General features: G+C 44.0%; 1 protein-coding gene across 2 annotated transcripts; it reads right to left on the reverse strand.

Moving 5' to 3' along the window:
- Positions 1-13,081: 13,081 nt before the first annotated feature.
- On the reverse strand, positions 13,082-45,729 carry ADPGK (ADP dependent glucokinase). 2 transcript variants are annotated; one of them, XM_027553158.1, is made up of 7 exons: positions 45,416-45,729; positions 36,958-37,183; positions 33,426-33,488; positions 24,530-24,650; positions 20,061-20,257; positions 19,343-19,441; positions 13,082-14,677 (listed from the first exon to the last, which is right to left on the reverse strand). In XM_027553158.1, the coding sequence occupies exons 1-7, from the start codon at positions 45,646-45,648 to the stop codon at positions 14,126-14,128; spliced, it is 1,491 nt and encodes a 496-aa protein (XP_027408959.1). In that variant the 5' UTR covers positions 45,649-45,729; the 3' UTR covers positions 13,082-14,125. The 2 variants fall into 2 exon arrangements, with proteins under 2 accessions (XP_027408959.1, XP_027408958.1); XM_027553157.1 differs by having other exon boundaries at positions 13,082-14,680.
- Positions 45,730-72,089: the final 26,360 nt, after the last annotated feature.

A 72,089-nucleotide genomic window follows, 5' to 3' on the forward strand; every position in this document is an offset into this window, starting at 1 on the left:
AGTAGAGTTCAAAGTCAGGGGTGTTACCAGAAATAGGGGCATTTCATAATGATAAAAAGTCAGTTCAGTAGAAAAACAATCATAAACATGTATGTACCTAACGTTACTTCACAAGACATTAAGTAAAAATTGACAGAATGAAATCCATATACTTGCATGTTAGCGATTTTTCTTTTAGCATTTGATAGACAAGTGTAAAATAACATATTGGCTAGCTTGACCTAATTAAACACTATAAGCAAGAAGTATAGAAAACGCATTCTTTGCAAGTACACACAGTACGTTTAGCAAGACAGACCAAATGCTGGGCCAGAAAACAAGTCTCAAAAGTCAACAGGTTGAAATTTACAGAATATGTTCTCAATACACAGTGTAATTACATTAGAAATTAAAAGGAACATAACTATTACAGAAAACAACATATTTGGAAATTAAACATATGCTTGGAATAACTCATAAGGAAGAAATCAAAGAGAAACTAGTTTGAACTGAATAATGAAAACAAAATTTGCAGGGTTCAGCTAGGAACTATGCTTATAAGGAAACTTACAGCTGTAAATGGTTCTATCGTAGCAAACAATTGTTGATAAAGGTTTCTACCTTAAGCTAAAAACAAAGCAAAATAAACCCATTTCAGGAATTATTAAAGAATAAAAAGCCAAAAGTTTTACCAAAAAAATGCATATGGCAGAAAGTTGACAAATCCCTGCTAAACTGATAAAAAAGAGAGAAATTACCAGTATCAAGAATGGAAGATGGGATAGCATTATAAAGAGACTACAAGACATGAAAAAGAGAAAGGAATGTTACAAGGAATTTTATGACAATAAAACTGGCAACTTGGATGCAACAGACCAAAACTGAAACAAGATGAAATGTGAAGCCTTAAGGCCTGTCAAAGAAATTGAATCTATAAATCAAAAGCTACCCTTTAAGCAAACTGCTGGCTCAGATGATTTCACCAGTGGATTCTAATAAATCCAATCTTACAAAAATTGTTAGAAGACAGGATTGAGAACTTCCCATTATGCCATAAAGAAAACAAAAATCTACAGATTGAGAATATATTCTAGAAGAATAGATTCACAAAATACATCTGACAAAGGACATATCCAGAAACTATTAAAAAAAACAACTACAACTCAGTGATGAAAACTATTGGGTTGGTGAAAAAGTTCGAGTTTTCCTGTAAGAATAACCCAAACAACAACATACACAACCCAACTGAAAAAAAAAAAAAAGGCAAAAAATTTGGATACCTCACAAAGATATATGGCCATATATACTGGCCACATATGAATGGCCAGTAAGCACATGAAAACATGCCCATTGTCTTATCATCAGGGAAATGCAAAGTAAAACCACAAAGAAGTACCACTTGGGACACATCAGGTACACATCAGAATGGCTAAAATCAGACACAACTCCAAATGTCGGCAAGAACAAGAAGCAAACAGAATTGTCATCCATCACTGGGGGTGTAAAATGGTCCATCCACTTTGGAGAAAGGTCTGTACCCGTCCCATGATATATCTCCAACCCAGCAATTCTACGCCAATGGAGTAGAATTTTTACTCAAAAGTAAAAATGATTTTTACCCAAGAGAAAGAAAAATGTCCACACAGACTTGATAACATTCATAAAAGTTGCAAGTGGAAACACTGTATTCACAATACTTTGTAGCCACAAAAAGCAACAAACTACATACAACATCATCTCAAAATCACCTGAATGAGAAGAGCTGCATAGGCTACAGTAATTAAAACTATGGTGCTGGCACAAAAACAGAAATCTAGATCAATGGAATAGGATGGAAAGCAAAGAAATAAACCCGTGCACTTATGGCCAAGTAATCAACAAAGGAGGCAAGAATATACAATGGACATGGCAGTCTCTTCAAATGGTGCTGAGAAAACCAGACAGCTACATGTGAAAGAATGAAAACATTCTCTAACATGGTTATACAAAAATAAAACTCAAAATGGACTAAAGACCTATATGTAAGACTGAATACTATAAAATTTCTAGAGGAAAACATAGCAGAACACTCTTTGATAAATTGCAGCAAGACCTTTTTGGATCTCTAAAGTAATGAAAATAAACACAACCTAATTAAACTTAATGGCTTTTGCACTGCAAAGGAAACCATAAAAAGACAAAGAATGGGAGAAAGGATTTGCAGACAATGCAGCCAACAAGGGATTAATTTCCAGAATATACCAACGCTCGATATTTTTTTAAAAATCTAAAAAACAGGCAGAAGACCTAAATAGACATTTCTCCAAAGAAGATGAACAGATGGCCAAAAGGCACACAAAAAGATTCTCAACATCACTAATTAAGAGAAATGCAAATCAAAACTAAAATGAGGTATCAACTCACACCAGTCAGAATAGTATAATGTCAAAAAGTCTACAAATAACAAATGCTGGTAAGGATGTGGAGAAAAGAACCCTTCTACACTGCTGGTGGGAATGCAATTGGTGGAGCTGCTATGGAGAACTACGGAGGTTCCTTTTCATTGCTGTTCATGGGGTTCTCAAAGCAAGAATACTGAAGTGGTTTGCCATTCCCTTTCTCCAGTGGACCACGTTTTGTCAGAACTTTCTACCATGACCCGTCCATCTTGGGTGGCCCTACACGGCATGGCTCATAAGTTTCATTGGGTTAGACAAGGCTGTGGTCCATGTGACCAGACTGGTTTTCTGTGATTGTGGTTTTCAGTCTGTCTGTCCTCTGACGGAAAAGGATAAGAAGGCTTATGGAAGCTTCCTGATGGGAAAGACTGACTGAGGGGAAAGTGGGTGTTCTGGTGGGCGGGGCCATGCTCAGTAAATTTTTAATCCAATTTTCTGTTGATGGGTGGGGCTGTGTTCCCTCCCTATTATTTACCTGGGGCCAAACTGCTGGGCCAAACTCCCACATTGAAGGTCAGGAAGGGCAGTGGTGAGGAGATACCCCTCGTCCAAGGTAAGGAGCAATGGCTGTGCTTTGCTGGAGCAGCCGTGAAGAGATACCCCATGCCCAAGGTAAGAGAAACCCAAGTAAGACGGTAGGTGTTGCAAGAGGGCATCAGAGGGCAAACACGCTGAAACCATACTCACAGAAAACTAGTCAATCTAATCACACTAGGACCACAGCCTTGTCTAACTCAATGAAACTAAGCCATGCCCGTGGGGCAACCCAAGACGGGCGGGTCATGGTGCAGAGATCTGACAGAATGTGGTCCACTGGAGAAGGGAATGGCAAACCACTGCAGTATTCTTGCTTTGAGAACCCCATGAACAGTATGAAAAGGCAAAATGACAGGATACTGAAAGAGAAACTCCCCAGGTCAGTAGGTGCCCAATATGCTACTGGAGATGAGTGGAGAAATAACTCCAGAAAGAATGAAGGGATGGACCCAAAGCAAAAAGAATACCCAGCTGTGGATGTGACTGGTGATAGAAGCAAGGTCCGATGCTGTAAAGAGCAATATTACATAGGAACTTGGAATGTCAGGTCCATGAATCAAGGCAAATTGGAAGTGGTCAAACAGGAGATGGCAAGAGTGAATGTCGACATTCTAGGAATCAGCAAACTCAAATGGACAGGAATGGGTGAATTTAACTCAGATGACCATTATATCTACTACTGCGGGCAGGAATCCCTCAGAAGAAATGGAGTGGCCATCATGGTTAACAAAAGAGTCCGAAATGCAGTACTTGGATGCAATCTCAAAAACAAAAGAATGATCTCTGTCCATTTCCAAGGCAAACCATTCAATATCACAGTAATCCAAGTTTATGCCCCAACCAGTAACGCTGAAGAAGCTGAAGTTGAACGGTTCTATGAAGACCTACAAGACCTTTTAGAACTTACACCCAAAAAAGATGTCCTTTTCATTATAGGGGACTGGAATGCAAAAGTAGGAAGTCAAGAGACACCTGGATTAACAGGCAAATTTGGCCTTGGAATACGGAATGAAGCAGGGCAAAGAGTTTGCCAAGAAATGCACTGGTCATAACAAACACCCTCTTCCAACAACACAAGAGAAGACTCTACACATGGACATCACCAGATGGTCAACACCGAAATCAGAATGATTATATTCTTTGCAGCCAAAGATGGAGAAGCTCTATACTACAGTCAGCAAAAACAAGACCAGGAGCTGACTGTGGCTCAGACCATGAACTCATTGCTAAATTCAGACTCAAATTGAAGAAAGTAGGGAAAACCACTAGACCATTAAGGTATGACCTAAATCAAATCCCTTATGATTATATAGTGGAAGTGAGAAATAGATTTAAGGGCCTAGATCTGATAGATAGAGTGCCTGATGAACTATGGAATGAGGTTCGTGACATTGTACAGGAGACAGGGATCAAGACCATTCCCATAGAAAAGAAATGCAAAAAAGCAAAATGGCTGTCTGGGGAGGCCTTACAAATAGCTGTGAAAAGCAAAGGAGAAAAGGAAAGATACAAACATCTGAATGCAGAGTTCCAAAGAATAGCAAGAAGAGATAAGAAAGCCTTCTTCAGCGATCAATGCAAAGAAATAGAGGAAAACAACAGAATGGGAAAGACTAGGGATCTCTTCAAGAAAATCAGAGATACCAAAGGAACATTTCATGCAAAGATGGGTTCAATAAAGGACAGAAATGGTATGGACCTAACAGAAGCAGAAGATATTAAGAAGAGATGCCAAGAATACACAGAAGAACTGTACAAAAAAGATCTTCACAACCCAGATAATCACCATGGTGTGATCACTGACCTAGAGCCAGACATCCTGGAATGTGAAGTCAAGTGGGCCTTAGAATTTATCACTATGAACAAAGCTAGTGGAGGTGCTGGAATTTCAGTTGAGCTATTCCAAATCCTGAAAGATGCTGCTGTGAAAGTGCTACACTCAATATGCCAGCAAATCTGGAAAACTCAGCAGTGGCCACAGGACTGGAAAAGGTCAGTTTTCATTCCAATCTCAAAGAAAGGCAATGCCAAAGAATGCTCAAACTACCGCACAATTGTACTCATCTCACATGCTAGTAAAGTAATGCTCAAAATTCTCCAAGCCAGGCTTCAGCAATATGTGAACCGTGAACTTCCTGATGTTCAAGCTGGTTTTAGAAAAGGCAGAGGGACCAGAGATCAAATTTCCAACATCCGCTGGATCATGGAAAAAGCAAGAGAGTTCCAGAGAAACATCTATTTCTGCTTTATTGACTATGCCAAAGCCTTTGACTGTGTGGATCACAATAAACTGTGGAAAATTCTTCAAGAGATGGGAATACCAGACCACCTGATCTGCCTCTTGAGAAATTTGTATGCAGGTCAGGAAGCAACAGTTAGAACTGGACATGGAACAACAGACTGGTTCCAAATAGGAAAAGGAGTACGTCAAGGCTGTATATTGTCACCCTATTTATTTAACTTATATGCAGAGTACATCATGAGAAATGCTGGACTGGAAGAAACACAAGCTGGAATCAAGATTGCCGGGAGAAATATCAATAACCTCAGATATGCAGATGATACCACCCTTATGGCAGAAAGTGAAGAGGAACTCAAAAGCCTCTTGATGAAAGTGAAAGTGGAGAGTGAAAAAGTTTGCTTAAAGCTCAACATTCAGAAAACGAAGATCATGGCATCCGGTCCTGTCACTTCATGGGAAATAGATGGGGAAACCGTGGAAACAGACTTTATTTTTTTGGGCTCCAAAATCACTGCAGATGGTGACTGCAGCCACGAAATTAAAAGACGCTTACTCCTTGGAAGGAAAGTTATGACCAACCTAGATAGCATATTCAAAAGCAGAGACATTACTTTGCCAACAAAGGTTCGTCTAGTCAAGGCTATGGTTTTTCCTGTGGTCATGTATGGATGTGAGAGTTGGACTGTGAAGAAGGCTGAGCACCGAAGAATTGATGCTTTTGAACTGTGGTGCTGGAGAAGACTCTTGAGAGTCCCTTGGACTGCAAGGAGATCCAACCAGTCCATTCTGAAGGAGATCAGCCCTGGGATTTCTTTGGAAGGAATGATGCTAAAGCTGAAACTCCAGTACTTTGGCTACCTCATGCAAAGAGTTGACTCATTGGAAAAGACTCTGATGCTGAGAGGGATTGGGGGCAGGAGAAGGGGAAGACAGAGGATGACATGGCTGGATGGCATCACTGACTCGATGGACGTGAGTCTGAGTGAACTCCGGGAGTTTGTGATGGACAGGGAGGCCTGGTGTGCTGCAATTCATGGTGTCGCAAAGAGTTAGACACGACTGAGCAACTGATCTGATCTGATCTGAAACTGCTGGAGGTAATGAAGATAATGGCGACCTCCTTCAAAAGGTCCCATGCATAGACTGCTACACTCAGTGCCCCCAATCCTGCAGCAAGCCACCCCTGATCCACGCCTCCGCCAGAGACTCCTGGACACTCATGGGCAAGTCTGGGTCAGTCTCTCGTCATGGGGGTAACTGCTCCTTTCTCCTGGATCCTGGTGAGTACCAGGTTCTGTTTGTGCCCACCAAGAGTCTGTTGCCCCAGTCCTATGTAAGTTCTGGCAGCTCTGTGGTGGGGTTAATGGCACGTGCGTTTCGCAGGGGCTCAAACACACCTGACCAAGATGCCCTTGGCAACCTCGTCTGCCCCCTCCAGAGCACGTGGGAGCCAAAAAGCCCCCAAGACGAGTGGAGGGCCTGCCTACCTCCCTCCCTCTGCCCGCTTCCCGAAGCAGAGCCAGGGTGCATTTACAGCGCCGGCTGCAACGGACTGCACAGAAGCGTGACCAAGAGGAGCTACCCCTCGCCCAAATTCGGGCGGCGGCTGAGAGAAGCAACCCCATGCCCGAGGTCAGGGGCGGCGGCTGAGAGGAGCTACCCAACTCCCGAGGTCAGGGGCGGCGGTGGAGAGGAGCAAGCCCACGTCCAAGGAGAGGTGGCTGCATGGGTGCAGGAGGGCTGAGAGGAGCTACTCCACGTTCAAGGTCAGGGGTGGTGGCCAAGAGGAGCAACCCCATGTCCAGGGTAAGGAGCAGCGGCTGCGCTTTGCTGGAGCAGCCGTGAAGAGATGCCCCATGTCCAAGGTAAGAGAAACCCAAGTAAGACGGTAGGTGTTGCGAGAGGGCATCAGAGGGCAGACACACTGAAACCATAATCACAGAAAACTAGCCAATCTGACCACACGGACCACAGCCTTGTCTAACTCAATGAAACTAAGCCATGCCCGTGGGGCAACCCAAGATGGGCAGGTCATGGTGGAGAGGTCTGACAGAATGTGGTCCACTGGAGAAGGGAATGGCCAAACCACTGCAGTATTCTTGCCTTGGGAACCCCATGAACAGTATGAAAAGGCAAAAAAAAAAAAAAAGGATACTGAAAGAGAAACTCCCTAGGTCAGTAGGTGCCCAATATGCTACTGGAGATGAGTGGAGAAATAACTCCAGAAAGAATGAAGGGATGGACCCAAAGCAAAAAGAATACCCAGCTGTGGATGTGACTGGTGATAGAAGCAAGGTCCGATGCTGTAAAGAGCAATACTGCATAGGAACCTGGAATGTCAGGTCCATGAATCAAGGCAAATTGGAAGTGATCAAACGAGATGGCAAGAGTGAACGTCGACCTTCTAGGAATCAGCGAACTAAAGTGGACTGGAAAGGGTGACTTTAACTCAGATGACCATTATATCTACTGTGGGCAGGAATCCCTTAGAAGAAATGGAGTAGCCAGCATAGTCAACAAAAGAGTCCAAAATGCAGTACTTGGATGCAATCTCAAAAACAAAAGAATGATCTCTCTTTGTTTCCAAGGCAAACCATTCAATATCATGGTAATCCAAGCCGATGCCCCAACCAGTAACACTGAGGAAGCTAAAGTTGAACGGTTCTATGACGACCGACAAGACCTTTTAGAACTAACACCCAGAAAAGTCCTTTTCATTATAGGGGACTGGAATGCAAAAGTAGGAAGTCAAGAAACACCTGGAGTAACAGGCAAATTTGGCCTTGGAATACGGAATGAAGCAGGGCAAAGGCTAATAAGAGTTTTGCCAAGAGAACACACTGGTCATAGCAAACACCCTCTTCCAACAACACAAGAAGACTCTACACATGGACATCACCAGATGGTCAACACTGAAATCAGATTGATTATATTCTTTGCAGCCAAAGATGGAGAAACTCTATACAGTCAGCAAAAACAAGACCGGGAGCTAACTGTGGCTCAGATCATGAACTCCTTATTGCCAAATTCAGACTTAAATTGAAGAAAGTGGGGAAAACCACTAGACAATTCAGGTATGACCGAAATAAAATCCCTTATGATTATTCAGTGGAAGTGAGAAATAGATTTAAGGGACTAGATCTGATAAAGTGCCTGATGAACTAAGGACGGAGGTTCGTCACATTGTACAGGAGACGGGGATCAAGACCATCCCCATGGAAAAGAAATACAAAAAAGCAAAATGGCTGGCTGGGGAGGCCTTACAAATAGCTGTGAAAAGAAGAGAGGCGAAAAGCAAAGGAGTAAAGGAAAGATAAAAGCATCTGAATGCAGAGTTCCAAAGAATAGCAAGGAGAGATAAGAAAGCCTTCCTCAGCAATCAATGCAAAGAAACAGAGGAAAACAACAGAATGGGAAAGACTAGAGATCTCTTCAACAAAATTAGAGATACCAAGGGAACATTTCATGCAAAAATGGGCTCGATAAAGGACAGAAATGCTATGGACCTAACAGAAGCAGAAGATAAGAAGAGGTGGCAAGAATACACAGAACTGTACTAAAAAGATCTTCATGACCAAGATAATCACGATGGTATGATCACTGACCTAGAGCCAGACATCCTGGAATGTGAAGTCAAGTGGGCCTTAGAAAGCATCACTATGAATCACTAGTGGAGGTGATGGAATTCCAGTTGAGTTCTTTCAAATCTTGAAAGATGATGCTGTGAAAGTGCTGCACTCAATATGCCAGCAAATCTGGAAAACTCAGCAGTGGCCACAGGACTGGAAAAGGTCAGTTTTCATTCCAATCCCAAAGAAAGGCAATGCCAAAGAATGCTTAAACTACCGCACAATTGTACTCATCTCACACGCTAGTAAAGTAATGCTCAAAATTCTCCAAGCCAGGCTTCAGCAATATGTGAACTGTGAACTTCCTGATGTTCAAGCTGGTTTTAAAAAAGGCAGAGGGACCAGAGATCAAATTGCCAACATCCACTGGATCATGGAAAAAGCAAGAGAATTCCAGAAAAACATCTATTTCTGCTTTATTGACTATGCCAAAGCCTTTGAATGTGTGGATCACAATAAACTGTGGAAAATTCTTCAAGAGATGGGAATACCAGACCACCTGACCTGCCTCTTGAGAAATCTGTATGCAGGTCAGGAAGCAACAGTTAGACTGGACATGGAACAACAGACTGGTTCCAAATAGGAAAAGGAGTACGTCAAGGCTGTATATGGTCACCCTGCTTATTTAACTTATATGCAGAATACATCATGAGAAATGCTGGGCTCGATGAAGCACAAGCTGGAATCAAGATTGCTGAGAGAAGTATCAATAATCTCAGATATGCAGATGACACCACCCTTATGGCAGAAAGTGAAGAATGAAATAGCCTCTTGATGAAAGTGAAAGAGGAGAGTGAAAAAGTTGGCTTAAAACTCAACATTGAGGAAACAAAGACCACAGCGTCTGGTCCCATCACTTCATGGCAAATAGACAGGGCAACAGTGGCTGAGTTTATTTTTCTGGGCTCCAAAATCACTGCAGATGGTGACTGCAGCCATGAAATTAAAAGACGCTTACTCCTTGGAAGAAAAGCTATGACCAACCCAGACAGCATATTAAAAACAGAGACATTACTTTGCCAACAAAGGTCCGTCTAGTCAAGGCTATGGTTTTTCCAGTAGTCATGTATGGATGTGAGAGTTGGACTATAAAGAAAGCTGAGTGCCGAAGAATTGATGCTTTTGAACTCTGGTGTTGGGGGAGTCTTGAGGAGTCTTTAGAGTCTGTTGGACTGCAAGGAGATCCAACCAGTCCATCCTAAAGGAAATCCGTCCTGAATATTCATTGGAAGGACTGATGCTGAAGCTGAAACTCCAATACTTTGGCTACCTGATGTGAACTACTGACTCATCTGAAAAGACCCTGATGCTGAGAAAGATTGCAGGCAGGAGGAGAAGGGGACAAGAGAGGATGAGATGGTTGGATGGCACCACTGACTCAATGGACATAAGTCTGAGTTAACTCCGGAGTTGGTGATGGACAGGGAGGCCTGGCATGCTGCAGTCCATGGGGTTGCAAAGAGTTGGACACAACTGAGTGACTGAACTTAACTGATGGATGTTCCTTACCGTACGATCCTGTAATGCCACTCCTGAGCATATATCCGGAGAAAAATATAATTCGAAAAGATACATGTACCCCAGTGTTCCCTGCAGTGCTATTTACAATAGCCAGGACATGGAAGCAACCTAAATGTCCATCCACAGATGAATGGATAAAGAAGATGTACACACACACACTCACACAGGAATGTTACTCAGCCATTATAGAGCGAAATAATGCCATTTGAAGCAACGTGAGTGGCCGTAGAGTAATATACTGAGTGAAGTAAGCCAGACGGAGGAAGACAAATAGGTTGCTTACTGTGGAGTCTAAAAAATGATGCAAATGAATTTACTTACAAAACAGAGACTCACAGACATAGAAAACAAAATTACGGTTACCAAAGGGAAAGGGGGGAAGATAAAATAGGGAGTTTGGGATTAAAATATATATACTACTATATATAAAATAAATCACCAACAAGGACCTAGTATAGGGCCCAGGTTACTATACTCAGTATCTTGTAATAACCTATAATGGAAGAAAATGTAAAAAAGCAAAAACCTACATATTTATATACACTTATAACAATCAGTTCGCTGTACACCTGAAACTAACACAACATTGTAAATCAACTATTCTTCAATAAAAATTTAAAAATCAAAGTCAGGAAACATTAAAAAACGAGAGCCTTAAACAAAAGGATAAATATCGTATGTTTCCATTTCTAAGAAGTTCCACAACAGACAAAATAATTTATGATGAAAAAGATTATGATGTGTGCTTCGGGGGTCAGGGTTGAGGCTGATGCTATCCTGGAAGTGGCCTGACGGAACTATGTGGGTGATGGAGATGCTCTGTATCTGGACAGGCACTCGGGTTAGATACATATATAGATTTCCCAAAACTTACCAAGTGGACTTGAAATTTCTACAGTTTCATTGTTTGAATGAAAATCTTTACCTAAAAAAAGATCAAAAAATGTTAAATGATCACTGTGGTAGTGCTTCAGTGATTTTCAACTATTTTAGAGACCCAGGAAATGGCCTATTCAGTTGTAACTGACAATTACCCAACTTTTAAATACGTGCCACATATTGTACTAATATTTTGCTTGGTATTCCTTTTTAATTAACACTATAAGCCTAAGGACCATTACAAGTCTCATTTTACAGATGAGGAAAGATGAGGCTCAGGAAAAGTACCAACATCATATGACACTTGCCATCTCATGCCCTGCAGAGAATTCAGATTTCTTCTGCTGATGAATAATTACTTCTGCCCCACCCAAACTTGACAGAGTAAGAGCATGGAACTGAATCTGCACAGTAACTATTACTGATTTTTGGTTGAATTTTTATGTCTCCTGACAGTGTTCTGTGTGCTGCAGCTTTTCCCTGAACATTAAATCAGTTTTAAGGGAATGCAAGAGTGAGTGATAGAAGTTTTTAGGAAGGATCCTTTTTCACCAGGCATCCTTTCTAGTCCAGGGGATTTTCAAACTATTCTTCTTCATATAAAATCATACATGGAAACCTTTGTAAAATATAGCTGAAAGCCATGGGGCTAGCAGCTCCACCTCTTCAGCTCCACCTCTTCACTCCTCAGGAGTGGCATTACAGGATCGTACAGTAAGGAACATCCATCAGTTAAGTTCAGTCACTCAGTTGTGTCCAAGTCTTTGCAACCCCATGGACTGCAGCATGCCAGGCCTCCCTGTCCATCACCAACTCCCGGAGTTAACTCAGACTTATGTCCATTGAGTCACTGCTGCATCATCTGTCCGTGCTCGATGACGGAGCCCAGTTAATCTTCCTCCCAAAGCTTAATGTGCTTGTAGAAAGGTGGGACGTACACAGAGGGATACACGTACACTCATACCTACACACACACACTCAGGAATATAGTTTTATAAACAATACTTAAAAGAATTATTCCTATGATGTATGATGCATTTTGACACTTTATAACCCAAGTTGATTTAGTCATGATTAATAGTTCAAAACCCACCTTTTGGAAAACACTGCTGTCCACACCTCCTGATCATCTTCCTTGACATCACCAGCGAGAACTGGAGAACTTGTTGAGAATGTACTAAGGACAAGGGCTGCCTGTAAGAAAAAGATGACACGGAGAACATTGCTGCTTAGGGTTAGAACATAAATGATGAATTACTCTTTCTTGGGAAAAGAGAAATTTCTTCTCACTTAAGCTTTTCTAATAAAAACATAAGATTGTTGAATTATTTTTAATTGAGTTTCAAGGCAGACTGATGAGGTAGCAGCCAGAGATTTCCTTAATAAGCTCCTTGGCTTTGAATTTCAGTCTGCATAGTTCTCTAGCCTTGTCTTCAAAGGAGTAATCAAGCTGTTCCTTCTCAGCCAAACCAGGAGGGAAGGTCATAAATTGAGAACGCGAGGTGGCTTTGAGATTCCAGAAGCTGCTGCTGTGAGCCCAGCGTGAATGATTACCCCTGACCCAAGAAGGCCTGCCACCAGTTGACACGTGTTCCCAGTGTTCTCTGAACAAATCGAGATGGCTCTTCACACACATTTTCAAATTACTGGGTCATATTGGCTTGACTGCTTGAGACTAGTATGTCACTTTAAACCAGAGGACAGACCTACAGCTCAGACTCAATGTGATAGGGAAGACAAGATAATCAAACACCTCAACAGCAGAGGAACATGTAAGTCACAAGTCAAGATCAAAATGATTTACATTTTAGCTGGCTCCAGAATCATGGGAGAAATGAAATCAATCACAGACAGACTTAGGATTCCAGAAATGTAAATCGTTTTTAATATATTTAAAAGCACGCTGAAGTCTCGATTTATAAAAATAAATACATAATATGACAAATTTATTTATGATCCTGGGGCTCTTAGGAGGTTGAACTCTTTAACAGATGTGATGTATCACTGTAAAATATACATGATCTGTTATACACCCAGAAGCAGATTCCAGTTGTAAAAGTAAAATTCCTTTAAGGATCAGAATGAACACAGATCAGTCTTCTGCTATAGAAATCATGTCCAGAGCTGGGCAATGAAGGTGGGCCCAGGCACAGCAGCCTCTGACCAGCCAGTCTACAGTTAAGGAGCCAGGGCAGGAAAGTGCAGCCCTTTAGCTCACAGCACCACCCTGCAGGCCAGCCAGGCCCCTAACTGCAGAGTGACTGGTTCCCTCAAGGGCTCCACGAGGCACCCAGCCTCTGCTGTCTCTCTGAAACACAGGAGGGCTATTTTGTCCTTACCTGTGGCTCTGTCTTAATTTGGGAGCAGAAAACTGAAAAGGCGTATTCACTGAATATTGTCATTGTAACACTGAATGGAAATTATGATCCTGTCATGGGTGCTGAGCTGAGAGAATGCAAGAACTCACACTGGGCTTTCAGAGACGGGGAGAACGGGTGAGTGAGCATGCACATCTGAGGTGGGCAAGAAGGGAGTGCTTTCTCCAACTGACATGCTCTCATGGGCAAGGAGTCTGGCCTAAAATACCTGAAAAGGGGTTGGAGAATCAAGTTTTTACCCCTGTAACACACAACATAAAAATAAACAACGAGAACAAAAATCCAGTCTTGTTAGTAGATAGCTGAATTGCGATTAAAACCTGAAATGTTTCTGTGTAATTGTCAAAAGGCTGGAATGTATCTGGTACAGTTTAATCTGCTGTTGTTTCTTTGGCTGTCTTTCAGTTTGATCAACAGAAATGGTTTTTGACATTCTCAATCCTATTTCCCAGAGCACTGAATTCCTGTCATTTTTAGGTTGGCTAGTTTTCCTTCATCAGAAAAATGACCCCAACAACCTTCCTACAAGTGAGGGTGTACTTCTGAATAGAAGAGTCCTTCGGCTGAGATGGCATCTCCGAGGCCCACAGTTCGAACAGGATCTTTACACACCAACACTGGTGTGAAGTGGAAGGACACGCCCTCCCTGTGCCATTCGACCACTGGCTCATTTGGGTTTAACACAACCCTGGAGCCGGCCTCCAAACGGGAGGTCATGAACTCGTGGGGTGCCTTCAGAGATACGCGGCGGGTGTCTATGGTCTCCGTCGCGCAGGCCTGTGTCGCCGCCACGCGGGCGCCTGCAGCCACAGCAGCCAGCTGGTTGGCCCAGTGTCCATCCACAGTCGCCAGGATGTGGTAGGCCAGCGTGTGGAAATGGATCCTGCTGAGGTCAGAGGCTCTGCTTTCACTTTTCCCATGTTCCTTCAAGATCCAAAAGAGGATGTCGCTGACCACGCCCACATCAGGAACACCATTCCAGGAAGAAAGAGAAGAGTGAGGTCCAGATGCCGACTGGCTGAGAAATAACAGCTCCTGTTCATTCAGCCCCAGGGAAGTCACGGCAGGAAAGACCTGCTAACAGAAACAAAATGGGGGTCTCTTTCTGATGGACACCTAGCGCCTAACCTCCTAGGACATGGCCAGTGACGGAAGTCAAGGAGGGAAGGCAGGGCCATCTTCCTTCCTTCCCTGCCTCTGAAGGCACTGAGTGACAGATCAAGGTCACTGTCTTGGCTCTCACACCTCTAGCTATCTCCACTCGCAATATCACACAGTAACCGGGAAGGTGCAGTGATGCTGTATTAGAGCCAGCCTCCTGTTACACGCTGGAGGACAAAGCAGAGTGTGCACTCTGGATTCCTTTCCACAGTGCCCAGTCTCTGCCTCGGCACACGCAGCAGAGCCTCTCACCACTGATGGGGCCTGACTCTCAGTTCCCGAACATCAGCAGGTGTTATACCCGCACAGTGGAGAAGAGCCCACCCCACAGCCAGGGTCGCCAGGAGAGTGCCTCGTGTCAGAGCTAAGTCTTTTGAGCAGGTGTGGATTAGGAAGACTGTTACGCGATAATAACACTGTGGAAAACGGCACCGAACAGGAGCCAAGTCTTCTATTTTGAGGGGAACCACGATGTCCACCTCACTATCTTTCTTACTTAGCACTTCCTTCCTCAGAGCAGGGACTTGCATAAAGTGAATGTTTGTGCAAGAGAGATGAGCCCTGTGTGTATTTATATAAAAGTCAGGGGTGCTCATGTAACAGCACTTCTGCTTGCCGTATGGTCTATATCAGATGCCACGCTAATGGCTCTATTTCACTCACTTCTTGCTGTAACGCTCTGAAGGAAGGAGGGGTTGCCTCCACCTTACAGATAAGGGGACTGAAGCTTAGAAAGGTTAGGTAGATAGTTATGCAGAAAATGAAACAAAGATGGCTTTTTAAAGAAGTGAAAAAATAACCTCAAGGAAGAGAAATACATGAATAAAAATCATACTGAAAAGCACCAGGCGTGAACCCTAATGTAAACTATGGGCTCTACATGACGACGACTTGCCAGTGTTGGTTCACTGACTGTGACAAATATCCCATCTGCGGACAGGGGAGGCTGTGGCTGGGGGCGGGGGTGCGAGAGCCATGCGGGAACTCTACATCCTGCTCACTTCTGCTGTGAGCCTAAAACTGCCCTAAACACCTTTCACATGTTTGACTGATAAGAAAGCACATTTAAAAATCATGTTTCAGCAGGAAAAATAAGAGCACTGCAAAGAAGTAGAAGTAAACCTGTGCTGTGCTCATGGATGCTAACTGTGCAGGATCAAACTGCCAAATGCTTTTTACGCCCCAATCTAGCAGTTCAACTTCTGAGAATGTATCATCCACATGTACCTGGTCATGGGTCGAATTAAATTCATGTAAAAGGGGACGACCCAGAGGGAGGGTATGGGGAGGGGGGAGGGAGGAGGGAGGAGGGTTCAGGATGTGGAACACAGGTATACCTGTGGCGGATTCATTTCGATATTTGGCAAAACTAATACAATATTGTAAAGTTTAAAAATAAAATTAAAAAAAAAAAGTTAAATTAAAAGTTCATATTTGAACTTTGAAAAAAAAAAAAAGGTTACTCACTGCAGCGCTATAGGAACAGAAAAGGGCAGTGAGCCAAACACTCGGCTCTGGCTGGCATTAAAGACCCTGTGTGCACCACGGCTGCTTCTACGCATGTGGCAGCAGGGAGACTGATGACTCTCCACGTGATGACAGAGAAAACATCTCCAAAATGCATCCAGTGGAAAAAAGCAAAGTGCACAACTGTCTATGCAGTATACTATGCTATCTTTTGGGATAAAGAGGGATGAAATTATAAGGCTCTTCCCCATTTGCTTATATATGCACACAATGAATCTGGAGGGATGAGACAAAACTCGTAAGGAGGTTACTAACAGTGGGTACAAGGGCAGGAGGAAGGGAGATTTCACTGTGCATCTTTTAATATTTTGTGACTTAAACCATACATTACCCCATGAAAGACGTTAAAAAACAAGAGGTTAACTAACCTGCCTAAGTTCACAGAACTAGAGAGTGGCAGGCAAAGCTGGTATTCCAATCCTGGTTTTCAAAATCTGTGCTCTCAAGCATCCTACTCTTGGATTTATCTGATCATTATTACTGTCCAAAGGCTGAACACCTGGGGGCCTGATGGCGAGGGAGTGAAGTGTCCCCCAAATTTCCTTTCTCTGAGCTTCCTGAAGTTCAACTGAAAGCACCGGGGTTGGGTTTTTGGTTTTCTCCTTTGGGTTCCACTGCAAAAGGCATTCACTTCCAACCTCCCCATGCTAGAAGGAGAAACACACACTACGAACCCATTGGTAACACACCCCGTGAAACACATCAAAATCAGACTGATTATAGTTTTTGCAGCCAAAGATGGAGAAGCTCTATACAGTCAGCAAAAACAAGAGTGGGAGCTGACTATGGCTTAGATCATGAACTCCTAATTGCAAAATTCAGACTTAAATTGAAGAAAGTAGGCAAAACCACCAGACCATTCAGGTATGACCTAAATCAAATTCCTTATGATTATACAGTAGAAGTGACAAATAGATTCAAGAGATTAGATCTGATAGAGTGCCTGAAGAACTATGGACAGAAGTTCATGACATTGTATAGGAGGCTGTGATCAAAACCACCCCCAAGAAAAAGAAACACAGAAAGGGAAAGGGTTGTCTGAGGAGGCCTTACAAATAGCTGTGAAAAGAAGAGAAGCGAAAGGCAAAGAAAAGGAAAGATATACCCATCTGAATGCAGAATTCCAAAGAATAGCAAGGAGAGATAAGAAAGCCTTCTTAAGTAATCAATGCAAAGAAATAGAGGAAAACAATAGAAAGGGAAAGACTAGAGATCTCTTCAAGAAAACTAGAAATACCAAGGGAACATTTCATGCAAAGATGGGCACAATAAAGGACAGAAACAGTATGGACCTAACAGAAGCAGAAGATATTAAGAAGAGGTGGCAAGAATACACAGAACTATACAAAAAAGATGTTAAGGACCCAGATAAACATGATGGTGTGATCACCCACCTAGAGCCAGACATCCTGGAGTGCGAAGTCAAGTGGGCCTTAGGGAGCATCACTACAAACAAAGCTAGTGGAGGTGATGGAATTCCAGCTGACCTATTTCAAATCCTAAAAGATGATGCTGTGGAAGTGCTGCACTCAATATGCCAGCAGATTTGGAAAACTCAGCAGTGGCCACAGGACTGGAAAAGGTCAGTTTTCATTCTAATTCCAGAGAAAGGGAATGCCAAAGAATGTTCAAACTACTGCACAAATGCACTCACCTCACACACTAGCAAAGTAATGCTCAAAATTCTCCAAGCCAGGCTTCAACAGTACTTGAACCATGAACTTCCAGATGTTCAAGTTGGATTTAGAAAAGGCAGAGGAACCAGAGATCAAATTGCCAACATCCATTAGATCATAGAAAAAGCAAAAGAGTTCCAGAAAAGCATCCACTTCTGCTTTATTGACTACGCCAAAGCCTTTGACTGTGTGGATCACAGTAAACTATGGAAAATTCTGAAAGAGATGGGAATACAAGACCCCCTGACTTGCCTCCTGAGAAATCTGTATGCAGGTCAAGAAGCAACAGTTAGAACCAGATATGGAACAATGGATTGGTTCCAAACTGGGAAAGAAGTACGTCAAGGATGTATATTGTCACCCTGCTTATTTAACTTCTATGTAGAGTACATCATGTGAAACGCCAGGCTAGATGAAGCACAAGCTGGGATCAAGACTGCTGGGAGAAATATCAATAACCTCAGATATGCAGATAACACCACCCTTATGGCAGAAAACAAAGAGGAACTTAAGAGCCTCTTGATGAAAGTGAAAAAGGAGAGTGAAAAAGCTGGCTTAAAACTCAACATTCAAAAAAATAAGATCATGGCATCTGGTCCCATCACTTTATGGCAAAGAGATGGGGAAACAAAACAGTGACAGGCTTTATTGTTTTGGGCTCCAAAATCACTGCAGATGGTGACTGCAGCCGTGAAATTAAAAGATGCTTGCTCCTTGGAAGGAAAGCTATGACCAACCTAGACAGCATATTAAAAAGCAGAGACATTACTTTGCCAACAAAGGTACTGTCTAGTCAAAGGTATGGTTTTTCCAGTAGTCATGTATGGATGTGGGAGTTGCACCATAAAGAAAGCTGAGTGCTTTTGAACTGTGGTGTTGGAGAAGACTCTTGAGAGTCCCTGGGACTGCAAGATCAAACCAGTCAATCCTGAAGGAAATCAGTCCTTCACTGTAAGGATTGATGCTGAAGCTCCAATACTTTGGCCACCTGATGTGAAGAACTGACTCCTTGGAAAAGACCCTAATGCTGGGAAAGATTGAAGGCAGGAGGAGAAGGGGATGACAGAGGATGAGGTGGTTGGATGGCATCACCAACTCAATGGACATGAGTTTAAGTAAACTCCAGGGGTTGGTGATGGACAGGGAGGCCTGGCGTGCTATACAGTTCATGGGGTCACAAAGAGTCAGACATGCCTTTTTAGTTTAGTTGGCTAAACTGAACTAAATGAACCCATCAGTAACTCTGCCGTCTTCCTAACTTAGCAGGAGATCCTGCTCCAGGGCAGTCCTGGCTCCTGACTTGGATCTCGTGGACCGGGTCTGGGTGAGATGACACCCACAGCACACTGAGCCCCGAGTACTGCCCGTGGGTTACCTGGTGCACAATGGTGCTCATGAGCTCCTTGTTGGTCATGCTGGCCAGCTCCAGGTGAACTGGAACACCCGTAGGGATGTCAGAAATGGAGGTCACGACCTGCAGAGACAAGAGAAGAGCACTGCCATCAGAAACAAGGAGTCAGGCAAGAGGGAAGGATGGGTCCAAGAGGCAGTGCATCCTCATGAGAGCTCCTGGCTACGTGGGCGACCACAGTCTCTGTGGACAAGGGAGGCTTTGCCCAACAGGGACAACTAGGCTCTGCAGGGAGGCGCTGGGGTTAAGGACTTGGAGTGCACTGGGAAACCCCCCTGAACGTTCACACAGCCAGCCTCTTCCTGGGGACCTAAACTGAGCAATCGGCTTCAAGTGCTGTGTGAATCTGCAACACGCTGATGTGAATGAGATGATACGGAAAACATGAAGGACACAGACCACAAACACTGCAGCCTGCAGCCATGTTTGGTTTAGCACAGGAAGCAGAGGCTCAGGCAAGATGATGTTCTGACCTGTCCTACTCAAGCTGCCGCCTGAGCCTGGAAGAACACCATGAGGTGCCCTGCTGGAGTGGGAGGCAGGCTTCTTGGCCTCCACGACCTATCCCGGGAGGCTGGGACCTAGGGCAAGGCAGTGCAGGCTGCAGAGGCCGAGAGAGGCGGAAATCCGAAGGAAAACATGAGCTGCCATCTGTGAAATTCTGTAACAGTGCCACCTTTACCTCCAAGAGCCTCTTCCTCTGGAACTCCTTGCTCTGTCCCTCCATCATGTGCAATCCAGAGAGGACCACAAGGTCTGGCTGAAACTCCTCCAGGCTAGACACAAACACCTCCAGCATATTCATGGCCCCGTTGGAGAGGTCGTGGGAGAAGATGAACCGGTTGGCATGGGGAGCTTTTAACTGGTCCCACTCCTCCCCTAGAAAAGCCCGGTCAACACAACGGGAAGAAAAGGAAGAAGCTTTGAGTCTCCAAGCTGTGTGGGGAAGGCAGGACCTCACTGGAGCCTTGGCTCGGGGCAGGCGGGCCTCTGGATGAGTGAACCCCAGCTGCCATGGCCTAAGGGGAGCACAGTGCCATGGCCAGGACCATGGTTGGCAATAAACCAGAAACCCCAACCCCACAAAAACACAGTATGGGTGCTGTGTGCCTTTGTCAAAGGCTGGCAGGGTCATGCCCCTCGAGTCCCAGGAAAGTTCTGTCCCCTCAGCCCGCATACCCAGGAGCCCGGGTCCCTCCCCACCCAGAGCATGACTCCCAAACCCCAGTGTGCAGCACACCGTGTGGGCCTGCATGCAGGACAGGCTGCTTTTCCTGAAGCAACTTCCACCTCACGGGCGCGCCCTAGCACCTGTCACTTCGTTGGGACCTAAGGAGGCTGGAATTCCAAGAGCCAGGCTGACCACACCCCACCCCCCAGCCCTGCTGCCCAATGGTGACTTCTGGGCATTTGATCTGGAAGCTAAGAGTAAACGGCTGCTCCAGCCTCCTGTGAGCAAGCTTCTGTGGAATAATGACAGTAATAAGGAATAAAGACTAAGTTCACGCATTATTTCCTCCCTAAATGGTTGCTGACTGCTCAGCCCAAGGTGTGCTCCCGCTACTCTGAGGATCCAGTGGTTTTCCTTTACACAGTTTGATGATCTATCACTTTGCTTTGAGTTTTCTACTGTTTTATTTAGTGTTCAAACCTGTATCATTACTCATCTTTGGGCCACATCCCCACTCAATACTGTGTGTCTTTGATTCCCACAGCCCAGTCACGGCCCCCTGCAGAGCCTGCCCACTCAGTGTTCACTAATCTGACCCAAGCAGGAGGAGGCCAGGCCCTCCCCAGCTGGGTCCTGGGCAGCAGTAGCTGGGAGTCTCTGCAGCTACAGGAGTGCCTCTCAGCATCGGCCTAGTCAGAACCTAGTTTTTAATGTGCAGACAGCAGCCCCTGTAGATCCTGGTGTGCAGTTAGGTGGTGAAGTACCAGTTAAGATGCCCCCCACCCCACATACACACAGCTGCCACACACCCGAGGGGAGGGTGCTGGTGCCTGAGTCCTAAGGGAGGGCCGTGTGGGGCACAAGGTTTTTCCAAGCTCACTCTGCGCCACACCATGAGGATCCCACATTCCTCTCCTTAAAGTCCTGAAAATCTCAAAACTCAGCCTAAGGGCTGCCTAGGCAATTCCTTAAGGCCATGTCCCCCTGAGCACCAGGGGAAAGCAGTCACCCCCAGCCTGGGGTGCTGCCAGAAACTGGCATGATTTATGACCCGCATTTACACAGCTTTCCTTCCACGTGAAGCATCTGTCCCATTTACAAAACCAAAGTCCATATGATGAAGCCTAGTTTTTCATTGGTTTCATCATTTACTGGCTATTCCTTCAGAAAGTTTTTCCCAAGGCAGACTAACCCTGGCAGAGGGTCTCTACGCTGCAGGCTGATCTGTCCCCTGGGTCAGCGCCCCGCTTCCTTCCTGCCTCCGCTGGGCCTCTGTGTTTTTTTTTTTGGGGGGGGGGGAGTGGGGTGGTGGCAGCCATCCTCCCCTTGCTCTGAGTTCAGCTTTACTGAATCCATTCCTCTGAAAAACATTTTATATGTGGGACATATGTATAAAAATCTATGAAAGCAGGAAAGAAAACATCACCAATTTCCTAAAACCTGATGTAATGGTTATATTTGTTAAAACACCACATTCCTTTCTTAACTCCTCACCCATATCTTATTCTTTGTCCAAAGAAAATGCCCCATGGTGATCCACAGAGCTGATGGCAGCATTCCCCCTCTGCTTCATCTCTGAAGACCCAGTGCAGGGGGCCTCACTGAACTGTCACCTCCGAGCAGACTCAATTCCAGCACCTTCTCCCCCAGGCCACTGCTGTATTAGAGGACTCGGCACGTGACTGTGCCATCATTTATTCAAGAGTCCATCTCCTGTAGTGATGTGTGGGTTGGGGAAGGGGCCCGTGTCTTCTTTTACCAACACACTTTTACTGCCTCACACCACACCTGGCATTCAGCTGCAAGACCGAAATCAGCAAAGGAACAGTGAAGAAGAGGACAGACCCATGACTCAGGTGCCCACAACAAACGATAGGGGTGTGCGTCCTAAACCAACACGATTCTGTACAATGGCAAAAACACGCAACACGGGTATTCTCTGCAGGACAAGACCTGGAACTGCTACTCAGACTGAAAGTGTGCAGAAGCACGATCTAACCCAACCTAGGAGAGAAGAGCCACACAGCATTCAAAACAAACGAATCTCCTCAGCAGAAAGGAGAGGGAGGCAGAAACAAACATGCTTCCGCAAGACAAAGACAAGGAGGGGTGTGGAGAGCTGACCGCTGCAGTTTCCACAGGCCTGATGGAGTGGCTCGAGAAGCAAAATGACTGAAACGCAGACAGGGTGAGCCTGTGATAAAAGTCCATGCCCTTCTTTTCTAGGTTTTGAATTTATTTCCTTAAGTGATCCCTTCTCTCAGTTTATGATCCTGCCCTTCAGCCAGTAAGTCAGCAAAACCAATGCAGTGACTCACTGGCCAAAGCCTGAAAATAAGCTTCTCCGAGGAGGTCTGGTAGGAGAGAAGGGACAAATGTTGACAAATGCCCTCTGGGAATTTACCCATCTAGGTTAGAGGCGCTGGGGATGGATTTATGTTGAGAGAGCTGACCTGAGGGCTGCTGCCACCAGACTAGGTTTCCTCCAGAGGCTGATGAAAATGCAACTTCACACTGAGCTAACTGGAAGGCCGCTGCTTAGTACTAAGAAATAAGGCACGGAAAAGAAAAACCAAAGTGGGAAGCCTGTAAACCCAAGGGTGGAAACAACTTCTTCTCAAGATAAGCTGTGCTGTCTTCTTTACCACATACAAGGCACAGCGGTCAAATACACCAAAGGCTTGGTGCTAGTTCTCTCCACTCCGTCATCACCAGGGACGATGACTGGAACAGGGACCACAGGTTCTGAAGGGAGCACCAACAAAGTGAACACGAGATGGACGTGGAACTAGCAGCAGCGGCAGCAGCGCCCCAAAGGCACACCTTCAGCCGCTCTAGACCCTTCCAGTCAACAGACTGACTCATGCCTTTCGCTGAAGCAGTTCACTGCTCACCACCACCTTCAGGCACTGAAAGCCATTACTCTGCTCACCCATGAAAACTGAGAGAAACTCAAAAACTGTGCAGATGGGAACTGCCCAGTCCAACATTCTGGCTCTAATTTTCAGACTCTGCCCTTCCTAACCCCCTCAATTCTACTAAGCATCCAAAAGAGAAACAGAAACAATTCTTTTTTTGTACTTGGAGGAAGGCGTAATTTTTAAGATGCACTATATTTTATATCTTAAAGTCAATTACTGTAGTAGGTAAGAGCTTCTTAAGCATCAGACTTGGAAGCACTTGGCTAATGCTTATCAACTAAGCACTGCTTTAAGGTACCATTAGTCTATTTAGTTGCTTAAATCTTTAACTTGAGTTAACAATGTGATAAATCGAAAACTCAAGAGTTCTGTGCACAGGAAAGACACAACAGCAAATACATGGACTCAAGCAATTAAAATACATTCTGGTATTTAGGATCTCTCAGAAATCAGATCTGTGTTCTGTTTAACATATAAAATCTAGTCAGGGTAGGGTAGGATGGGGTGAATTTGGAATTCTAAATCTTGCAACATTATATAATGTGAAATAGTATGTGTTGTTAAATATAAAACACTTCCACTAATGCACCCAAAGGAAAGGAAAATCCTTCAAAGGAAGTTTGCCAGAGGCCTGGAATTAATCCTGAGCAGCCTGGAACAGCTTGCCAGCACGGCCGAGGGCAGAACCCAGCACAGAGCTCAGAGATGTTACCTGCCCTTCTCTTTTCTTTGTAATGAAGGAAAACTTTATATACATGTGTTTCACACATTTTCATTTAAGGTGCCTGCTCTCCTACCGCCTGATTTCTCTTGGGTTCAGATCAATCATACTTGAGGACCTGGGAACTTTATTCAGTGTTGTAATACTCTCCATTACTCTCCCTTGAGATAAAGGCCTGTATCAGCTCCATAGGACCAGGGACCAGGAAACGTGTGGTAAGGCAAGAACAGGGCCCTGCCAATTTACAAAGAAACATTTCTAGCGCATTCATACCCCCAACCTGACAACACACAGCCTTCTGACCAGGCTTACGCCATTACTTACTTATTTCCTCTTACCTGCTTGATACTCTAAAATGAGGTGGAACTCATCCACTTCCTGCAATGACTCTGGTGGGACAAATACATTGTCATCAAGGAGCTCATGCAGCTTTGGACCAACTGGACCACAAAGAAGAACCTGGAGACAAGCAATATGAAGTCTATCAGGAGATCTGCCCCCTTCCCGTGAAATCTGTTCAGTAAGGTACATCCAGCACTTTCATTTTTTTCAACAAAAACCACTGGACTCCAAATCCAATTCTGAAAGCTTCTGGTTTGGAGGTATGGACTGGAAGAGCTCCTACCAGGGTGCAGGCCTGGAGGGTATGGACACAAAGTACCCGGAAATGAGAAGCTGGCAAAAGACCCTTGTCAAGCATCCACGTGTGTTACACGGGCACTCGTGCGTCTGCTGAATCCCAGGCACTCTGTTAGGGGCTGAATGTTTGTTCCCCGCCCCTACTCCCGCCCCCCTGGTTTCCATGTCGAAGTCTAACTGTCAATGTGATGATACTGGAAAGGGTTTTCAGGAGGTAAATGAGGTCATATGGGTGGGTTCCTAAACCAATCGGACTGGCAGCCTTAGAAGAAAAGGGGGAGAGAAACTGCTCTTTCTCCACTACATCCATTAAAGAAAGGCCCTCTGAGGACACAGAAGCAGGCAGCAGTCTGCAAGCTGGAAAGAGAATACTCGCCAGGAACTAGCCCCTCCTGCAACTGTGATCCTGGGGCTGTCCAATCTCCAGAACTGTGAGAAAACGAATTTCTGCAGTTCAAGCCACCTCGTCTACTGCATTTTGTCATCAGGGCAGCCTGAGAAGACTAAGATGCACTGTACCTCACTTTCCTTTCTTTACTGACTCACATCCTGTGTAAGCAAAGAGATACTGGGTGCTGTCTGCTCAAAGCTGCCAGACAAAAGCAACTGGTTGACTTGTACACAGTATAGAAAAGAACCTCAGGGTCACAAGACTCCAATCAACCAGTGACCTAACTTGTGGGGGCAGGCTCCCTACTACACTTAGCTGCCTTGTGAACAGGACAGACTTCCCAGCAGAAGAATTAAAGAGCACTTCAGTTCATTAAGTTTGGGGGGAGGTATGCTGCAACTTTTAAAAAATATTTTCTTCAACTCCAACCTCGGCCTCTTCCTGGAAGTTCCTTCTAGAAGCCATGTCACACCTTCTGCTGTTTCTGCCATGCCAGCTCTGGCCCCACTCATGACCAGGCCAGACTCAAAACCACTGAAGCATGAAGGCTTGGACCAGGAATCAAAGGAAAGTCCTCAGAGATGATCGTCATCATTTCAGGTTTAATATGCCCCACCAGAAGCTTCCAAAAGTATTTTTACTTGCTAATTAATCACTTGTTTGTACAGAGGCATTTTCATGTATCTAAGAAATCCCAGCTACTGGGCAAAAATACATCTCCCTCTCCTTGACACATGTCTGCTGTTTGCCAAATCTGAAAAGTCTCACCCCTGTAATTTTATTTATTTTCTCTAATTATTGGCTAGAATTTCGGCTTCCAAGGTGAGACAACAAGGGCCAGATTTACCCTCCTGCCTGAAACAATAACAACAAAACAGATAAAATACATGAAACAACGGTTTTCAGAACATTTGGGCACTGGGCAACAAGGACAGTGATACCTATGAAACAGAAAAAAACTGAGTGAGCCCTACAAATCCCTCTGCAAATGAGCCCAAAGGAATGTTCAGATGTATAGATGGTCAATACCAAAATCAGACTGATTTTATTCTTTACAGTTGAAGATGGAGAAGCCCTATACAGTCAGTAAAAACAAGACCTGGAGCTGACTGTGACTCAGATCATCAGCTCCTTATTGCAAAATTCAGACTTAAATTGTAGAAAGTAGGCAAAACCACTAGACCATTCGGGTATGACCTAAATCAAATCCCGTATGATTATACAGTGGAGGTGACAAATAGAGTCAAGGGATTAGATCTGGTAGATAAGAGTGCCTGAAGAACTATGGACGGAGGTTTATAACACTGTACAGGAGGTGGAAACCAAAACCATCCCACAGAAAAAAAAATGCAAGAAGCCAAAAGGGTTGTATGAGGAGGCCTTACAAATAGCTGAGGAAAGAAAAGTGAAAGGAAAAGGAGAAACGGAAAGACACACCCATCTGAATGCAGAGTTCCAGAGAAGAGCAAGGAGAGTTAAGAAAGCCTTCTTAACTGAACAATGCAAAGAAATTGAGGAAAACAACAGAATGAGAAAGACTAGTGATCTCTTCAAGAAAATTGGAGATACCAAGGGAATATTTCATGCAAAGATGGGTACAATAAAGGATAGAAATGGCAAGGACCTAACAGAAGAAGCAGCTATTAATAAGAGGTGGCAAGAATACACAGAAGAACTACACAAAAAAGATCTTAACAACCTGGATAACCACGATGGTGTGGTCATTCACTGAGAGCCAGACATCCTGGAGTGTGAAGTCAAGTGGGCCTTAGGAAGCATCACTACGAACAAAGCTAGTGGAGGTGACAACATTTCAGATTAGCTATTTCAAATCCTAAAATGATGCTGTTCAAGTGCTGCACTCAATATGCCAGCAGATTTGCAAAACTCAGCAGTGGCCACAGGACCAGAAAAGGTCAGTTTTCATTCCAACCCCAAAGAAATGCAATGCCAAAGAATGTTCAAACTACCATACAATTGTGCTCATTTCACATGCTAGCAAAGTAATGCTCAAAATCCTTCAAGCTAGGCTTCAACAGTGGATGGACCAAGAAATTCCAAATGTACAAGCCAGATTTAGAACAGGCACAGGAAACAGAGATCAAACTGTCAGTGTCCGCTGGATCATAGATAAAGCAAAAGAATTTCAGATAAACATCTGGCTCATTGACTACTCTAAAGCCTTTGACTGTGTGGATCACAATAATCTTAAAGAGATGGGAATACCAGACCACCTTATCTGCCTTCTGAGAAACCTGTATTCAGGTCAAGAAGCAACAGTTAGAACCAGACATGGAACAACGGACTGGCTCAAAATTGGGAAAGGAGGACATGAAGGCTGTATATTGTCACTGTGCTTATTTAACATCTATGCAGAGTACATCATGAGAAATGCTGGGCTGGATGAATCACAAGCAGGAACCAAGAGGCTGGGAGAAGTATCAATAACCTCAGATATGCAGATGACACCACCCCTATGGCAGAAAGCAGAGAGGAACTAAAGAGCCTCTTGATGAAGGTGAAAGATGAGAGTGAAAAAGTTGGCTTAAAACTCAACATTCAAAAAACTATGACCATGACATCCGGTCCTATCACTTCATTGCAAATAGATGGGGCAAAAGTAGAAACAGTGTCAGATTTTATATTCTTGGGCTCCAAAATCAATGTGGATGGTGACTGCAGCCATGAAGTTAAAAGACGCTTGCTCCTTGGAAGAAAAGCTATGACCAACCTAGACAGCATATTAAAAAGCAGAGACATCACTTTGCTGACAAAGGTCCGTACAGTCAAAGCTATGGTTTTTCTAGTAGTCATGTACAGATGTGAGAGTTGGACCATAAAGAAAAAGCAGAGTGCTGAAGAATTGATGCTTTTGAACTGTTGTGCTGGAGAATACTCTTGAGAGTCCCCTTGGACACCAAGGAAATCAAACCAGTTAATTCTAAAGGAAATCAATCCTGAATATTCATTGGAAGCACTGATGCTGAAGCTCCAATACTTTGGCTACCTGATGCTGGGAAAGATTGAGGGCAGGAGAAGAAGGGGACGACTGAGGATGAGATGATTGGGTGGCATCACCGACTCAATGCGCGTGAGTCTGAGCAAACTCCAGGAGATAGTGAAGGACAGGGAAGCCTGGGTGCTGCAGTCCATGGAGTCATAAAGAATCAGACAGGACTTACTGACTGAACAACAATGAGATATACAGAATCTGAAAGAATTCATCACCAGCAGACCTGTACTACAAGAAAGGAAATCCTTCAGGCAGATGGAAAATACCAGATGGAAATACTAATCTAAACACACAAATAAAGAATGCCAGGAATGGTACGCTGTGTAAGCACGTAAGATCTTTTTATTATTTAACTGTCTTTAAAGAGAATTAACTATTTGAAGAAAAGTATTAACAGCATAGTGTGAGACGAATAGTCTGTCTTGAAGTAACATATATGCCGACAACAGTATAGAGACTGGAGGGGAAAAATGAAGGCACACTACTGTAAAGTTCTTAAACTCTATCTGGTGGTTTAATAATATCACTTCAAAGCAGACTGTGATAACCTAAAAATGTACATCAGTAATCCTAAATCAACCAGGAAGAAAACAAGAAGCAAGCTGTGAGACTTAAATTTAACCTGATACAACAACGACACTAAATGAAAATGGTCTAAATGCCCCAATTAAAAGGCAGGAAGGCCTTCCCTGATGGTCCAGTGGTTAGGACTCTGCCTGCCAATGCAGAGGACGTGGGTTTGATCCCTGGTGGGAGATCCCCCATGCTGAGGGACCACTAAGCCTGTGCACCACAACTAATGAGCCCGCGCCCCTGGAGCCCTTGCTCTGCAACAAGAGAAGCCTGGGCACCACAGGAGAGCAGTCCCTCCCCGCAGCAACTAGAGAAGGCCCGAGCACAGCCACAAAGGCCTAGTGCAGCCAGAAAAAAAGATAAGGAATGTCAGAGTGCGCTACAAATCCAGCCTCAACTGTACGCTGCCTTACAAGAAACACATTCTAAATATACAGATACAAACAGGTTAAAAGCAGATGAACGGGAAAAGATACATCACGATGACACTAATCGAAACTGGAAAGGCTATTTTAATCAAAATTGATTACAGAGCAAAGAATATTATGAAATTATTTTCTTTATCCCTGGTAATGATAAAAAAAAAAAAAGTCAGTCCATAAAGGGATGAAACAATTCTACAGTTATGCATCTAAAAAGAGGCTGAAAAACACATGAACCAAAAAGTCACAGAACTTCAAGGGAAACAGACAAGTCCATAATTATTGTGGGAGATGCCAATCTCTCTCTCTCAATAGTAGATAAATCAAGTAGACTGAAAATCAGAAGACTACAGGAGACTTGAAATCAATCGACTCGGCCTAACTGACACTGATGGAACACTCTACCCAAGGGCTCACCAAGGCACACTATCCGCACGGTCATAAGTCTCCATAAATTTAACAGGAGTCAGAAAAGCGTGTTCTCTGATCACAACGGCATTAAAATAGAAATCAATAATACAAAGATATGTGAAACCCTCTCAATATTTAGAAACTAAACACCACTTCTAAGTATTCCACAAGATAGGCTATTAAATACCTCATCTCAAGAAATCAAAGGGAAATCAGAAAGCATCTGGATTGAATGAAAATAAAAACAAAGAATCAAAATCTGGGGGATAGAGCTAAAACAGCACTTAAGGGGACGTTTACAGCACTAAACACCCTGCATCAGAAAACAAAGGAAGTTCTCAAATCAGTGACCTTAGCCACGACTTTAAGAAACTAAAAAATGAAAGTTCAATTAAAAACAAATAGAAACCAATGAAATAGAAAAGAAAAAAAAGAAAAAAAATCAATGAAACTGAAAGCTCTTTATTTATTGGAAAGATCAATAAAATTGATAAACCAATAGCCAATCTTATCAAGGAAAAGGAAAAAGAAAAAGATATAAATTACCAGTTTCAGGAAAGACAGAACATCACTACACATTCCACAGACTTAAAGGAGTAAAAGAACATTATGATTAACTTCAAGTCAATAAATTCAACAATTTAGATGAAATGGACACATTTCCTGAAAGACAAAACTACCAAAGCACACTCAAGAAGCAGATAATCTGAATTTCCTTTTATCAAATCATTAAACACCTTCCCACATCAAAAACTTCAGGCCTCTACATGGGAAAAGAATTCAAAAAAATAGTAAATATATGTGTAACTGATATACTTTGTCGTACACCTGAAACTAACACCACACTGCAAATAAACTATACTCCAATAAAATTTTTTAACCCCCCCTCCCCAAAAAACAACAAAGTGAAATGGCAAAATAAAACACTAAAAACCAACCAAACAGCAGAAAAACTTTATGCCTGGAGGGCTTCACTGGTGAGTTCTACACAAACACTTTAAAAAAAAAATCAAAATACTCCCCAATTCATTCTATTAGGTCAGTATTACCCATATTAAAATCAGACAGACATATGAGAAAAGAAAAATACAGATCAATATCCCCCAGGGAAATTGATGTAAAAATTTTAAACAAAATGTAAGTAAACTGAATCCAATAATATATAAAAAGGGTAATACATCAGAAGCAAGTGAGGTTTATTCTGGGATACATGGTTCGTTTGACATTTGAAAAATCAGGGTAATTACCATTTACCAAAGTAAAAAGCAAAAACCACACAATCATCCAACAGATGCAGAAGCAGCATCTGACAAGATCCAACATCTCCTTCTTGGCTAAATTCCAAAATATGTTTCGTTAAGACACTGTTCTCTTCTGCTATCTGGCTTCTATTTCACCATTCCATAACATCTGCCTTTATTATATCCACCAGGGTCTATTTCTGAGACACAACATAGTTTGCTTGGAAACAACATGGACTCTGGAGCTAGACGGCTTGGGTTCAAATTCCAGCTCCACTCCTTACTAGGTATGTGACCTTGAACAGTTTTAACTTCTTCACGCCTCATTTTTCCTATCTACAAAATGCGGATAATAATAGACTTCCCTCAAGGGCTTTTTGAGGATCAAATAGGTTAATATAAAGTAAAGCACTTACGACAGTGCCTGGGAAACAGTAAGAACTATGAAAATGTTAATGATTATTATTACCTATGGAAAATGCTGCTGCTGCTGCTGCTGCTAAGTCACTTCAGTCGTGTCTGACTGTGCAACCCGGTAGTCTGCACACCACCAGGCTCCTCTGTCCCTGAGATTCTCCAGGCAAGAATACTGGAGTGGGTTGCCATTTCCTTCTCCACTGCATGCATGCATGCTAAGTCGCTTCAGTCATGTCTGACTCTGTGTAACCCGATGGACAGCAGCCCACCAGGCTCCTCTGTCCACGGAATTCTCTAGGCAAGAATACTGGAGTGGGTTGCCATTTCCTTCTCCCTAATCTGTGGTTGTTTTTAGATGATCACTTGGTTATGTTGAGAGGCATTTCAACAAGTTAAATTGAATCTGAGACAGCAGTATAGGGTGGTGAGGTCAAGGCAGAGCCTGGTGTTTGAATCCTGGCTTTATTAATTTATCACCCAGCATCAGCTGGGTGACCCTGGGCACATTACTTAACCTCTCTGGACCTCCTTTCTTTAAAAGGATGGTAATACCTAAACCCATCAGATTATTGTGAAGATCATAACAATCTGATGAAGGAGTAACAGATACCCTTTTCTTCCCCTCAATCTTTTATTAAGGTCAGGCTCTTTTTTTTTTTTTCCTTCCCCTTTTTCATACCAGAATACTTTCCAATTGGACTGGTCTCAGGCCCAGATTCCCTAGTGACCAAGAGCAAATACTGGTCTCAGAGGAGGAAATACTCAAAGGAACATCTAACCTAGAACTTCCAGGGACAGAATTAAATTACTTCTCAGGGTCAAGAGGGTGTTCTTTTCAGGGCCCAAATGCCCAGGATTCTGATGCAAAGGGCCTGGGTTCTTTCCATTGAGCTTATGATTGATCTTCTCTTTCATCCATTAGCTGGCAATACTTCTAAAGACCAGCTCTGGAATTTCTAATATTCTTTGTTTGGGAGTTTATTACTATCTATAAAGATAATGACTCTTAAAAAAATTTCCCACTGTAATCTTTTATTAAAATTTTAATCCTTATAAAAATGTGAATGTCCACACTTTAATATGCTCTCTATATCTAAGCACATCCATCCCTTGGTGTACACTGTGGGTCCATATGAATTTTGTCCCCTCACACTGTTGATCATTTGTCTGTGTTTCTGGGTCCGTCTCTGCACTTTTGATTCTGCACCCCTAAGAACTGTTGATGGTTCCCTCTCTCCATCGTCAGCAGTCACATCTATTCTGCACTTCTCAAGTTCATTTACTCCAGAACCGTCTCCGTTAAACTCACCTTCTTTGTCCCTACATATGGCCTATCACCAAGTGATTCCCCTAGGCTTTAGACAGACATGCTTCTCTTCTTCTGGCTACTCGAGCCGGAGTCAGCAAGGAGGCTAGTGCTGTGGTCTTCTGTAAAATGATTGCTTTTATAAGACAACAGCAATAACCTCCTTGTTGGCTTTCCCTCTTGGACCTATTCCACTTCCAGCAAAAGAACTTCTTACTCAGAAGCTATTTTGAAAATAGCAGTAATTTTAATTCTACTTAAACCAAATGGTTTAAGACTTGAAGACACGACCCTAACAACCCCCATCCAGTGGCCTTTGTTTTTAACACTCCGGATCCAGCCTCAAGAATCAGCCAACTAAGTCTTCTCTCATCACTGCACAGTCCCCAGCCTCAGGCACTGACTCCAGAGCCCACACGCTCTTAATGACTACATGGTAAGGTACTCGAGGACATGGACTCTGGGGTCTGAGGTTACAACTGTTCTATTTGTTTAATACAATTGTTCTAGCTGTAAACTTCTCTATGCCTCAAGCTTCACATAGAAAGCATGACAATAACAGTACCAACAACAGTACCTATGACCTTATAGGTTATTAAAGGAATTAAATGAGGTAATCTACGTCACACACTGGAGACAACATTAGACATGCAGTAAACACTCAGGAATCATTAGCTACCGCTCCTCTCCTTCGATGACTCTATTCCTAACAAGAATCCCAAGCAAATTGAATTAAGGAATGGGCAGGTACTCAGTATTGCCTCTAAAATTACTGAAATACTAGTGAAGGACATAGGTTTTAATCTGGGAATCTGACTTACCTTTAAATCTGAGTTGGCTGCAAACTTCTGTCCAATTAAAGCTGCATTTCCTCCTACATAGTGCTGTAAGACAGTTCAAGGTTATTAGGCAGTTTTTTAACATAACTATGCTACTCAAGCTTAATAATGTTTTGATTTATTTAATTATACTCCATTTCCCCCCCAAAAAAATTTGAGGTGACTTTACAACAAGTACACACAGATGGGGTTAATAAAAACATTAACTCCACAGATGAGGAGACAATGAGTTATAAGGAAAGGTGAAAAAAAAACCAAATTGCTACCTTTGGAAAACAGTATAATTGCCTTAACTGGAGATCAACCTTGGCTTTGAGCTTCCAGGCAGCCAGAACAGATAAATGAAACAAAAGGAAATACAAGTATGGACAGACTTTATCTTCTGCACTGTGATCCTTCTAAAATGAGTGTATGACTATGTCAGTCTCCTCCTGAAAATCATTCGATACTACAATGATCTAAAACTCTCAATTTTTTTTCCTGATATATATTTGATATACAAGTTACAATGGTACAATGTAGTGATCCACATCTTTTCAAAGTTATATCCCATTTATAGTTATTATATTTTCTATATTCCCCATATTGTACAATATATCCCCGTAGCTTATTTTATACCTGACAGTTTGTACCTCTTAATCCCCTACCCCTGTATTGCCCCTTCCCCCTTTTCCTCTCCTCACTGATAACCACTAGTTTGTTCTCTTTATCTGTGAATCTGTTTCTTTTTTGCTATATTCACTAGTTTGTTGTATTTTTTAGACTCCCCATATCTAAGTGATAACATATAGTATTTGTCTTTCTCGGACTTTATTTCACTAAGCACAATCCCCTCCAAGTCCATTCATGTTGCTACAATGGCAAAATCTCATTCTTTTTCAGGGCTGAGTAATATTCTATTACATGCATGCACGTGCACACACACATCTTTATCTGTTGATGGACACTTAAGGCTGCTTCCTTATCCTGGCAACTATCAATAATGCTGCTGTGAACACTGGGATACATGTATCTTCTTGAATCAGTTTTAAAATCCAACTCTTAAGTGAAGTACATGGGTCTTTATCTGTCCCCTGCTTTCCTTTCCGCTTCTACCTGTCTATAGCTCTCCAAGCCTTCCTCTCTGTGTCTATGCCTTTAAGCACATGCTGCTGCTTTGACTAGGATGCCTCCCCTTTCTCATTCACTGGTCAAGGATCACTTTTCAAATATCAGCTGTAACGTCACCTCTTCTGTACTGCTTTCTGTTGCCCTTTTCCTATGGTCACCTCCATCTCCACAATCCTCCTTCTAGAGAGGATTACGGATCCTTTGCTTCTTGCCACCTCTAGACTCAGAACAGACCTCCACTACAGCCCTTGTCCTCGTGAGCTAGTGTCATTTGGGGACATGTCTAGCTCCTTCAGGGCAAGGACTGTCTTCTTACAGTAAGTGCTCAGTAACTGCTGCTAGATTTTGAGAAAGGAAGAAACACACACTGATGCATCAGGAAAGGTAATGGGTTCTAAAAGATGACACACCCCATCTCTCAGCTGAGGACTGAAGGAGAAGAGCAGAGAATTCTAGTATTCCTTTGTTCTAAGGATGGATTCACATGCTCTGGAAACCTGACAAACAGGAAATAAAGCTCTGATGCTCTATTATGTAAGCTGAGAAAATGCATCAACAGCCCTGTCTGGGAGGACTGAATGCTATCAGCTTACCTCTCTAGTCCCTAGCCCCATGAAGAGGCACAGACTAAACAACTCAATTCTAGATGCTCAACAACACTTTTAGTCCAAGTTTTGTGCTGACGTATCACTGGGCTCAGACGGGACAGTGATGGCTTTCTATAGATAAATTTGAAACGCTGTGATACACAGGCTGAAATCTGGCCTTTTAACATGTTTAAAGGCCATTTAACTCTGATGGTTAGAAGAATTTACTAGAAATTCCAGGGAAACATTAAGATTCCATGTAATGGATTTTAGAGTTTTCATTTAATAGTTATTATTAACTGCTGTTTATCAGTCCATCTGCCTTATAGTTTAAGGGAGTTTGACAAAGTACCAAATGAAGTGTTACACTAGTGGAAGATAAATAACACATTTTAGGTTTTACAATGTTAAGAAATAATTTTGATGATGTAAAAGATAGATAAAATTTCTGTAGAAAAAATGTCTGCATTACGAAACAAAAGGCCAAAGAGACTAAACAGAAAGCAAATTGGTATTTTAGATACTACAATCTTAAAGACTTTTAAGCAGGAGATTTGCCATCTTGTTAGAACTTTCAAGACTATTTCATAAAAGATAGAATCTTGGGAGTTCCCTGGTAGTCCAGTGATTAGGATTCCACTGGGGAACTGAGATCCCACAAGCCATGCTGCATGTACAGAAAGCAAAAAAAAAAAAAAAAAAAAAATCAGAATCTCACTACCAAATTCAGCTATCAAAATGACTAAGTGAGGTTTTAACAGCTTGCTGTCTCCTTGAGAAACTCAGCTGGGAAATACCTGTGCCCACTGCTAATGTTCAAATGGGTGGCTTCCAAAGAATAAAAAAAACTTGAAGAGCTCCCCAAGTGAGAAGTACATCCAGACCGGGGTGATGGGTAAGAGAAGATTTTAGGTAAAAACTGGGGATGAGATGCTCATGAGATGCAGTGGGCATAAAAGAGATGCTTAAACAACAAAATCCTGCCCTTAAGAGGTGTGTGAGCCTTGAGGAAGTGTCTGGACCATGCAGGCTCCAGAGCCTTGTTTGTGATCACCCGGTGGGTGTGGAGACTCCTAAGTTCTATCTCTGACAGTCTTCACCCTGTAGACGAATGGGTCTCAGAACAAGGTGTTCAGAATAGCATCAACATAACCAGGAAACTTGCTGTAAGGGTAAATTCTTGGGACCACCCCACGAGTACTAATCAGAACTCTGGAAGGGGGGCCCAGGAGTCTGTTTCAATACCTTCCACATGACTCTGATGCACATTCAGGTCAGAGAGCCACCAAACTAGACCAGAGGTTCTCAATCAGGGTGATTTTGCATCCCTTCTCTCCCTGACCTGGAAACATCTGACGTGCTGGGAGACATTTTTGACTGTCACAGTATGGGAAAGGAGGGGTGACGCTGCCACTATTTCTCTGTGGGTTTGGCCTTTTTTGGTTTAGGAAGAACTGAGCCATATTAATATTACTGCAAGGTATCAGCCAAGCAGTACCCAGACAACTCTGGAGTAGACATTTTCCTACTTTAAACCTGAGTAACATGAAAAAAGAGCAATTTCATGGATAACTCAGGGCTAAAATTTTAGTAAGTATGCCTCATTAACGTTGGCTGAAGTGAAATGACTAGCAACAGCGGAGTTAAAGGAAGGTCAGGTACACATTTTTCCAAAAAGAGAAAAACACTACAGAATTGTATTGCCAACAATCACCCTCTATGGGTGAACTGGAGAAGAGTTGCTTGGTTGCTTCTAGAAACCATACAAACAAAGTATCTTTTCCCACCCTATCTGAATTTACCACTGGTAGACAGACCTGGGCTTCTGGGAACTCTGATGCAACCTGGGCAATGTCATGGAAAGTTTCCTTATCACTGAAGAAGCGTTCAGCAGCTGCTCCTTTCCCCATGAAGTGAACGAAGGCTTCTTCTAGATCATTCCTCGAATGCAGCTCGCTGTGATCTTTCCCATTCCCAGGACTCAAGCCAAGGGCCTGCAAGAGCTTCACCCCTGACAGCACTACGTCTACACAGGCATTGACGCTGGAAGGAAGGAAGGAAGAGATGGTGTGAGACAAACAGAAGCACTGGGGCAACAGCTTTGCATTTAACAACAGGGAAATGTTTCAGAGGCCTGTGTTCAAACAGGGAAACAGAGGTAGTGGATCTGAAACCCTACCTGGAAAGCAAATAGTATATGGTGGAAGGAGGATTACTTTATCTGGATATGTATGTCTATCCCGGCAATAGCTTGATAAACTTTTACCCTCATTACAAAGAGAGAAGACAGGTGTTCAGCATTTCAGAACGAAGCATCGTAACACAAATACACCATTTCTGAGAAAATGATGGCAAAGCCCGACTGGATTCACCCTGGCTGTGTGACCTGGGCAAGTCACTTCAATTTGTCTTCAGTTTCCTCCTCTCTAAAATCATGTAATATGAGTATTTAACTCATAGGGCTGTTGTGAAGATTAAATAAGATAATACATGTTTAAGAACACTGCTTGCTACAGAGTAAGCAAAGTAAAAGTTTTGGTCGAAAGCCACCTTCCCTCAAAAGACAGCTGAGGATGGTGGTAAAATACACTGACTACTTCCGGGTGAAACTGAGAGCTGAGTGATGGCTTAAAGACTTAAGCGCACCTGCAGCCTTGTAACAACTCAACACTTGGCAGGTGTTCATCATGAACTTTAAAGACTAGTAAGAAGTCAGTGTGGTGTCACCTGGTTAATGCTTACAGATTTATAAAATACACATAAGGTTGTCTGGCCCCACCTCTCCCATGCACACATGCCGAAGTTGTGGCTTACATTTTCACTGTTTTGTGTGTGTGTTTTCCAAAAGCCATTTCTTAAAAAAGAAGTTCCAAATACTTTGGGCAGGTAGGTGAGGTCCCCGGGCACCTTTATTCCTGCCTCTGCCATCCCTGCCAGTGGGGTTGGATGACCAAATGAAACAGCCTTGGGCGACAAGGGTGGCTGCCCTTCCACGTTAGTTCCAAGTATTTATGAAGCCAGAAGTTGTGTGCTTCCCTGGTAGCTCAGATGGTAAAGAGTCTGGGTTGGGAAGATACCCTGGAGAAGGAAAAGGCACCCCACTCCAGTATTCTTGCCTGGAAAATCCCACGGACGGAGGAGCCTGACAGGCTACAGTCCATGGAGTTACAAAGAGTCGGACACAACGGAGTGACTTCATTTTCACTTTTCATGAAATCAGAAGGTAAATTCATCAATCAAGAAGGCCCAATGGATTGGATTCTGGTGTGTAATATACAACTACAATGTCTCCCTTGTAGTCTCCTTTAAAAATCTCTTGATCACCAAATCGTTAATGGTGGCCAGCTCTAAAGATGAGGAAAGAGACTGCAGTAAGGGAGAGGAATTTTATTTTTCATCAGATGTATTTTTAATGTTGATAAGCATACATTACTTTTAGAACTGAACAAATAATTCTTAAAAGGTCCTCATGTGGGGTAGATATTATTTACATCACTCAAGGGAGGTTTACAAGGGCTGGAAGAGACACAGCCCTCTTCACAACACAAAACTGACTACATTCTCATTAAGATTCTATTATTAACTCTTCTCCTATGAATCCCACATTTTTGAAAAGGTTTTTGCCTACCACACAGCATTTAAATACTCAAATGGTCTTACTCTTTTGAAGTCAAACATACATAATTACTCTGGTCAACTGGGAAAGCATAGCCTAAGAGTGAGTCCACCTTTCATACAAAGCACATAACACACACTGACACGCACGTGGCAGGTTCTTACTCACGTAAGACATTCCTTTCACAGCTTACAGGATACGAACCAACGCACCTTGTAAACTGGTCTCAGTGCCACCTCACATGAGTGTCCTTTCTTTCTACTGGACACCACACTGGATGTCTGAAGGGAGAAGCTTAAAAGGGATACAGGTATCCCTGGCTCTCGGACTCCAGGGGCTCCCAATGTTCAGACAGTAGACGTCTGGATAGTGTGGGACATTATTTCCATGAAGTAGTCCTACCTCAAATAAATGTATCTAAATGGATCTGGGTCCTGAGTCTGCATAGCAAAGGTTCAGATACCAAGGGATGTACCCATATTTAGAAATAACAACTTCAAAATAGACATCAATAAACACATCACTTCCATATCTAGTTCTGCTGAGAACTTAAGTAGTTTGATTTCTTAAAGATGAGAATGGAGGAAGTTTCAGTTACAAAAAACAAAACCAAAAAGAACACTATTTAGCACATTTTGCAGCACAAGACGAAACCCAACTGAACTAATTTTGAGTTTAAACAATATAACTACCATAGGAACATTTTCCAACCCCCACCTAATCATCCCATGAATACTAAAGAGGAAAATCATAGGAAAAAATTTACTTGGTAGCTATTAAAATAAAATAATTGTACCCTACTATGTGCCAGATACCAAACAAAGTACTTTTACCTCTGCTTTCTAGTTATATTTTATAATGCTTCAAACAGAACAGGAATCTTTCTCTGCACTTACATCAATTCAACAGCATACTAAAATGTAAACAAGCACGCTACTTATAGGGAAAAGAAGTGTGTGTGTGTGTGTGTGTGTGTGTGTGTGAGGGGGTGGTTTGCTGCTGCTGCTAAGTTGCTTCAGTCGTGTCTGACTCTATGCGACCCCATAGACGGCAGCCCACCCAGGCTCCCCCGTCCCTGGGATTCTCCAGGCAAGAACACTGGAGTGGGTTGCCATTTCCTTCTCCAATGCGTGAAAGTGAAGTTGCTTAATCGTGTCCGACTCTTAGTGACCCCATGGACTGCAGCCTACCAGGCTCCTCCGTCCATGGGAGGGGGGTGGTCAGGGTGGAGCAAAAAAAAACAGAAGACAAAATTATGTTCATTTGACACTTATGTAGAATTTCACAAAAATGTATCAAAGATTACAATGTGAGTTTTGAGAAAACACAGACACAGATAAAAGAACTGGAAGGTAAAATGAGGTAACAGACGCTGAATGCCTACACAAGTGGCTGTACTAGCAGAGGGCGCTGGGAGCCAGGGCTGCCAGGCATATTATCAGAGATTTCGGGTTGGGGTGGGAAAGAGGAATACTTTCTTCTAGTCTGTAAATTCCTTAAAGACAAGGACGGTGGTTCTTATCACCTCCCTTCTGTTTTATCACCTGTAAAACGTTTCCTAAGGTTCTTTTCAGCTTTCACACTATGCCTGAGCTAGTATGAAAGCTAATCATAATCGCTCTAAGATACACAACCACAGAGAAGAGAAACCCAAGAGGGCAGGATCAGCAGTCCTTGGGCCACACCCTGGATGATGCTCTGGACAGAGAAGAAGGCAGGCATTTTCAGACAGACCACACCGATCTGCAAAACATTCTAAGATAGGGAAGCAGTCATCACTGCTTTCAGCTGAGAAAAGTAAGGCTGGGGGTTAACTAACATTTCAAGGTCATGACTGGAGAAGCCCACACTCAAACCCAGATTTATCTGATATTGAAAGCCATAGGAGCAAAGACGTAGAAGAAGGGATTAACCTTGTGTCTGGACATAACAGGAATGGTGATCCAGTTAGGAGAGTCTGAACACGGTCCAAGAAGAGCAAGGCAGGTTTCAAAGGTCGGAGTGAAGCCAGGTGAGAGAGAGTGAGTGCTAGAACCAGGGTTCACCAGGCGCCCAACGAGTCTGAGGACCAGGGCCCGACTCTGAAGCAGAGGAGGCAGCATACGTTTTAGAAAAACGTGGTGTGGGCTTGCCATTGACCATCTCCTTGAAACCACTCCTTTATTTCTCTGGTCCTTTCCCATTAGGCCCTTACATGGCAGTGCCCACCCCTCCCCCACCCCTGCCATTTGCCTTCCCTTTTTGTTCTCTTCCTGGGTGATGCTGTCTAGCCTCTGGCCTCAACCTAGGTGCAGGAGTCTCCAAATTGCGACCATGCTCCTCAACTACAGCCTCTAGCTGTCAGCAGCTGAGGGCTCAGCTTCCTCTATAATCCTACAGGAATGTACATTTCTTCCCTCTGAAACCAAACTGGTTACCTTTTTGCCACAAACTTGTTCCTTTCTTAATCTCTCTTCATGGCAACAATGTGGCACCTAGAGCCACAAATAGGTTTAAGCTGCACCTCTGGCATTTGACAGCTGTGAGATCATGGGCAGGTCAGTATATATGCTAAGCTGTGTCTGACTCTTGTGCAACCCCTGGACTGTAGCCCATCAGGCTCCTCTGTCCATAGGATTTCCCAGGCAAGTATACTGGAGTGAGCTGCCATTTCCTTCCCCAGGGACTGAACCCACATCTCCTGCATTGCAGGCAGGTTCTTTACCACTAAGCCACCAGGAAAGCTTGACAATATCTGTATCTGTCTACATGAAGTTATAACATCCCCAATACTAAGAACTTGTCATTTGCAACTGCCTCTATTTACTCTACCACATCTAGCCTCTTGTCAAATCTCACCTGTTTAGCACCAATGCCAAACAAGAAAAAGCTCTATGGCTTCATAGCTAGTGTCAGGGTCTCAAGACTTTCCTCTTTATTAGTCTGTTACCCACAAAAATAATGTGAAGCAGTCAAATAGGTCAGAACCACTGCTCAAATTTTCCATTCCTCCAGTTAAGTCTGTGAAAAGAACTTAGCATCATTGTGTGTGTGCACGCCCATTCATGCTCAGTCATGTCCAGCTCTTTGCGACTCCATGGACCGTACCTGCTTATTAACTTTCATGGTTTTCCCATCACCCACACTGACACACAGGGCTCCCTTCAGATTCATCTCAACATCTATCATAAAGTCCTTGCCCTAAACACAGGACCAACCTTGCCAAACAAGCCAAATACCTTTTCACATTTGGTTCTCTCTTCCCAGGTGGGCTGATTCCCCAGCGTTCTTGTGGATAAATTCTTTTTTTCTCCAGGGCCTGATCCATGCACGTCACCGTAGCAGAATATATTTTCCGAGGTGGCCACAGGATGCCCCGTCCCACGTGTTCATTTTACAATGAGACGCTGACGCCCCTCCCTCCCAGGTGTGTTCTCTGTCCCCTCTCCTCAAAACCATTTGGACCTGAGCCTATGGGAGAGGTGACACTGTGTGCTTTTAAGGTCAGGTCATAAAAGGCATTAATGCTACTGCCTGGTCCTCTTGGGGAATTCCTTCCCCTAATCCAGTCATCCTGCGGTGAGAAAGCTGAACAATTACAAAGAGAAACCGCCTGCATGTGTTCAGGTAAAACCACGACTGAGGTTACAGCTGATGACAACAATCAACACCTTGAGATGATCCCAGGCCCAGCCATCATCTGCCTGAAACTGCACGGAACCCCAAACGAGAATCGCCTAGCCGAGCCCAACTGAACCTCAGAATCATGGAATAAAATGACCATTGGTTTAAGCTAAGTTGTGGGGTAATGTGTGATGTAGCAATAGTAAATGGATTGTCAGCTTCTAGATGGAGATTCTCTTGAAACCTCATCCTGGGAAGAATTACTAGTTATTCTCTGGGACACAAGAAAGCACTTTTTTAAATTGTTATGGACAGCATTGTGTCCCTCTCTCCCACCCCCCCCCCCACCCCCCCGTTCATATTGAAGCCCTGACCACAAATGTGACCATATGTGGAGACAGGGACTATTTAAGGAAGTAACTGAGGTTAAATGAGGCCATTATGCAGGATTCCCAGGTGGTGCAGTGGTTTTAAAAAAAAAAAAAAAAAAACTGCCTGCGAGCGCTGGAGACAAAGGAGCTGAGGGTTCGATCCCTGGGTTGGGAAGATGCCTTGGAGCAGGAAATGGCGTCAGTCTTCTTGCCTGGACAGAGGAGACTGGTGAGCTACAGCCCCTGGGGTCACAGAGAGTCAGACGTGCCTGAGTACACATATATGCAGCCATTATCCAATAGGACTACCGTCAGTTTAAGAGGAGGAAGACACACCACAAGTGCTCAAGAATGGAGTAACGGCCGCACGAGTACACAGCGAGAAGTCTGAAAGAGAGGACTTCTTGGATTATCAGCCTGGAGAACTTCGAGAAAATAAATTTTTGCTGTTTAAGCCCCTTGTCTGTGGTCCTCTGTTATGGCAGCCTGAGTGAACTAATACAATAATGAATATATTTGTTTCCAAAAAATGAGGCTGGGACCTTGCTTCATTCATCCCTGGATTCTTAGAACTTAGCATGGACCTGCCGCATACCATGTAGTTAATGAATATTTATTGAAAGTGTGTGCTCAGGAATGTCTGACTCTTTGCAACCCCAGGGACTGTAGCCCACCAGGTTCCTCTGTCCATGGGATTTGCCAAGCAAGAATAGCTCCAGGGGATCTACCCAACCCAGGGATCGAACCCATGTCTCTTGCATCTCCTACATTGATAGGCAGATTCTTTACCACGGCACCACCTGGAAAGCCCATGAATTGACTGAAGACTCACAAAAGCAGGGAGGACAATTAAGCTGATAAGGATACAGGTGAAAGTGCCTGAACTTGAAAGAAGAGTTAAAAGAAGATACACCTGAAGAAACAATAAAAATGTTAACATATATATATACACACATATATATATACACACATATATATACTACCTAACCGGAGAAGGCAATGGCACCCCACTCCAGTACTCTTGGCCTGGAAAATCCCATGGACAGAGGAGCCTGATAGGCTGCACCATGGGGTCGCTAAGAGTCGGGCACAACTGAGCGACTTCACTTTCACGTTTCACTTTCATGCACTGGAGAAGGAAATGGCAACCCACTCCAGTGTTCTTGCCTGGAGAATCCCAAGGACAGAGGAGCCTAGTGGGGTGCTGTCTATGGGGTTGCACAGAGTTGGACACGACTGAAGCGACTTAGCAGCAGCATACTACCTAACATTAGCTGTCTGCTCTTTAAAGCAGATACTATGCTAAATAACAAAGATAATTTAATCTTCATGATAACTCTGCTTGGCTCAGAGGTTAAAGCATCTGCCTGGAATGCGGGAGACCCGGGTTTGATCCCTGGGTTGGGAAGATCCCCTAAAGAAAGAAATGGCACCCCACTCCAGTACTCTTGCCTGGAGAATCCCAGGGAGGAAGGAGCCTGGTAGGCTACAGTCCATGGGATCGCAGAGTCGGACACGACTGAGCGACTTCACTTTCACTTTCAATTTGTGGTCCCAATACTCACAGAACTAGTAGCGTACTTGGTAGAAGATCTGCTTCTGTGGCAAGATATTCACGTCGAACTTAGACAAGAACTAAAATTTGTAGAGGGAATAATTTACTTACACGCGAGAGGAGAATATAAAGAAAGGAGGCACTGTGATTCGAGAGAATCCTAAAATTGCAATGTCATTGAAATCTGGGGAAGAAGAGTTTCAAGAAGGCATGCTTAACGTGTGGAAGGCTGCAGAGAGCTGACAGTGAAGGCTAAAAGTGGAAGCTGATTATGAAAACCCACAAGGCTTAGATAAGCTTTGAGAGTGAAGTTTCAGTAGAATGGTGGTCTCCAGACTATGGCATTAAGGAAGCGGAAACAAGGCATAAAGAAAGAAATTCAGCAGCTAAAGACAGCGACTACACCTTCAAGTAGTTCAGAAGCAAGAGGGTGCCACTAAAATGGAAAGACCAAGCATTTTTGACTGCAAAGGAGTAGCCGCCAGAAGAGCAGAGATTGGAATGAAAGCGACTTGAACTTTACGGAGTCAGGCTGAGCGGGATTTCCAAGAGGCTATTAGGCTGGTTCTACGGGCGATGGCACTCCACTCCAGTACTCTTGCCTGGAAAATCCCATGGGCGGAGGAGCCTGGTAGGCTGCAGTCCATGGGGTCGCGAAGAGTTGGACATGACTGAGCGACTTCACTTTCACTTTTCACTTTCGTGCATTGGAGAAGGAAATGGCAACCCACTCCAGTGTTCTTGCCTGGAGAATCCTAGGGACGGGGGAGCCTGGTGGGCTGCCGTCTATGGGGTCGCAGAGAGTCGGACACGACTGAAGCGACTTAGCAGCAGCAGCAGCAGGGGCTGGTCCTACCGAGACGAGGAGGGTGCAGGGGCCAGCCGAGAGGAAAAAGCAGTCTGGTTGAGTCCCGGCAGCAGTGACGAACGGGGCTCGTCCCAGACGTGCGACGCTTCTCGCCAGGCAGGTAGCGTGGACACCAGCACCAAGGGCCCTCCGGGGGACCTCTAGGAATCTGTTTCCACGCCGTCTGACCTCCGGCAAGGCGGCCCTCAGAGGCCCAGAGAGCCCGCACCTCCTGCAGACACTTGCCTGCTTGCCCAGAGAGGCAAGCCCCGCAGACACTCACCCCACGGCCACGCGGCGCCAACGCCGGGCCGGCCGCACGATGAGCGCGTCCCAGGCGGCTGCCAACCGGCCCTCAGGGGAGCCGACTCCTGGGGGCGCGGGCGCGGGCCCCAGCTGCAGCGAACTCCACAGCGAGCGCAGGGCCGACCCCGGCAGCTGCGGCTCCAGCAGGAAGACGCAGCCCACCGCGAGCGCCAGGAAGCCAGCGTACGCGGAGCCGCGCCACAGCGCCATGGAGACAGAGGCGTGGAAGCGGCGGCGAAAACCTCCTTGCCCGGCCCGCGCCCCTTCCGGGCTCAGCACGCGCCGACGTAGACTCGCGCGCCACGTCACGCCGGCGCGTCGTGGTCCCTCGGATGGGCGGGGCGCCGCGGGGAGGTGGACTTAACAGAGGGGCGGAGACTCCTCTTCCTTGGTCCGAATTTTAGCTCTTGGGGGCGCGCGCGGTTTTGAGGCACTGAGGGAGGTTGGACAAAGGCCATAATGCTTGTCCAGGCGCTGTACCTTTTCCCAGAACTCCATTCGTACCCAAAAATAGAGAGGCAAGGATCCGTTTGTTTTCCCAGTAGGATGAACCAGACCGATTTTGAAGAAGCGGGTAAACCTCGTGTCAGTCTTTGAGCCGGTCGGTGTTCCCATTTGAGCTGAACCCGCAGTTCCTCGGAGGGGCACAAATCACACTCCCCCTGTTTTAATCTGTCCCTCTGCCAGTCTGTCCATCCTCCATTGTTAACTAAGGTCACCCTCTTTCAGACCCGGGGCTTGGCCCTCCCCGAAGGAATACGATGGCAGCGGCGCTGCTTGTGAGCCCTTGGGGACACGAGTGGCAGGGGGATTCTGTCCCTTTGGAGGGTGACCGAGACCTGCAGCTGCTTGGGGGCGTTTGCCGAGACTGAGGGGAGTCCTTGTCCTCGCTGGATGATCAGCTTCGAACCTTAAAATAACCCTTTGGGGGCGCTGTTCCCTTTAACAACCTCAGAACATGTACACATGCACACAATCTTGTGTACAACACAAGGGGTTTTGGACATGCGTTAAGAAACCCTGGTTTCTTCTTCTCCTTTAGTAACATGACTTACACCCAGCAGACCCTGTCTTCACTATGACTCTTCTGTGTGTGAGCCTCGGTTGAGAGTCAGTGAAGCTAGGCTTACTGCCAGCTCATTCTCAGCAGTCGTCTTGCCAGGCCTGGTCTTGTTCCTGGATGGTTTCCATTTTTCCAGTTCTGCTGGCTCCTGACCTTGGCTCTGCGTCCGATTTTCCACTCTGCTCCTGACCTTTGGACTTGGCAGTGGTTCTTTATTTCTCTAGCTTTGATCTTGGGCATTTGGCTTCATTTCCCCCAGCATATCCTTATCCTGGTCATCTACCCTCCCTGTCTCACCCCACCCAGCCCACCTGACCATAACATCCCTTTCAAAGGAGATGTTCACACAGGAAGAGATCTGGGCTATTACAGAAAGGAAAGGAGCCAGTGAGATCTGTGTGAAGCTGTCTTCACTAGAGTTACCTGCCCCTTCTCTCACCCCAGGGAGACATGTCAGTTAGTTCCCAGAGAAACTGCTCCCCGACATGACCCCCAGTGAGCAGGTTTTCCTACCACCCTATAAGTGACTGAACCAGCACGTAATTCAAAAGCAGTGAATTCACTGGCCAGAGCTCTCCACTGAGAATTTGAGCCAAGAGTCAAGAGTCTGTAGCTAGTTGGTTTGGGTTGTGGATCTCCAAGGTCATGTAACGTTGAAGGTGAGATAGGGCCAGTTAAACAAATTCCCAAGGTGGAGTTTTAGGGGGGGAGCTGAGGAAGCTGAACTGTGGGAAGACCATGGAGCAAACAAGCTTAGAGGAAGAGGAAAAGTGATGTAAAGAGAAAGCCACCTGGGGCCTTCCCTTCTGGCTCCCAGAAGACTTGCTAAGCTGCCAGCACTTTGTACTAAATTCTTTTGCTTTTTCCTAATGGCACCCCACTCCAGTACTCTTGCCTGGAAAATCCCAAGGACGGAGGAGCCTGGTGGGCTGCAGTCCATGGGGTCGCTAAGAGTCGGACACGACTGAACGACTTCACTTTCACTTTTTACTTTCATGCATTGGAGAAGGAAATGGCAACCCACTCCAGTGTTATTGCCTGGAGAATCTCAGGGATGGGGGAGCCTGGTGGGCTGCCATCTATGGGGTAGCGCAGAGTCGGACACGACTGAAGCGACTTAGCAGCAGCAGCAGCAGGCTTGCCAGAACTTTTCCCCCCTCTAGTTTTATTGAGATATAATTGGCATATAACATTGTACAAGTTTAAGGTGTATTACATATACATTTTGTGCAATGATTACCATAATAAGTTTAGTGAACATTTATCACCTGCATAACAATTTTCTTTTTTTTTTCTTGCAGGACTTTTAAGATCTACTATATTAGCAACTTTCAAATATATCATACTAGAATTTGAGCTTTACTCACAGAGGCAAAACTGAGGGTAGAATCTGGGACCCTTTACTGCGGTCCTTTTACCTGGACAAATGTCTCCTCTCCTCCTCCTGGAGAAACAGAATACAAAGAAACTATGCTGCTGCTGCTGCTAAGTCGCTTTAGTCGTGTCCGACTCTGTTCGACCCCATAGATGGCAGCCCTCCAGGCTCCCCCGTCCCTGGGATTCTCCAGGCAAGAACACTGGAGTGGGTTGCCATTTCCTTCTCCAATGCATGAAAGTGAAAAGTGAAAGTGAAGTCGCTCAGTCGTGTCCAACCCTCAGCGACCCCATGGACTGAAGCCTACCAGGCTCCTCCATCCATGGGATTTTCCAGGCAAGAGTACTGGAGTGAGGTGCCATTGCCTTCTCCGAAGAAACTAAGAGGGACTAAAAATAACTGAATATTTTTATATTCAGTTATTTTCAGGGGAGTCAGGCAAATTATGAACTATAAGATACAAAACGGCCAAAACACAACTGCCATTTCTTTTTTTAAATTTAGTTAATTTTTTAAAATATATTTTTTATTGAAAGTGAAAGTGTTAGTTGCTCAGTGGTGTCTGACTCTGTGACTCCATGAATTGTAGCCTACCGGGCTCCTCTGTCCATGGCATTTCCCAGGCAAGAATACTGGAGTGTGTAGCCATTCCCTTCTCCAGGGAATCTTCCCTCCCCAGGGATTGAATCTGGGTCTCCTGTATTGCAGGCAGATTCTTTACCAGCTGAACCACCAAGGAAGCACAGCTCCCCCCGCCACCCCCCGCTTTTTTTTAATTGAAGTATAGTTGAATTACAGTGTTGTATTAATTACCCATACACAGAAAGGGACTCAGTTATACATAATATGTACATCCTTTTTCATATTCTTTTCCATTATGGCTTACCTCAGGATATTGAATATAGTTCCCTGTGATATACAGCAGGACCTTGTTGTTTATCCATCCTATATACACCAATTTGCATCCAACCAGTTCCCAATCCAACCCTCTCCCATTCTCCTGCCCTTTGCAGCTGCCACTTCTGAGGTGCCGGGAGCCAAACCAGAGTACTGCATGTGATCCCTGCAAACAGCACCACGAAGAGGGTGGGCAAACCACCTGAGCCAACCTTCCAACCAGACCCACCAATCCACCCTTACCCTCCCCCTCTTAAGGGACCAGCTCACCCGTCCTCCCTTAGAGAGCCAGCAAAGGCACCTGTTAATTGTCTTCACTGCCTTGTGCTACATCATGAGTTCCAGTAAAGCCTTGCCTGAATTTCTTGTCTGGCCTCTCAATAATTTCTGTTGATTAAAGAGTTCAAGAACCCAGGCTGGTAACAAACAACAGCAGCTTGAACAAAACGGAAGTTGATTTCTCCTGTAAAAGTCCAAACGGGACTTCTTTGGTGGTTCAGTGGTTAAGACTCTGAGCTTCACAGTGCAGGCAGCTTGGATTGGATCCCTGATTGGAGAACTAAGACCCCACATTCCACGAGGTGAGGCAAAACAAAAAGTCCAGACAGGGTGCTAGTACTCCGTGGGCAACAGCAGCAAGCTAGAGATGCTCTGTGGCTCCTATTGGTTGGTGGTTCAGTGTCAGTTTGCATTGTGGATGGTAATAAGGTTGGACACGGTGCTCGCCTAATTCTAACTGAGAATTAGAGGCAGGAGCTGCAGGAATTGAAGAATATGAGTGAGCATTGCCCGTCATGGTGGAGGCTGTTGCGGCTTCTGGTCTCATAACAGTCACAGGGGCCTTGATTCCTTCTACTCGCTAGGGACTCAGGGGCAGGCATTCAGTGTTCTTGGCACTACAGTTCCTCTTGAAAGATTTCATTAGTGAGCAATAGTCATTTCAGATTTTGATCATTGATCTGTTTAATGACTCTGGAATGCTTTACAAGCCAATTGTTTTTCTTGAAGTTAGATTTCTGGGGGCAGTTATACAAAACAGCCCTAAGTGGATAGGCGGGGCTGCCCAGTTCTGAACAAATAGAAAAGGACTGTACAAACCTCAAGGCACCCTTCCCCCAACCCAAATTGCTTCCAGACATGGCCTTTGTTATTGGTTATCTCTCTGAGGACCTTGAAATGAGAGCAAAAAGCAACTTTATTTCAGAAAATTCAGAGGCAGACGGAGGCTACAGGTGTCCCACCCAAGACCCTGACCTGGAAGGCCAAAGAGCAGATCCCATATTTATATAAGGAGTTAGCAGAATCCTGTCAGTCCCAAATTAGCTTAAGGCAAGGTCTTCCTTGATGGCTCAGAGGTTAAAGACTCTGCCTACAATGTGGGAGACCTGGTTTGATCCCTGGGTTGGGAAGATCCCCTGGAGAAGGGAATGACAACCCACTCCAGTGTTCTTGCCTAGAGAATCCCATGGACAGAGGAGCCTGGAGGACTGCTGTCCATGAGGTCACAGAGTCTGAGCACTGAGCAACTAGCAACTAACACATGCACAGTCCTTGCTGCTGCTACTGCTAAGTCGCTTCAGTCGTGTCCAACTCTGTGCAACCCCATAGACGGCAGCCCATCAGGCTCCCCCGTCCCTGGGATTCTCCAGGCAAGAACACTGGAGTGGGTTGCCATTTTCTTCTCCAATGCGTGAAAGTGAAAAGTGAAAGTGAAGTCGCTCAGTCCTATCCGACTCTTAGCGACCCCATGGACTGTAGCATGGGATTTTCCAGGCAAGAGTACTGGAGTGGGTTGCCATTGCACAGTCCTTAGCCTTGACATAAACACCAGTCAACACACAACCTATGTTACCTGAAGGGTTTTAAGAAGCAAGTTTGTTCCCACATTTGGAATAGAAACTAAAGTAGGACCAAACAGGCCTCATGAAAGCTGGGATAACCCACTTTTCGCATAGTTTCAAGCCTCTAGGGTTTGATCCAAGGTGCTCGCTGAAGTCCATACTGTGTCAAGGCCTTTGCTGATGCCGGGGACATCACCCAACACAGGTCACACCGGAAGGCCAGCATCAGAGCACAGCTTTGACGGTTGTAGAAAACTCCCAGGAGACAAAAAAGAAGGAATAAAGGATCCTGGGATCCGAAAAGAGCAGGCTTTGTGTCTGGAGCCAGAGCTCTCAGGCCATCAGACATCCTCCTCCCTAAGCTGAATCAGGAGGAAACCAGCAAAACAGAGGCTGGGCTTCTGCCTGGGGCGAGGCGGCGCCCTTGGAGGCACAGGAGCTGGGTGACAAGAATGGTGGCAGCAAAGCAGTGAAGAGAGGTGTGCTGGTTCCTTGCCAGTGACCAAACCTTGCTGCATGGGTTGGGAACTTCTTAGTGTGTAACACTATTGTAACGATGCAGTGGTCCTACGTTTACACTTCAGGATGAATTGCTCGGAGAGAGTGCTGAGCAGGGGAAAGTGGGAGGTGCAGTGTTTCTGTCTGGCAGGGACCCAAGAGCTTCACAGGGCAAACTAGTCAGCAGGCAGGGGAAGCACGGGCTGGTCCCATGGTGCTGTCTGGGCACCTCAGGCTTCCTGGAATACCACCATCACACTGCCTGGGGACTTCCCTGGTGGTCTAGGGGTTAAGAATCTGCTTTCCAATGCAGAGGACTCAGGTTTGATCCCTGGTCCGGGAACTAAGATTCCGCATGCCATGGGGCAAATAGGCCCCTGTGCTGCAGTTACTGAGCCCATGTGCCACAACTAGAGAGCCCTCACACCGCAGTGAAGATCCCATGTGCCTCAACTAAGACTCAACGCAGCCAAATACATATATAAATACTTTTAAAAATAGACAAACACTGCCTGTGCAGCCTTTTCGAGTGCACAGGCCCTCCTGCTCCGTGTTCCTCTGCAGGTCGTGTCCACCAGCCCTGTCACGCATCGTGCAGTATATGCTATAGTTCTGATTTGGGTTCTGAAACCCTTGCAGCATATGTTTGGAAGGAAATGGAAACTGTGCCTTCAAACTGCATTTCCTTCTTAATTCAAGAACCTTAACCATTCTTGAAGCATTCTGCCTTCGAGAGTTGTTTTCCAAACTAACATAAAGAAAAAAAATAAATGAAAGGAAGCAAAAACTGATCTGGCAGGACACCTCTGCTCTCCAGTCGTCAGGGGCTCAGACTTGTTCTGTCTTTTGCTCTGCCATCCCTAGGGGACAGCAGAAAGGCGGGAGTACCTGATGACAAAATCATGATGGCTTTGAAAGAATCAAATCAGGGCTCTGAAAGAAAAGAGAGGCAGTGAATGCTTGTTGCCAGGCAACCACCAGTTTCTACTTAAATGGAGAGATTGTGGGGCTTGATGCCTGTGTGTGTGTGTGTGTGTGTGTGTGTGTGTGTGTGTGTGTGTTTTCCGGTTGTTGTTTGTTTTTGGCCAAATTACATGGCATGTGGGGGATCTTAGATCCCAGACCAGGGATTGATCCCATGGCTGCTGCATTAGAAGCGAGGAGTCTTAACCACTGGGCAACCAGGGAAGTCCCTGATGCTTGGTTTAAAAACTCCACTTCTGCCATCCACTATCTGTGTGACCTCAGGCAAGTCATTTAACCTTTCTGTTCCTCAGTTTCTTTACCTACAAAATAATTCCTACTTTACCAAATGGTTGCGGGCAATAGAGTTATTCTAAAAGAGCCTACCACATGTCTGCTACATGTTGACACGTGCCCAAACACTCCCTGCCATTGCTCTGATTGGTTCTTGAGAACTATATTTAATTTTCTTCTCAGGCTTCCTGGACTGCCACTCTCTCACTTTAAGGAGGACTGGCATCTCTGCATGGATCACTGTACAAGTGGCCTTTTCTAATTTTTAGCTGCTCAGCACCTGTACAATATTCCACTGAATGAAAATATGACAGTTCATTTATCAACTTTACTGTGTGTAGGACATTTGTAATTTTCCCAGTGTTTTCCCATTATGTATAATACTGCTCTGCACACACTTCTGATATGCATATACAGATGCTCCTTTAGGGTGGACACTAAGAGTGAAATTTCTGAGTCATATGCTCACCCTTGTCCTCCTCAACTTCACTAGATAATATAAGACATCTTTCCAAGTGATCCATCTGTTTACCCTCCCACTGGCAGCATATGAGTTTCTGTTGCTCCAAATATATACCAACAGATTCTTAACATTTTGCCATTCTATCGGATGTGCAGTGGTATCTGCCTGTGGTTCTGACAAGGTTTTATCTGTTAGTTGTGAATATCTCATCCTCCACCCCTGTCGCTTGTTTTTTCATTTTCTTCATAATGTCTTTAGTGAATAAAGTTCTTAATTTTAATGTAGTTAATAGTTTCTTCCTTTTTATTGTTGCCTTCTCCTTTGTCATTGGTACTTTTTGTTACTGTTTTAAAAAATAGTTCCTTACTTGGGGTCATGAAAATAAATATTCACCTATTCTCCTTTTCAGAGGTGTAAGTTTTTATGTTTCATGTTTATATGTTTAATCCACTTTGAAACCGATTTTTGTATGTTGTGACGGGAATTTTTATAGATACCCAATTGGCACAGTGCCTTTTATTGGTCATTTCTCAACAACTCTGCATTCCCACTTTTGTCCAATATCAATTATCTACATATACGTGGATCTGTTTTGAGGCTCTTTATTCTGCTCCATTGGTCTATTCATTTATCCTCATACCAGCACCTCACTATTTTGATATGAGAATGTAAATTTTTTAACCTTAGTTTGCAAGAGCAGCTTGGCTATCCTTGGCCTTCTTTTCATTTCTGAATACATTTTCAAATTGACTTGTCAACAACAACAAAACAAAACCAAAAAATCAGTTAAGATTTTCATCAGTTTCATTTGGGGAGGACTGACATCTTTTCAGTATTGAGTTGTATTTCCTAAGACTACAGTATGTCCATTTATTTATTTAGACCTACTTAAATGTTTTGCACAATGTAATAGACTTTTATGTGTAGAAGCTTTGCATATTTTTAGCATGATTTACTTCTAGGTGCTTAAGATTTTTAGTACCTTTATTGAGATAAAATTAGCATGCAAGAAACTTCACAATAGAGTGCACAATTTAATAAGTTTATCCTGTATAAACATCCCAAACCATCACTACAACTCAGATAATAAGCATATCCACACCCTGAAGGATTCCTCATGTCCACCCTCTCATCCCTTCCTGCCCAGACATCCCTGCTTCTTACTCTGTACCCAGGCAACTGATGACATACTTTCTGTTGCTATCAGTCAGTTTATACTTTCCAGAATTTTATATAAATAAAACCATACAGTATGTGCTCAGTTCAGTTCAGTTCAGTTAAGTTGCTCAGTCGTGTCCGACTCTTTGCGACCCCAACAGTCGCAGCACTCCAGGCCTCCCTGTCCATCACCAACTCCCAGAGTTCACTCAAACTCATGTACATCGAGTCAGTGATGCCATCCAGCCATCTCATCCTCTGTTGTTCCCTTTTCCTCCTGCCCCCAATCCCTCCCAGCATCAGAGTCTTTTCCAATGAGTCAACTCTTCCCATGAGGTGGCCGAAGTACTGGAGTTTCAGCTTTAGCATCATTCCTTCCAAAGAACACCCAGGACTGATCTCCTTTAGAATGGACTGGTTGGATCTCCTTGCAGTCCAAGGGACTCTCAGACAAGGGTCTTCTCCAACACCACAGTTCAAAAGCATCAATTCTTCGGCGCTCAGCTTTCTTCACAGTCCAACTCTCAAATCCATACATGACCACTGGGAAAACCATAGCCTTGACTAGATGGACCTTTGTTGGCAAAGTAATGTCTCTGCTTTTGAATATGCTATCTAGGTTGGTCATAACTTTGCTTCCAAGGAGTAAGCGTCTTTTAATTTCATGGCTGCAATCACCATCTGCAGTGATTTTGGAGCTCAAAAAAAAAAAAGTCTGACACTGTTTCCACTGTTTCCCCATCTATTTCCCATGAAGTGATGGGACCAGATGCCATGATCTTAGTTTTCTGAAAGTTGAGCTGTGCTAGTGTGTATCAATAGTGGGTGGGGCTAGTGGTAAAGAACCTGCCTGCCAATGTAGGGGACTAAGAGATGCAGGTTGGATCCCTGGGTCAGGAAGATCCTCTGAAGGAGGGCACGGCCACCCACTCCAGTATTTTTGCCTAGAGAATCCCATGGACAGAGGAACCTGATAGGCTGCAGTCCACAGGGTTGCACAGAGTCAGACACGACTGAAGTGACTTAGCATGCAGACTGTAGTGTGTATCAATAGTTAATTGCTTTTGGGACTTCCCTGGTGGTCCTGTGGCTAAGACTACACTCTCCCAATGCAGGGGGTTCCATACCTGAGCAGGAAACTGGATCCCACATGCTGCAACTGAGAGTTTACATGCCGCAGTTAAAGATCCCGCATGCTGCAATGAAGACGGAAGATCCTGAATACTGCAACTAAGACCCAGTCAAATACATAAATACATATTAAAGAAAAAGGTTAATTGCTTTTAAAAGAACTTTTTTACTTTGAAATAGTTATAGATTCACAGGAAGCCACAAAAAACTGGTTCAGAGAAGTCCTCTGGACCCTTCACCCAGATTCTCCCTTGGATCTCTACCTGCCTGGTTGCTTCCTGCCATTCATGTGTGTGTGCATGCTCAGTCACTCAGTCGTGTCCAGCTCTTTGTGACCCCACAGACTGTAACCCACCAGGCTTCTCTGTCTATGGGATTTTCCAGGTAAGAAAATTGGAGTGGGTAGCCATTTCCTTCTCCAGGGGAACTTCCCGACCCAGGGATTGAACCTGGGTCTTTTGCATCTTCTGCACTGTAGGTGGGTTCTTTCATTCATCTCTCTGCTCAAATACAGTCTGCTCACACAGAGCTTCCCTGAGCAACCAATGGAATATCATGAGCCTGGAGGACTCTCACCTCTCCCTCTTTTACTTTATGTCTAGAACTTATTCATATCTGATTTTCTCATTTGTTTACTGTGATCTCATCCAATTAGAATATGAATTCTGTGAAAACAGGGACCTTGTCTGTCCTAGCCAGCGACTAGAATAGTGCCTGGCATTCAATAAATACTTGTTGAATAATAACAGATCTTTCAGCAACTGCACAATATGAATATTGTTCTCTCCATGTCACAGATGAGAAGCTGAGAAAGATTATGTGCCTTGCCCCAAACCACACAGTTGGTGGTGGTGGTGTGGACTTTGGAAGCTGAGATTTGAATCTCTGATTTCTAAAGACACACTACCCTCTCTTCTTAAAAAAATTCTGAAACAGGAAGCAGGGCAGAATGAGGGTGACTGCATCTCCTTAACAGTAGCTCTTTTTTTTTCCTTTTTATAACTTTATTTATTCTTATTTTGGGCTGTGCTAGCTCTTCGTTGCTGCACAAGCTTTTCTCTAGTTGAGTGACCTGTGGCTACTCTCCCGTTGCGGTGTGCAGGCTCCTCATTGCAGTGGCTCCTCTTGTGGAACGTGGGCTCTAGGGCCTGTGGACTTCAGTAGTTGTGTGTGTGTGGGCTGTAGCGCACAGGCTCAGTAGTTGTAGCGCACGGGCTTAGCTACTTCTCGGCATGGGGGATCTTCCCTTACCAGGGATCAAACCCGCATCTCCTGCATTGGCAGGCAGATTCTTTACCACTGAGCCACCAAGGAAGCCCAGTAGGTCTTCTTTATACCACAGACTTAGACCCTAGTGCCAGGCCAGGGGTAGCGAACATTCCAAGTGGTCAGTTCTTGGGGTCACTGGCCTCAGTAGCAGTGGCAGGGCCTGTAGGTCCCAATGTGGAATATTATTTCCCTACCTCCCAAAAAGGGCAGGCAATTCATCCCCCCTCATGTTCACGTTTTTCTTTTTGTTAATGAATTAATATTTCTAGCAATTTACTTCTAAACCATTCTTTAAAAGGTCATCTAAATCTTTAAAGGGCCATTATAGTTCATTACAATCTATTGCAAGCCGATTTCTTTAAACAAGCCATTCCTGATGCTGAAATTATAATTTTTTTTTTTTTTTTTTTTAGCTTTTGGCACTATGTACTGTTTAGAACAATAGAGGATAACTTTTCAAATAAAAACTGGGTGATACACTGGAAAAATACTGGGTAATACATTGGAAAAAATATTTTCACATGTAAAAATTCTGCATATCTTCAATTAAGGTTTATGAAAAAGTTAATTTCAAAAAAAGATACAAGCTTCATAACTCATGATGAAAGTTAGCTGGCTTTCTTGAGAAGTGAAATTAAAAACAGACTGCACTGCTTACTTTTCAGCCAATTCCACTTTGCCAGATTTCAGAAGGAAAAAGCCCAACGTAGTTTCAGTGTTGTCTCCTTGTCTGGGAGAATCCGGATGACTTGCTCCTCTCTGACAGCCTACTTTGTCCTCACTGCTCCCAATCACAGCTGAATCCATCAACAGGACGGCTTCACATGCTGATCATGCACAGCCAAGAATGACAAGCCCAGGTTGGTGCAGATAAATCCTCTGCTTCTTCATTGGATCTCAAACATTGTTCTATATGCTCCAGTCAATTTGCGTGGAGCTGGTACAAGAAAGAAACCACATTACTTACTGCATATTCATCAACCTTCTGGAATCTGGTGCATTGGTCAGTTACTTTATCCAGTACAACTTGAGTGGGTGTCCAGTAGCAATTTTTCTTCCAGAGCTCCTGATCTGTGGCCAAATGCATGATCCACTAAACTGAGTCATGCTGCAAACTGTGTTATAATCAACACTTTGGAAAATGTTTCATCACTATCACGTTCTTCAGAAGGAGCCGCTCTTGGGGACCATGATTCCTGTGGCTGTTCTGGCGTGGGCATAGGAAAGGCCCCCATAATCCTCTTTCCTACTTCCTTTATCCAACTTTTTTGGCTGCTCTTTCTCCAGTAAGTGAATACTGGACTTTTTCTGCTTAAAAAAGAAATTATAAAACAATACATATTCAGTATATATCATTTAGAAAATGTAGAAAAGAATGGGTACTTTAAAAATCACCCTTAATCCCATTGATCAATGTTCTGTTTTTTGCTGTATATCTTAACAGACTTAAAAAAAAATACTTTTATGCGTTTATTTTTGGCTGTGCTGGGTCTTGGTTGTTGCACTCAGGCTTTGTCCAGTTGCAGTGATTGGGGGCTGCTCTTCGTTGCAGTGGACAGGTTTCTCACTGCAGTGGCTTCTCTTGTTGTGGCTCCCAGGCTCTAGAGCACAGGCTCAATAGCTGTGGCCCATGGGTGTAGTCGCTCTGAGGCATGTGGGATCTTCCCACACCAGGGATCCAACCCATGTCTCCTGCATTGGCAGGTGGATTTTTTACCACTGAGCCACCAGGGAAGCCCTTTGCAGACTTTTTAATATAATGTGTGCACACAGATACATACATCTTCACAAAAGTGGAATTTTATTATTACATATTTTGTTTTGTAGATCAGCCCTGGGTGTTCTTTGGAAGGAATGATGCTAAAGCTGAAACTCCAGTACTTCGGCCACCTCATGCGAAGAGTTGACTCATTGGAAAAGACCCTGATGCTGGGAGGGATTGGGGGCAGGAGGAGAAGGGGACGACAGAGGATGAGATGGCTGGATGGCATCACGGACTCAATGGACATGAGTCCATTTTGAGTTTGAGTGAACTCCGGGAGATGGTGATGGACAGGGAGGCCTGGCGTGCTGTGATTCATGGGGTCGCAAAGAGTCGGACATGACTGAGTGACTGAACTGAACTGAACTGATTTTGTTTTGTAATAATTTTTCCCTTAACTATATAATGAACACTGTGATATCACCAATTTTTTTAATCCAGTATGATTTTTCATGGCTGCATAGGCTGCTAGTTATCTAATCTACTGGTAGAAAATTAGACCATTTGCAAGTTTTTGCTATTACAAACCATGAAGGAGGAACATTCTCATGGCAGAATCTGCAGTTTTTAAAATGTCTCTTTAGGATAGAGTCACACCTGCCTCCGAGGACAGTTCCAATGATGTTCTCAGATTCGCCTCCATTAAAGTTGCTCTACGTTCCTTCTGCAGTAGCTAAGAATAACCCCACTCCACACACACTCTTGTTCATACTGCAGCCTTGCCAGCCCGTCCCAAGAAGGATGCTTCAGGTGATCTCTCTGGCTTCAAGAAACCGCGAAGAGAGGGCAGGTAGAAAGGGACTCAAACCATGTCCGAGGTCACATCTAGGCTCTGTAAGGCAAAGGATGGGGTCCCTAGGTGGAAAAAGACGAGAGAGGATGGGCCTCAGGGTCCCAGAGACTCCTCTTGGTGCCGGTGGATGTGTCTTATAATCCCCGCTTCCTCATCTACGGAATGAGGATGGGATCTCTCGGTGATGGAGATGCGTGGATGTCACCTTCAGAGATGCATCAGAACCGAGCCGCGCCTGCAGGAGCGCTCCCGGCGCCTGGAGGCGACCGAGGACCGGACAGTCTGGCTGGCAGCCTAGGAGCGCCCCTCAAGCTCGAGCTGACGTCTCCCGGCTGGCCCGTGCCAGGAGGGAGAGCCGCTCGGAGCCCCCAGGGGGCGCCGCAAGCCCACCGCAAGAGCCTCACACTCGCCGGGTGGGGACCGCGCGAGCCTCCGGGAGTGGGTCCCGAGCCTCGCGGCTCATGGGCTAGGCCCCGCGATGGGTCTTCATCCCCTGTGATTTCTTTTTCCGCACAACAAACAGAAACGCCATCAGCTCAACCTGTCCGCGCTTGCAGCGTGGGCTTTTTTCATCCCCTGCTCAGTCCCGCAGCCGCCGTGCAGTTGCTCCTGGGGTTGAAGTCTTGGATTCCAGGGTTTTCAAACCTCAACTCAGAGGCCATCGCCTTCCTTGACTCCCCCAGATCTCGGGGGCGTGGCGCCCAGATGGAGCCTGGTCCTGTCCCGATGCGACCCACTTCCCAGGCTGGGCTGTCTAAGGATGGGGCTTTGGCTGCCTCCTTGAACTCGAGCCCTTATTGCAACACCTAAGCACCACACTGTCTCTGGCCTATGATTATAAGTGAGGGAACCGGCTCTTTTCTCTGCGTGGCACAGTCAAATGTCTGTGGGAAGGGATCACGCCCTTCAGCCGCTTGGCAGAATAGAACCCGTGGCCCAGTTGTGTGTGTGTGTGATGAGTGGGTCTTGCATCTGTGTGGGAGTTTTTACATGTCAGCAGAGTGTTTGTGCATATGTGATTGTGTGGATATTTGGGAGAAAGCATTTTCTAAATGAATGATATTCTATATGGAGTTAAATATATGTCAGTGCGGCCAGGATTTCAATCCCTGTTACTTGATGGTATAGGTAAAATGGACAAATTTGAGGGCCGGGATGTGTGTGCCCTCAGTCGTATCCGACTCTTTGCAACCCCATGGACTGGGGCCTGCCAAGCTTCTCTGTCCATGGGATTCTTCAGGCAAGAATACTGGAGTGGATTGCCATTTCCTCCTCCAGGGGATCTTCCCAACCCAGGCATCAAATCCATATCTCTTGTATCTCCTGCTTTGGCAGGCAGATTCTTTACCACTGCTCCACCTGGGAAGCCCTTGAGGATTGGAGGTTGGTTCTATATTTGCAACAACAGGCACCTAACCTCAGGCAAAACTCCTCCTCATTGCCTCCACTTTCTTAAAAGATTGTTGTTTAGAAGGAAAAATCATAACTCATAAATATACAACATGAAGACGTGTGAGATTTTAATTAATTAATAAGGAAACCAGTGATGTGTTAAGCATTTCTTCAGAGGACAATACAAAGACCAGTTACACATACTGGCACTCAAGAATAATGAAATGAATTTGTTAATTGATCCAAAATTGGCTTCTTCCACAGTAGGGGAAAATCAATTGTATCTCCACCTGAGAAAATTCATTTGCTGCTGTGGACAAGAATCATTTGTATAACTTTCAGTTTTCTATAACTTACGGACTCAAAGACAATGACAGGTGAAGACTAGTGCAGAGTCATAAGGAAGGTTACACTAGCTCAGTATTCGATAGGGTACTTTTCCTCCTATTTCAAAAGATTTTCATGATTTTTCCTGACTGTACAGTAGGGTTGGGCGGCACAAAGTTTCTTCAAAATTTTTGTGGAACTCTTTTCTAGGTGAAATCCTGCAGGAAACCCTAATATATTTTTAAATGTCTCAGTTAAAATAATTTATTATACAGTTAGTACATGTTCATTATAAAAATGTCAAATAGTACAGAAGGTTATTAAGTAAAAAAATCAGCCTCCCTTCTCTTCCCCTCCCTCCCTCTCCCCTTTCAATTCCAGACTTATCTACTGTAACAGTTTCCTATATACCCTGTAGGTACCTTCTATGCATGCACAAGCATGTTTTTTAAAATACAAATGGGATAAAAAGAATTTGTTCTTCCGTACTTTACTTTTTTTTCAATTAAAAAATATATTGTGGGAAAGCATTAGGGAAGTTTCTCAAAAAACTGAAAATACAACTGTAATGATCCAGCAAGTCCACTTCTGGAGATATAGCCAAAGAAAATGAAATGATAAACCAAAAAGATACATGTACCCTGATGTTCACACAGCACTATTTACAATATAGCCAAGACAAGAACACAATCCGTGTCCATAAACAGATGAATGGATAAAAAGGATGTGGTATATCCAATGGAATATATACACAATGGAATATTACTCAGCCATAAAAAGAATGAAATAATGCCATTTGCAGGAACATGGATGGATCTAGAGATTGTCATACTGAGTGAAGTAAGTCAGACAGAGATATGCAGAATTTAAAAAGAAATGATATGAATGAACTCATTTATATAGCAGAAAGAAGGAACTTATGGTTGTCAGAGGGGATGGATGGGGGGAAGAGATAGGGAGTCTGGGATCGACATGTACACAATGTTTTATTTAAAATGGATAACCAACAAGGTCCTACTGTGTAGCACAGGGAACTCTGCTCAGTATTATGTGTCAGCCTGGATGGGAGGGGAGTTTGGGGGAGAATGGATACATATATATGAATGGCTGAGTCCCTTTGCTGTCCCCTTGACTATCACAATATTGTTAATTGGCTATACCCCAATACAAAATAAAAAATTAAAAAATGAAATTTTGCCATTTATAACAACATGGATGAATATGGAGGGTATTATGCTTAGTGAAATTAGTCAGAGAAAGATAAAACTGTATGTTGTCACTTCTATATGGAATCTAAAAAATAAAACAACATAGTAAATATAAAAAAAAGAAACAAACTCAGATAAAGAGAACAAACTAATGGTTACCAGGAGGGAGAGGGAAGGTGTGAGGGGCAAGGTAATAGTAGGAGATAAAGAGGTATATTGAGAAGGAAATGGCAACCCACTTCAATGCTCTTATCTGGAGATTTCCATGGACGGAGGAGTCTGGCGGGCTACAGTCCATGGGGTCACAAAGAGTTGGACATGACTGAAGCGACTTAGCATAAGTAGTATTCCATGGTTTGTGTACCCTTAACTTTTTGAAAATTAATTTTTATTGGAGTATAGTTGATTTACAGTGTTTTGTTAGTTTCAGCTGTACAGCAAAGTGAATCAGTTATACATAAATCCACTTTTAAAGATTTTTTCCTCATATAGGTAATTACACAGTATTGAGTGGAGGTCCCTGTGCTCTACAGTAGGTTCTTATTAGTTATTTATTTTATATATAGTAGTTCGATACCCTTATTTGACCAGTTTTTTATTAACAGATTTTGTTAGGTGTTTCTAATTTTCTGGTTTGTAAACAAATGAACCTCCTTAATAAGTATTTATGTACGGTGATATTTATCTACATATGGAACAACAGACTGGTTCCAAATAGGAAAAGGGGTACGTCACGTCTGTATATTGTCACCCTGCTTATTTAACTTCTATGCAGAGTACATCATGAGAAATGCTGGGCTAGAAGAAGCACAAGCTGGAATCAAGATTGCTGGGAGAAATATCAATAACCTCAGATATGCAGATGACATCACCCTTATGGCAGAAAGTGAAGAGGAACTAAAAAGCCTCTTGATGAAAGTGAAAGAGGAGAGTGAAAAAGTTGGCTTAAAGCTCAACATTCAGAAAACGAAGATTATGGCATCTGGTCCCATCACTTCATGGGAAATAGATGGGAAAACAGTGGAAACAGTGTCAGACTTCATTTTTTGGGGCTCCAAAATCACTGCAGATGGTGACTGCAGCCATGAAATTAAAAGACGCATACTCCTTGGAAGCAAAGTTATGATCAACCTAGATAGCATATTGAAAAGCAGAGACATTACTTTGCCAACAAAAGTCCGTCTAGTCAAGGCTATGGTTTTTCCAGTGGTCATGTATGGATGCAAGAGTTGGACTGTGAAGAAGGCTGAGCGCCGAAGAATTGATGCTTTTGAACTGTGGTGTTGGAGAAGACTCTTGAGAGTCCCTTGGACTGCAAGGAGATCCAAGCTGTCCATTCCGAAGGAGATCAGCCCTGGGATTTCTTTGGAAGGAATGATGCTAAAGCTGAAACTCCAGTACTTTGGCCACCTCATGCGAAGAGTTGACTCATTGGAAAAGACCCCGATGCTTGGAGGGATTGAGGGCAGGAGGATAAGGGGACGACAGAGGATGAGATGGCTGGATGGCATCACTAACTCTATGGACGTGAGTTTGAGTGAACTCCGGGAGTTGGTGATGGACAGGGAGGCCTGGCACGCTGTGATTCATGGGGTCTCGAAGAGTCGGACACGACTGAGCGACTGAACTGAACTGAAGGTAAATTTTATGAGTCGAATCACTGGGTTTAAGGTTAGCTACATTTAACGTTTTGACATATATTGCCAAGTTACCTATCCCAGAAATTGTAATCTTTTTTTTTTTTCTACCAAATGACCTATCTTTATACCCCCACCCACACTGGATATTATCAAACTTTTAGATCTTTGCAATCTGATAGAGGAAAATGACACCTCATAATTTCAGTACATTTTTCTTCAGTTATCTCTAGCAGTTAAACATCTTCCCTTCGGTGGGAAATCGCTTCATTATTTGTGTGACTTCTTTCTGCAGAATAATTCACCTGGCATAATTTGAAAACCCTTGAGCTAGATTGATTCTCTGGGATCTGCTATCCCTGGAGGCAGTTTCTGGGTAAGTGGGGGTTGGGCCCTGCTGTGTCAGCGTGGAGTTCGCGTGTCACTTGCACGTGTCTGAGTCTGATGTGTGTCTGAGCACAAACGTGTTCCTGTCAGTGAGTGTCCACATTTCCCTGACAGTGGAGAACAGAGGTCATGCAGGTTACAGGGATGGGGGGTAGTTATTGCAGGAAACAGAGAACTCTTTCAGTTGGGAAAAAAAGAACACCCGGGCCTTCTGTTACCTAGAACTGGAAATGGGAAAAGGGCGGAGGACAGAGGCAACTTCATGTTCTCTGTCTCCATCACCACACTCTGCTCTCCTGGGATGTGCTCCCGTCTCTCTGTGGACTCATAAACTTCCCCAGGAGCCCAGAGCAGCCACCTCAGTCTGAGTTTGCTTGCCTTTCAACTAAAGTGGCCATTGCTGTCTGGAACAGCAGCTCGGTTTCCCAAGAAATCAACCTGTTAGTGTGACTGGGGAAGGGGAAATAGCCACCAACAGGGTCTGTTTGCAGGGGCTTGAAGGAGTGACTCTAAATCTCTGCTTCATCATATGCTCCATTGTCTGGAAGGCAGCTGGAAGCTCAAGTCTCTGTCCATGGACAGTGCCAACAGTGTATATGGAAGGGAGAGTAGGAACTCAGGAAGCAGACAGACCTGGGTTCCAGTCTCGGCTCTTGCTAGCTGTGTGACTGGGGTAGGCCACTTGACTTCTCTGAGCCTCCAGCCCTCATCTGTGCGTGCGTGTCTGTGCATGCTCAGTTGCTAAATCATGTCAGATTCTGTAACTCCATGGACTGTAGCCCGCCAGGCTCCTTTGTCCATGGGATTTTCCAGGCGAGAATGCTGGAGTGGGTAGCCATTTCCTCCTGCAGGGGAGCCCTTATCTGTAAGTTGAGATTAATGGCACCCCTATTGTGAAGCCGTGAGGATTAAATGAAATAATAGATGTCATGGATCATAACAAATACTTCAGTCAGCACTCCCTTGAAAGTGACATTTTGATAATCACACTTTTCAAAATGAGGATCTCAAAGAAGGTCCTCAAACATCAGAAATGGAGGGGATCCTTCCTTCTTTTGTGCACCCATTCAGCAGCAACCTTGTGCCTGTGGTCTCTTGCAAGAACTGCAAGAGCTGGTTCTGTCTCCCCTCCTGTGCCTCTTGCTGCTCACACTTTTATTTATTAAAAAAAATTTTTTTTGGCCACACCCTTCAACAAGTGCAATCTTAGTTTACTGACCAGGGATCGAACCTGCATCCCCTATGAAGGAATAGTCTTAGCCACTGGGGAAGTCCCACTATTCACACTTTTTTAGCCAAATCATGCCACTTCATGCCTCTGCTCCTGCAGGCCCGTCAGCCTGGAGTGCTCTCCCCAACCTCACTCCACCTGGCAGATGTCTACTTACACCTCAAAACATAGCAGGGCAAAAATATATATTATTTAATCTAGCACATTTGGCTATTTGTCTGAAACAGAGTCAGAGTGGATTTCTATCGTATCATATACAGAAATAAAACTCCAGCTGAATTAAGGGTTTAAAATGTAAAAAAGAAAATATTAGGAGTTTGGCAAGACAAATCACAGTGCAACACCAGCGTGTACCTACCTAATGAAAAAGTCGGATGATACCGAGTTCTGGGGTGGATATAGAACAACTAAGACATCTCTCACATTACTGGTGAGGGGGTAATTTGTACCACTGCTTCGGAAAACTGCCAATACCTACAAAGGCTGAATGTACACATATCCTGTTATCCTGAAATTACATTCTTGGGTAAATACCCAACAGAAATGTAAACATAAATTCGCCAAAGTTATATACAAGAACATTCATAGCAGCACTGTTTGTAAAGGCTGCAAGCTGGAAGCAACTCAAAAGTAAGACAGATAAATAAAGTGTGGTTTATTTATATATATGTGAATATTATGTATATTCATATACATATTCAGTATTCAGTATTATGAATACTGCACAGGAACGAGAATGAGTGGGCTACATGAATGAATCTTATAAACACAGTGTTGAGTTAAAGAAACTAGACACAAAAGAATACATATGGATGATTCATTTAAGCAAATTTTGACTCTAACCTATGATTTTAGAAGTCAAGGTAGAGGTTAATCTTTAGGGAGGGTGATGACTGGAAGGAGACATGAAAGAGCTTCTAGGGTGCTGGGAATGTTCTGTTCCTTGAGCTGGGTCCTTGATTGCATGAATGTTTTACTTGTGAGATTTTATGGATCCACAAAAATATGTGTACTATTTCATATGTATGTTATACTTCAATAAAATTTTTGGCAAGGAGGCCTCATATAAACTTAGGGTTAGAAGACCTTCCCAACTAAGGTTGGAAATATAGGGGATAAAAAAGATAGCTATTTTTGCATATAGATATTTTAAAATCATTTTTATGGTGAAAGATACTGCAAGCAATGTCAAGAATAAACATTAGATTTGGAAAAAATATTTGTAATGCAGGTGATAGTCAAAGCTGTAATGTGTAAAGCACTCTTACCCATTGATAAGACAACCCAATGGAGAAATAAATAAAATAATGCAAATGCAAGTCAGAGAAGAAAATTATTCAACTATATGGAAAAATGCTTAAAATCATTAGAATTCTGGGGAATGTAAAAGTAGTAATAAGATTACCAATTTGTATCCTTTGGGCTGGCAAAATTAAAAAGAGCTTCTATATCTATTGCATATGGGGGAAAAGTGTGCACTTAATCCTTGCTGGTGAAGATGTAAATTATTACAACCTTCTTGGAAATCAATCAGGAAAAATCCATTGAAATTAAAAATACATATGCCCTTTGACCTAGCAGTCCCACTCCAGAGAATCTGTTCCAGAGAAATGAAAGTCTCCACCTAAGGGCCCATGTACAAGGGTGTTTATTGCAGCATTGATCGTAGAGGTGCATGCATGGCGCCTGTGTGTGCAGGCATTGCAGCATTGATCGTAGAGGTGCATGCATGGCGCCTGTGTGTGCGGGCATACACATACACCTCCCCCCCGCCACCCAAAGCAAATGCCTCTCAGCAGAGAAGTGGTATAAATGACACTGCTTTCACAGTATCATTTGTACCATTTCACAGTCCAGAGGCCTCAGGGTAAACTGTGATCTTTCAGTCCATAGGAGGTCTTCACCTTGAGTGCGGGGGAGGGCGGACAGTTGTGGATGATCGAAAGCCCATTTCCTCTTGTCCTTAACCAGCAGCTTGGATTCCAGAGCAGGACTTGGAGGAGTGACCATCTAGGACAGTGGCATCCTCTCTTAGCAGGGCTCAGATCCTGTCCCTGCAGGATCAAAGAAGGGACACCCACAAAGGAGGATTACAGAGGTGGCTCTTATGGATATCCACTGTCAGTCATGCCTACAGTGGCTTTTTAAAGTCCAAGTCAGGCAAAAATCTCTACTACCTGAAGAATAAATGAGACATGAGACCAATTGCAAATAATTATTATCTAAAAGCTATGTTTCCCTTCAGATGTTTGCATTCAAGTCACATCTCCCTTCACCTGATGCTTCCTCTCTTAAGGGAATTAAAGTGTGAACTGAGCTCACTAACCTCCACTCGATTGCTGGGCCGCCGTGGCTTAGCTCAGGAAGACAACTCTAAGCAGGTCTCTATACTAAATGGAGGGCCATGTCATACATGGGTAAATATTTAAAATTATAAGCCAAGCCAATCAACTATTATATAAAAATATTTTATCCTCCTATCTTGAAAAATATGCCTTCAAAAGATAGAAAAATTAGTTACAGTATAACACTATGGTTTTTATGTAAATGAAAGTTGGCAAGCCAGTGAAGATTACAGAATTTATTTTTGCACATATTTGGATATTCTGTGTGAATATCCAAATAAGGATATGACTGGCTGGTGATGTTTTGATAAGTAATAAAATCAAGATCTACATAAATCATAAATTATTGTGTGGCTCAGCACTGAAGAATCTGCTGCCAGTGCACTGGTTTGATCCCTGGGTTGGGAAGATCTGGAGAAGGAAATGGCAATCCGTTTTGCTATTCTTGCCTGGGAAATCCCATGGACAGAGGAGCCTCATGGGCTACAGTTCATGGGGTCTCAAAGAGTCCATCAGGACTTAGCGAATAAACAACAACAACAAATTTTTCATTAACTTTATTTTTCTTTCTTCCTTTATTGCAAAATTACTTAATCACCATTGTGCAAGGTTTTTACACAATTTATGCTCTATTGAAAATGATAACAAATTAGACTATCTTTTTTGAATCAATGCAATTCTTAGATAAATTTTAAAATTCATTTCAATTTGGAGAAAGTTTCAATAATAAGTGAGATTGTTATCAAAATCTTAAAAACCACATCTATTTATTTTTCAAAAATTTATTTCTTTGGCTGCTCTGGGTCTTAGTTGCAACATGTGGGACCTAGTTCCCTGACCAGGGATCAAACCTGGGTCCCCTGCATTGAGAATGTGGAGTCTTAGCCACTGGACCAGCACAGAAGTACCCTAAAAACCATATTTAAATTTGCAAGTGAACCATGAGTTATACAAATCTATTCAAATATTTTAACAAAGTTAAGATAAATCGTATTATTGCAGAAAATGTTATAAAATCTTTTAATTTCACAATATAAATTTTTACCTCTTACACTGTAAATTTTACTGTCTCTTAAAGGAATATCTAGGTTCATGCAGTGATAGGAAGAATTAGTGTCATGTATCTATATTTAAGATATATACTGTTTTAAAGGTAAAATAAAGTGCGATTGGTGCAAAATGTTCCTCAGCCGCCATGTGAAACTGTGTAAGCCACACTGCTTCATGAGTACCCACTGGACCACAAACTGGAGCACAAAATGAAGCATGAAAATGGACGTATGGCCCTCCTGGGAAACGGTGCTTCACCCTGCAAGAAACTACTACATTCATGCTATCTGAGAAAAAGGATTTGACAAGTTAATTAATTTGTCTTTTTTTTTTTTTCTTACTTAAGTGCTTCTGCCACTCAAATCTTCCTCTTATTCTGAAGCAGTGTCTGTCTCCGATGTTGCAGAAGCACAGCCCTGAAACCTTTGTGACATTCAGACATGGCTGCTCTTTGTGTCTAGGGCATAGGAAAGTGGTGTTTCCTGGGGCCTGAACTGTGTTACCTGCAGGCTGCGCTCGGCCCCTGTTGAGCACCAGATTCCAAGTGCTCCTTAATCCATTTATTTTTGGTGTATTTGGGATGTGTGGGAACTTCTAAAATAGGGCTTTGCAAACTTTCTGTGGTACAGGATTGCTTTTTAATTTTCCAATCCCATCCAAAGCAATTCTTTTGTAAAAAATCCAATAAAAATAAATCACTAGAAAAATGAAATAAAAAAAAATCCATACCAAATACAAGGCTGAATTTTTACAGATTCAACAGACATAAAATTACTCTTGGTTTCTGTGTGTACTCATCAAGAATCAGTAACAGACTGTGGACAGGCGCTGGTCCATGGACCACATTGCTCAGAAAGTCCAGGGACTCTGGGTAGGAGCCAGTCTTGCTTGAATCCCACCCCACAGGCTTTTTCAGTCCCTGTGTGAGCTTTCCCCTAGGTCATGCAGCTCTCATTTCAGGCCACCAAGTCGTCTGTCCTGTCCCTGTCCTGACATAGGGGCAAATGTCCAAGGTCCCATCATGTCCATGAGCCTCTATATCTCCTACTTCTCCCTGAGTCACCTCACATCGGTGTATGAGGAGGGGCCTTGAATGTTAAGCCTGGAGAGGGGCTTCTAAGTCGAGGACCACGCGGAAAGTGTGATGTTGCCTTTGACACAGCCAGGACCTCTCCTAGGCCTCTCCCCACATTGCTGGGATGAGGGTCAGGCTCAAGAGGGCTTTTTTACCCCTTGAACTCAGGGAATGTGGCTACTTGTCTGCTCTGACAGGGCCAGAGGGCAGGAGCATTTCTGGAGCTGAGACTAGGCTATTTACCTGTCTTTACTCTTAGGGACTGAGGCCAAAATTTGAGACTGGATTGTTTCAGGTATCGTGCCTGCTAGAGTAGTCAGGGCCCTACATCCAGGGCAAATGGTAACCCATGCCATAGGTAGCAGGAGATGTTTGGATATGAGGTGTTTATGAAGATCAGACCATAAAGAATCCACCTGTAATGCAGGACAGCCCGGTTTGATTCCGGGGTCAGTAAGATCCCCTGGAGAAGGGAATGGCAACCCACTCCAGTATTCTGCCTGGAGAATTCCATGGACTGTATAGTCCATGGGGTCACAAAGAGTCGGACACGACTGAATGACTTTCACTTTCATTTTCAGGATACTCTGGGTTTTCTCAGTGGAGGTAGGAACTTCCGTTAGGCCTGGAGTCAAGAACTCACAACCTGCTTCCAGAAATTCTACATGGGACAGATACAAGCCTCTAAAATCAGTCACATGTTTTTTATCACCCACATATTTTTTTATGACCCAACTCAAATTTTGTTTGTCATTTAACCTTCTCATAGATAATTTTTGCAGTGGACTTAGTTTTATTTGTTACCAACTACTGACCGTGCATCTAAACTTTCTCCTTTAATGTTTTAAAATTACAGAAGGAATTTCAGTTCAGTTCAGTCACTCAGTTGTGTCCAACTCTTTGTGACCCCATGAATCGCAGCACGCCAGGCCTCCCTGTCCATCACCAACTCCCAGAGTTTACCCAAACTCTTGTCCATCAAGTCGGTGATGCCATCCAGCCATCTCATCCTCTGTCGTCCCCTTCTCCTCCTGCCCCCAATCCCTCCCAGCATCAGGGTCTTTTCCAATGAGTCAACTCTTCGCATGAGGTGGCCAAAGTATTGAAGTTTCAGCTTTAGCATCATTCCTTCCAAAGAACACCCAGGACTGATCTCCTTTAGAATGGACTGGTTGGATCTCCTTGCAGTCCAAGGGACTCTCAAGAGTCTTCTTCAACACCACAGTTCAAAAGCATCAATTCTTCGGCACTCAGCTTTCTTCACAGTCCAACTCTCACATCCATACATGACCACTGGGAAAACCATAGCCTTGACTAGATGGCCCTTTGTTGGCAAAGTAATGTCTCTGCTTTTGAATATGCTATCTAGGTTGGTCATAACTTTCCTTCCAAGGAGTTAGTGTCTTTTAATTTCATGGCTGCAATCACGATCTGCAGCGATTTTGGAGCCCCCCAAAATAAAGTCTGACACTGTTTTCACTGTTTCTCCATCTATTTCCCATGAAGTGATGGGACCAGATGCCATGACCTTAGTTTTCTGAATGTTGAGCTTTAAGTCAACTTTTTCACTCTCCTCTTTCACTTTCATCAAGAGGCTTTTTAGTTCCTCTTCACTTTCTTCCATGATCTTCCCTGGTGGCTCAGACAGTAAAGCGTCTGCCTACAATGCCGGAGACCTGGGTTTGATCCCTGAGTCGGGAAGATCCCCTGGAGAAGGAAATGGCAAACGACTCCAGTACTCTTGCCTGGAAAATCCCTGGGAAATTCCATGGACAGAGGAACTTGGTAGGCTACAGTCCATGGGGTCACAAAGAGTCGGACACGATGAGCGACTTCACTTTCACTTTCTTTTCTGCCATAAGGGTGGTGTTATCTGCATATCTGAGGTTATTGATATTTCTCCCGGCAATCTTGATTCCAGCTTGTGCTTCTTCCAGCCCAGTGTTTCTCATGATGTACTCTGTATATGAGTTAAATAAGGAGGGTGACAATATATAGCCTTGACGTACAAATGGAAGTCTATATTCATCATCCCCACAGTCCTGTGCTCTTCAATCCTCAATCCCATTCGCAAGAGTTAAGGTGTTTTTTTTCTTTTTTTACCGACTGTTAATGGTATACCCTTCCCAATTCCTGCCTGCATATTTGCAAATACTGTCTCTTTATGACTATTGGGGAAGCTCTGTAATGAGCAACCAATGGAGAGGCCCAGGTGGAGAGGAACTGAAGCCTCTGGCCAGCAGCCATGTAAGTGAGTTGAGACTCAGGTCTTCCAGCCCTCACCAAGCCTTCAGTTGGGGCTGCAGTCCTGACTGGCCAGGACCACTTTGAGAAATTCCTCAGAAACTGTGTGAGATCATAAATTTTTGTTAAGTTGCTATGTTTTGAAGTTATGGGTTATACGGAAATACAATTAACACAACTTTCATTTCTCTCCAATTCCTGTATCATCGTTTAGTTCCCTCTGATAGCAAAGCTCTTCAAAAGAGTTG

Source organism: Bos indicus x Bos taurus, chromosome 10 (genome assembly GCF_003369695.1).
Source record: "Bos indicus x Bos taurus breed Angus x Brahman F1 hybrid chromosome 10, Bos_hybrid_MaternalHap_v2.0, whole genome shotgun sequence".
Lineage (NCBI taxonomy): Eukaryota > Metazoa > Chordata > Mammalia > Artiodactyla > Bovidae > Bos > Bos indicus x Bos taurus.

Coding starts and splice junctions, on each gene's coding strand:
- ADPGK (XM_027553157.1), bottom strand. CDS start 45,648: ATGGCGCTGTGGCGCGGCTCCGCGTACGCTGGCTTCCTGGCGCTCGCG. Junction 37,184..45,415: donor TGGCGCCGCGTGGCCGTGGG/GTGAGTGTCTGC, acceptor CCTTCCTTCCAG/CGTCAATGCCTGTGTAGACG. Junction 20,258..24,529: donor CATTTTAGAGTATCAAGCAG/GTAAGAGGAAAT, acceptor GGGCTTTTCTAG/GGGAGGAGTGGGACCAGTTA.